The sequence below is a fragment of the Ovis canadensis genome, chromosome 4 (genome assembly GCF_042477335.2).
Source record: "Ovis canadensis isolate MfBH-ARS-UI-01 breed Bighorn chromosome 4, ARS-UI_OviCan_v2, whole genome shotgun sequence".
In the NCBI taxonomy this organism is placed as follows: Eukaryota; Metazoa; Chordata; class Mammalia; order Artiodactyla; family Bovidae; genus Ovis; species Ovis canadensis.
This window is the reverse complement of record NC_091248.1, coordinates 130052960-130114611: the sequence shown is the minus strand read 5'-3', so window position 1 is coordinate 130114611 and position 61652 is coordinate 130052960. Positions and strand designations below refer to the sequence as shown.

At 43.7% G+C, this 61652-nt stretch overlaps 1 protein-coding gene across 1 annotated transcript; it reads left to right on the top strand.

Moving 5' to 3' along the window:
* Positions 1 to 36143: 36143 nt before the first annotated feature.
* On the top strand, positions 36144 to 60301 carry XRCC2 (X-ray repair cross complementing 2). The gene is made up of 3 exons (XM_069588786.1): positions 36144 to 36277; positions 48941 to 49022; positions 57733 to 60301. Exons 1-3 carry the CDS (start codon positions 36239 to 36241, stop codon positions 58452 to 58454), a joined length of 843 nt encoding a protein of 280 aa, XP_069444887.1. The 5' UTR covers positions 36144 to 36238; the 3' UTR covers positions 58455 to 60301.
* Positions 60302 to 61652: the final 1351 nt, after the last annotated feature.

Below are 61652 nucleotides of genomic sequence, written 5' to 3'. Positions count from 1 at the left end.
AACGGTCAAGAATCCACCTGGTGATGCAGAAGACGCAAGAGACACAGGTTTAATTCCTGGGTCGGGAAGATCCCCTGGAGAAGGGTGTGGCAACCCAATCCAGTATTCTTGCCTGGAGAATCCCCATGGACAGAGGAGCCTGGCAGGCTATAGTCCACATATTGAATGGGGGTCGAAAAGAGTGGGACTCGACTGAGCGACTTTCCACGCACACACGCCCCCATCCCTTGTTCATAATGAAAGTGAGCGTTAAAGTTGTACATGTCTGAACACAATCCTGGTAGAAGGGAACGTTTGAGCCAAGAGCTGCTATTCCTTGGCTCACTATTTGCAGGCAGTAATGAAAGCAGAAGTTATGGGACAGCTTCGTCCGGAAGAAGAGCGTAAGATACTTCTTATTTATCTCTGTCCACAGTTCCTTCAGGTTGGTTTTGCTCCATCTGAGTGAGATTGCTGTTGACATGTTGAATTTCTGAAGGCAGTTTGCATTAATGTCATGCTAGAAACTCGGAGAATGTTAAGATGCTGAAGACATTAGTTATTAGGAATCAAAAATGGGGAGAGCTGGAGCTGATAAATATACTTCCTGTGTATAGAAAATGAGGGCAAAGTATGTCTAGAGATTATAGACCAGTCTATTAATTTTTTTAAGTTATCTTAAGGCAGATATAAAGTATATAAAGCTATATCTGTTATTGTTTAGTCACGAAGTCATGTCCTACTCTTTGCAAGCCCGTGGACTGTAGCCTTTCAGGCTCCTCTGTCCACGGGATTCTCCAGGCAAGAATGCTGGAGTGGGTTGCCACACCCTTTTCCAGGGGATCTTCCCGACCCAGGAAGGGGGAGACCCATGTATTTTAACTGACCATTTGTTATAACAATCTGGTCTCACAAATATTAGAAGGCAGCAGGATGAACTAGGTTAATTATCCATTATTTTCACTGTATTTTCTCAGGTCCCCTTCAAATGAAAATCTTAATGATTTTAAACTCTCACCCCACTGGCTCTTCAGAGGAAGAGAAAGGAAAGGCCTTAATCAAGATGTGTAACCATGTAGGGGTCATTTATCCACCCCTCCCCTTACCTTATGTTGCTGTGACATCTAGAACAGATACATACCCAGAGGCATTACATATATATATATGTATATAAAATACATAAATACGTATACTATATGTATTAGAATTTTAGAAATTTTATATTCATATCTGGTGATGACTATGTTACTCAAAATATAAAACTTAAATGCTTCATGAAAATCAAAATATTGCATGTCTTTTTCTTCACTACATCTACCAATTAAAACAGTCACTCCACTGGAGAAGAAAGTTAAGAGAGACTGACAAGTCTTGTTCTCATGATCCTGCTTTATAATTGATTGATTGATTGCTGTCAGCCATTGATATCACTCTCCTGCCGGTCAATGTCTTAGGTGGATACGTGGAAAATTAGAAGATTTGATTCGTTAACACGACTCCTTTACTTACAAGGGTATAAGTAAAATTCAACTAAAATAGCACAGTGTTTCCTTAATTGAAGAGGCACCATCAATTTCTGCTTTAAATTAAGTGTTTAGGAAATTCAATGAGTGAAAAAAATGATACCTGGGGACTGCCCTCATGGTCCAGTGGCTAGGACTCTGCCCTCTCAGTGCAGGGGAACCAGGTTCAATTTCTGCTCAGGCAACTAGATACCCCATGCTACAACTAAGACCCGGACCAGCCAAGTAAATAAACAAAACTTGTAAATGATACCTTCTAACTGAATAGAAAACTTAAGTGCAGGTAGTGTGTGATAAATCACTTCAGTCATGTCTGATGCTTTATATATATACAATATATATTCTATAATAATATAATGTATAATATATATAATAATAATATATATAATATGATGTATATATTAATCCCAAACTCCTAATTTATCTCCCCCTCCCTCCCGGCAGCCATGAACATGCTTTAGAAACCAGTGATGCACTTGTCAAATTTTAAGCTTTTGTAACTGGTGCCTATCACTGTGCAGAAAACAAAATCAGTGCTCAATCAACAGTTGAATAACAGATTGGTTGTTACTGGCCAGCCAGCCAAGCTGCTTCAGGAAGCCCTAGCAAGACACAAATTCAGTACAACTTACTTTTAAACATTTCACTGTCAACACCAGTACCAACACCAGTACCAGTACCAAGTTGCCGATTTTGTTTAAATTTCCAAGTCAACCTTGCAACGAGTCTTCACAGGAGAGTCAAACACAAGATCCGTCTATTCAACTGGGTCATGGGCCAAAATGGGCAGGATTAAGTCAGAGAGAAATAAGCTGCAGCTGAAGTGTGGGTGGAAGGCTATTCTTTCCACTGATAGCAGCTAACACCAGCAGAGAAGCGACAGGAGCAACTGGCAGTCAGGTAGGGGCCATGGGAGGGGCCCCATTTAGCAGTGGAATCTTTTTCCGTTAAGGTCCGCTTGACTCTAGCTGTTGACCAGAGAGATTTTTTCTTATATCAAGGCTTTTGCTTCTTTGATTTCCCAGTTCTTAACTTTTTAAAATCAATCACCATTAAAATTCTAGCTCTCCTCTATAGTAATATTTAAATCAAAAGTTTTCCGTAAAAAGAAGGAGCCGTAAATTCGAAACTGCTTGAGATTCGATGTCCATTCAAAGAAAATTTCTTCTTCTTCCCCTGTCATCCTTCCTCTGCACCTCATTCTTCCTGCTCTTGCCTCCTATTACCTCTATTTCTTAGGGTCGCCCATCCAAGGTAAAAAAGAATTTTTTTTAAGCAATTGCTTACGATAACTAAGAGAGACTTTTAGCATCAGCCTCTACCAGAAGCAGGCAGAAGGCTGGGGCTCTTCTGCTACTTACTTGACCTTGCAGGATTTCAGCGACCCGGGTCAATTCACACATCCTTGCTATCAGCAGACAGGGCTAACTGTCTCCCTGTCTACCTGAAGGGATGATTGGGAGGGCAAGCGAGATAATACATAGACGTTTTGATGAAATGAGAAGAGGAACACAAACGTCAGGTGCTCCGATGAATAATTCATGAACCGAAACACTAATATTCTCTAACCAGAGAAAACTGGTCTTGGATTTTTTTTTTTTTATTCCATTTAGTCTTATTAGAACATGGCCTTCACTAAAACCTGGAAATGTAAGGGTGGCTCATTCTCAACAAGTTGTTTGCATGCAAGGCACTCAAAAGTAAAGACTTAATGTGTCAACAGAGACAATTAACTCACGGGTAAAGCTTATTGTACAACATCCAAAAAAAAAAAAGTTAGTACAAAAGGCTTTCAGTAATCGTCCCTGTGGAAGCCTTTGGGAAGGTGCTGATGGCCGTGGGGAATCAACACTCGTTTAACAGGATTTGATGACATCAGTGTGAGTCACGCTAGTGTGTGAAACAAGCATGAGGTCATTTTAAGCTAATCAGATGGGTGGCTGGAGAAAGGTGCCATTCACTATTTATTACCTCCACCGGCAACAAAAGGACTGGATTTAGCTAATGGAATCCAAGGGCTTAATGAATCAGGCTAAATGAGGAGGGTGGTGGTAATTGTGTCATTAGGGCACTAATACTGGGAATCTGTCTACCTCTCCTGTCGGCCCTAAGGCAACTCTTCCAAAGGTGATTCTGTGGTCATTTAAAAAGCTTTCTGCTTTCAGCGGTAGAGCTTTTCTTATTGCAGTCCCTGAAAATTCTGGGTTATTGGGAGTTTGTTCAGGGTCACTGGGAATGTTCGTTATGGCTCTGTAAAAATGTTGGTGATGTCCACCAAATTCTCTTCCAATGGCAGGTGTCTAATCAGCCAGTTGACGTGATGACATAAAAAAAAAAAAAAAACAACACTGAAGCGGATTCTATTGAATGGTTTCTGGAAACCTGTCTCATTTTCTTACTGTGGCATCGTGTCAGACAAGCACACACATTATTGCAATTCAAGCGAGGTGCCCTAAAAGGCACATAAAGGGCTGTGGGGGAGGTGAGACCTATAGGATCGAGACTCTTTATCTCTGAATGGTGGGCCAGGAGCTGCTCTTCAGAACAGCTCTCACAGACACTCATAAGACAAGCTGAAATGGGGACAAGGGGAAGAGTCAAAAGGCTAGATGGCATAAGACTGAGAAAATTGGTATGAGGGCTGGAAGAGATTTTATAAGATGATATAGGCAGGGGGTGGTGGTTTAGTCATTTAGTCGTGTCCAACTCTTTGCAACCCCATGGGCTGTAGCCTGCCAGGCACGGGAGTGGAGAAAAGTGGAGTGGGTAACCATTCCCTTCTCCAGGGGAACTTCCTGACCTGGAGATCGAACCTGAGTCTCCGGCACTGCACGGGGATTCTTTACCTACTCAGTCACTGGGGAAGCCCCATAGATAGAGTGGCAAAAGCAATAAACAATTAAGGACTTCAAGTTTCAGTGTGAGTATATGGGAAAGAAGTGAAATCAGAAACCAAAATGAAGAAGCGAGGGAGGAGGCATTCTGAGGAGGGGAGAAGATGACTTGGGTTTCTGGAAATGCTGTCTGAAAAGGTGCAGACACCAAGAAGAGGGAAGACGGAAAGGCAAGGACCTAGATCCAGAATGCAACCTGCCCGCTGCTGCGATGCTCAGACTCTGGGGGAGCAGGAGTGGGGAGGGCCCAAAACCTGGGCTACCAATTCTAGGATGCAGAGAAGGCAGACAGCAACAGGATAAAACGTGGCGGGAAGCAGTGGCTCAGACTTGAGCATCCATCAGAATCACCCCAAGGGTGTGTTCTGAGGGATTGCTGGGCCCACCTCCCAGAGTTTCAGATTTCAACAGGTCTGGGGTGGTGGGTCTAAAAATTGCATTTCTAACCAGTTTCCGGGTGCTGATCTGGGGGCCACACTTTGAAAACTGCTAGTGTAGAGGAAGAAGCAGGAGCTTTACATTTAGAAGGATCTGAGATCCGTTTCCAACCCCATCAAGTTATCTAACCTCCTTCAGTTTTCTCAAGAGGAAAGTGAAGGAAAAAACCTACTGATCTTGAATATGAAGGGTATGTGCGTAACCTATTAATAGTGTCTGGCGTGTAGGTGGTGTTCAGTGTGTGATCTGACAGGCAGGCAGGTGGGAGGAAGACAGAAGTGGTTGGTAGGTAAGTAGACGGTCATGTAGGAGAGCAGAAACCTGCCAGACATGGGCAGGGAGAGAGGAGGTGACAAGTGGTACAAGGAAGTCTGTGATCAAAAGGAGACGTGGGGAAAACAGGAGATATGTCCGTGGAAAACAGACAGGGTTCCCAAGGGGTCAAGGCAAGGGGAAGGAATGGACTAGCATTTTGGGACCCACAGATGCAACTATTACATACAGGATGGATAAACCAGGCCCTATTGCATAGCACAGGGAATTCTATCCTGTGATAGACTGTAATAGAAAAGAATATGAGAAAGAATATGGCTAATGAAATCAACTTTGCTGTACAGCAGTACTTAACACAACATTGAAAGTCAACTATACTTCAATAAAATATAATTTTAAAAAAAGCAGATATGTCAGAATAGTAGCCTGAGCTGAAGAGTGTTCAACCCCATATGCTTCTTTACCTGATACCTAGGTTTGCCAGCAGGGTCGCTGACTGTTTAAAGATACAGTTGGGGAGCAAGAATAAACATGGTAGCCAGACCGGGTCCAGTAAGAGACGATGGGTCCAAACCGTGACGATGCCTGGGCTTCCCTGTCTGTGCCGTCACGTGGCCGTGGCAGGTACACTTCAGAGGAAGACACACACTCCTCGTCTTAGAGGTTGGGGTTGGGGAGTAAAAGATGGGTCCAGGCTATCATCACCGAGACTCTTCTCTTTTTCCGGGCTAGGCTTAGGGCACAGCACGGTGCTGAGAACAGAGAGTCAAGGCAGGAAGTGGGGAGAAAAGAGAAAGGTAGCAAATTCTGTTAAAAGCAGAACCAAGTACATGATTTGCAGGTCTGAGTGCAAAAGGAAAAGGTGGGGACCATGGTTCAGAAAGTGTTAAGAAGCTCAAGCTGGCATCAGCACGTTGAACCCAGCGTGGGACCATCCTCAGCATGGAGCCCTGTGGGTACCAGCCATCATCCTCTTTACAAGACCACAGTATCCCTACCCTGCCATATGTCTGCGGTACCTGGGGACTGCGTAAACAAGTAGCCTGTATTTGCAAACCCTGGAGCTCAGTTCACTGGCTCCAGGAAACTCAAAAAAAACTCCAACCTTTTCTCCCATGGATGGGTTGGCCAAAAAATTCTTTGGGGTTTTTCCATCGCATCTTATAGAATCCTTCAAGTGCAAACAGGAGGCTTAGTGTCTGAGGTGGGCCTCTGAAGTGTTTGACGGCGGGGGAGGGGGCGCAGAGGGTCCCCTGATACTTTAAGGACTTTTCAGGTTGCTCATCGGTAAAGAATCTGCCTGCGACACAGGAGCCGCAGGTTCCATTTCTGGGTTATCCCCTGGAGGAGCAAACGGCAACCCGCTCCGGTATTCTTGCCTGGAAAATACCATGGACAGAGGAGCCTGGTGGGCTACATTCCACAGGGTTCAAAACATTAGACAGGGCTGAGCACGCATGCACGCACACACGCACACACGAATGGTACTATAAACGCTGAGAAAAGGGATTGCGCCACAGCTCTGTGAACCCTACCTGCCAGGCTCAGGAAGGGATGTGAATTTGAAGACCTGATTTGAATCTTGGTTGTGAACATTCAAAAGTTCCTTGTTTGGGATCCAGTTTGTGATTAAACTATGGGTAAATACACACTCAAACCAACCCCAAAACCTCCGTCTCCAGGTCACCACGGTTCTGTTCTCGGATGTGAAGCAGTACCTATATTAGACACTAGGAGGCAGTGTCGTCCAGTTGTCTTGTGAGGCCACACTTCAAGGGATTTTTTTTTCCCTTCTCAGGTTCCACTTGCTAAAGGATTTTGAACCCTTATTGTAAAGAGGTGAAGGGACGGACATTCAATTGTCTACTTCACAGCGATTTAAATATATTAGCTTTATGAGGGACTCTGCCAGAAAAGCAAAAATGCAAAGACATCTTTGAGGGCTGGGTGCTGTTATTTACTCCGCTATGTAAACAGTTCAACCAAAACCACAGGGTCAACTGCTGATTTCAAGACAGGCTGAAAGGGATTCTGGAACTGAAGAAAGTGAAAGTGAGCTGCGCAGTCGTGTCCGACTTTTTGCGACCTCATGGACTGTAACCTGCCCTGCTCCCCTGTCCATGGGATTCTCCAGGCAAGAGTACTGGAGTGGGCTGCCATTTCCTTCTCCAGGGATCTGCCCGACCCAGAGATCGAACCCAGGTCTCCTGGACTGCAGGCAGACTCTACCATCTGAGCCACCGACGGAAGGGCACAGGCTTTCTACCCCACTCCCACCCCCCACAGGTAAACTTGGAAGGCGGTGTAGCCCAAGGACTGGCTTCATGATTCTCATGGCCTGAGGCTAAACATCTTTGTTGGCAAAATTAAATAGAAATGATGGGAGATAGGAGAGAGGCCCCAAAGGGAGGGTATATATGTATACCTATGGCTGATTCATGTTGAGGTTTGACAGAAAAGAGCAAAATTCTGTAAAGCAATTATCCTTCAATAAAAAAATGAATTAAAAAGAAAAAAAAACTGAAAGTGATACTTCCAAGGCTGTTCATTCACCCCCACTGGGACCACAGATCCCTCCCGGTCCCACTTCCCGAAAAAGCTGGCAAGACCTGCCTCGTGGAAACACTCATCGAGTTCCCAGGTGGGGTATAGAAAGAGCTGTGCACTGCTTTCGTCCGTCTTCCAGGATATTTTCCTATCAGGCGATAATTCCTGTACACAAATAACTATACATGATAGCTTATTTAAGGAAATAATATAAATTACACAGTCCCTACCGCACAATTTCCAGATGAAGTAGCAAGAAATCCCTTCAGACAGGAATCATCTAGTTGCGCAAAAGCTTGGCCCTTGAGAAAGAAAGGCCTTTGGGTCGGAGGAAACAGCAGCAGATGAAGCACATCTCAGGTCCAAGGACAGCGTGTGGGAGCGTCTCAGAGAGACAGTCTAGAGAGGTGGGCGTGCGCGCGGGTTCAGGGGCTCAGTCCTGACTGACCCTTTGCGACCCCGTGGACGGTAGCCCACCAGGCTCCTCTGTCCATGGGATTCTCCAGGCAAGAACACTGGAGTGGGTTGTCATTTTCTTCTCCAAGGGATCTTCCCAACCCAAGGATGGAAACTGAGTCTCCTGCATCTCCTACACTGGCAGGCAGCCTCTTTACCCCTGAGCCACCTGGGAAGCCCCTAGAGATGGGTGGGAGCGTTATCATGAAGACGCTGAATGCCAGGTTAGAAATGTAGAGTTTAACAGTGCGAATCAAGGGCCAGCTGAGATTTTCAGAAAAGAACAATTTGAGGGACTTCTCTGATATGGCTGAGACTCCATGCTCCCAATGCCGGGGACCCAGGTTTCTTCCCTGGTCAAGGAACCACATACCGCATGCCATAATGAACACCCAGCATAGCCTGACTTTTTTTTAAAATAATGATTTAATAACTGTCTTATAGGAGGATGCATAGAATAGAATGAAGGAAATACAAGCGAGAAAGCACTTTAAAAAATTACCTCCCAAATAGAGCTCAGACTATTTGCCCATGAATTCCCATGTCCTCACTTTGGGCTGTGTGACCTTGGGCAAGCTGGTTAACCCCTCTGAGCGTGATGCTCATTTGTAGCACGGGTTAATAAGATACGATCCTCACAATGTTGATGTGTAGATTACCTAGATCTTCTGTGTAAGGCACTTAGTACGTGGCTGGCGTATCCTAAGTGCTCACTAAATACTAGCTTAATGATACAATACACATCATTGTATTGTGAGGAAACTGCAGCTCAAATAGATTGAAAAAAAAAAAAAAAACTAACAAGAGGTAAACCTGGGACACAAACCAAAGTCTTCTGACTCAGATCCAGTGTTTTTCTTCCCTGCTCACACATTTTAAGAATTTGGGAAAGTCCTAAAATATCTCCTGCAATCTTGTGTTTTGATCTTTATGTCAAAGCACACATTCTTTCATAAATATAGATCCTGTTGAAGCTGGTTTTTCAAAATTGTGAGGAAGAAAGTTGAATTAGTTCCTGCAGTTAAATGATTTCCAGTTCATAGAGATTTTATATAGCTGGGGCTTTAAATTGTTTTTCAATCGAATCCATTTATTTGCATTTTAATAAGAAAACTTGATAGTATCTATAAAGCGGCCTAGTGGTAAAGAACCCACCCGCCAATGTAGGAAACATAAGAGACTCCAGTTCAGACCCTGGGTCGGGAAGATCCCTTGGAGGAGGGCATGGCAACCCAATCCAGTATTCTTGCCTGGATAATCCTATGGGCAGGGGAGACTGGCGGGCTACAGTCCATGGGCTCACAGAGTCAGACACAGCTGAACAACTGAGCATACATTATATTATAATACATGTAATGTAATGGCACAATAAAGTTATGATAGAAAAAACAAATCTTCCACAAAAGTGATTAACTCATTTTATGTAACTTCGAGCAAGCTTACTTCTCTGAAAGTTTTTCTTTGGCACGAAATGTATACAGTTATTTTAGTTCTACAATGCCCCATGAGGAATAAAGAAACTCAAAATACTGTGATCTGAGATGAATCAGGCGGTAAAGGGGCGGTTGAGGGGAAAGTCAGAAGTGTAACCAAACACAGGTTCTTCAGCTTGCCACTCCACAACCATTACATCGAGAGGCAAGCTTCGTTAGAGAAGAAAGGTGCTTTATTCGGAAAAGCCAGCAATCTAGGGAGAAGGTGGACTTATGTCCAGAGGTCAACTCCTAAGATTCTGCTCAGCTGCTCCAATTTTCCAGGTGGTATTGTTGCTGTGTCGTTTTCCGGCCACACCACACGGCTTGTGAGATCTTAGTTCCCTGACCAGGGGTCGATCCTGCATTGGAAGCATGGAATCTTAATCACTGAGCTGCCAGGTAAGTCCCAGCCGTGATAGTCTTTCAAGGGAAAAGAATCTCAGTTAGTCATTAAGGCTGGAGGCCAGATTCTTCATCGTTTTCCACTGCGTGCAGACCTGCTGACTTCTCTTGATCTTCCTTGGGAATCTCTCTAGCCTGCCTGGCCCACCTGTGACTGGCTGTTCTTTGCCCATGTGGTCCATCTGTGTCCACGTGGTCTGCCTGCAAATTTCCTAACAGAATTCTAGGGGTTGAGAGTCAGTCATTCTTTAACTACTGAATTCTTTATTCTTATTCCTTCTGATCCAGGAAAGGAATCAACAGGTTATGTAAGGCGCTATGTATGTGTCGTGGCGCTAGTGGTAAAGAACCTGCCTGCCAATGCAGGAGCCGTAAGAGGCTCGAGTTTGACCCCTGGGTCGGGAAAATCCCCTGGAGAAGGAAATGGCAACCCACACTAGTGTTCTTGCCTGGGGAATCCTATGGACAGAGGAGCCTGGTGGGCTATGACCCATAGGTTTGTGAAGAGTTGGACATGACTGAAGCGACTCAGCACAGCGCGCAATGCAGAAAAGCTGAAACCAGGAGCTAAGTTAAATGTTGCCTAATGATCTCATCGTCATGATGAAGGTCTAAGGAAAACAGCAGAGATAAACAAACAGAAAAGGGGCAAAGGAGCTGCTTACAGAGGGTTTGAGAAGATAAATAAGAGAATTCCGCTGTCTTGAAATTCTTGCAGAACCATCCTTCGTGCAAGAGTTCAGCTCATCCTTTAAAGTCCTTGAAATCCAGGCAAGGACTTGACCATTTGAAATCTGCAGAAATTCCTCTTCAATTTTAGGTACAACTTGCTGTCAATTACAGTGCTCAAAAACGCAACTTAATATAGAATTACGTTGTCATTTGCATAAAAAAATAAAGGCGTGGTGGTGCTGGTTGACGGAAGGGTGCTACGTGCGCGTGAGAACACACGTACAAAGCCCTCCTGGGACAAAACAACAACAGTTCTACAGGGAGGAGACTGAGGGAGGGTGGAGAGTTACCTGCTCTGCAAACGCTTTTGTTTTGCGCCATGTTTGTGTTGCTGTTTGTTTCAGCCGCGCTGCGTGGCTTGCGGGATCTTAGTTCCCGACCAGGGATTGAGGCTGCCTCCTCGGCAGTGAAAATGCAGACTCCTAACCACTGGACAGCCAGGGAATCCTGGAATGTGTTTTAGCACAGTTTAATAGTGTTTCTGACGTTAACACAATAGTTTTTCTGACACTGATGGTGCTTAAGCTAAGTCTTGTCAATGAGATGATGAGAAAGCTTTAAAAGGAATTCCTGCTTAGGGTAAGGCCCAGTTCGTGTCAGAATCAGTACTGCGCCTTTGAATTTATGGATACTATGAATGAGGTCGATGAGGCAGGGAGCAGGAACCAGGGAAAGTGGGGAGCCCTTGATCGACCCCATTTCCTTCCAGGTTCCAGGAGGGAAGGGGTGTGAGGCTCTCGGATGCCTGACAGCCCAGACTCAGCGGTGGTTATGAGAGGCAGACAGGAGCCTGCAAGCCGGTGTTGATTTTTTCCTTATGGCTTTTTGCTTAAACATTTAATCCCTCTTTTAGTTTCAAATCAGCACAGTGGCAGATATTATCAACAACCATTATCCCTGTCCTGAGGTAGTTGTCAACCCAGGGAGAGAAATAGGATCAACTCTGGGGAGAGGCCGCCTGGGCTTTGCCTCTGGAGGCTGTAATTGCCTCTGTCAGGAGAGGGATACAATTCCACTTCCCTCTCTGCCTGCAGACACCAGTGTGAAATTCTCTTCCCTGCCTGCCTCCGGGGGCTGGTCCTGTTGAGAACGAGGCTGGGTCTGGACAAGGAGGAAATGAAACCCGCTGCCCCAGTTTAAAGGTCCAGCTGCCACAGCCCGCTCCAGGTCTGCTGGCTTCCCCCGGGCCCTGCTGACTGCCAAGGCCACCGAGCGTCCTTAGCTCATGTCCACTCTGATGGGCTGGCCCCGGCCCAGTCGGTCTGATGGATTTCGTGCTGATCCCTGACTTGGCCATGGTCTTTCTGATGAGGTCACCTGCCTGGCTTGCACCTTCAGCCTGATGCCGTGTCCCCTCACCCCTCCCCCAGGTGCAACATATGTTGTTGCGAAACCTCAGGTCATCAAGGAAGCGAAAAACAAGTTCGGTCCCTCTTGATGAAATACTTGATTCCTTTTTCCTTTGCCTAAACAGAAATTTGCTTCAAGGGAAATAAATTACACATAAACGCTGAAAATGAGCTTGCTTTTGAAAAAGGAGTATGTCTGTTCAGCCTCATGGGGAGAACCATTCTTTCTGTCTCCATTGTTCAGGCGAACTCTACAGTCTGTGATGAACAGATCTTGCCCTTTATCTTGTTTGGCCATCTGCCTTCTGCTTCTCAGTTATTTAGAAAGTGCTTTAATAGCATTTCTACCCATGTGTAAAGAGACAGAAAATGGGGACTTCCTTGGTGGTCCAGTGGTTAAGAATCTACCTTGAGATGCAGGGGGTGACGAGGGTTCAATCCCTTGTGTGTGAATTAAAACCCCACATGCTGCAGAGCAACTAAGCCTGAGCACCACAACTCCTGAGCCGGCAAGCCACAAGCAGAGCGTCCACGCACCACAACGAAATAGCCTGCCCGGTACATGGAGGTCCTGTGTGCTGCAGCTAAGTCCCGGCACAGCCAAAGGAATGAAGAAGCACTAGAAAGAAACAGAAGATGACAATCAAAAAAAAGAAAAGGCCTGCTTGTTTTTTACTATTAGTTTATACGAGAAGAATAAAATTTTACTCAGGATTGATTTGGATATCTTCTGAAAAGGGCAGACTAGATCATGGGAAACAAGTCTTTCACTGAGAACATTTTAAAAAGCTGCACCAAATATATGATTACTTGGCTTAGAGTCATGGGAGGCGGTGGCTACTTCACAGTAATTAAGTCCATACTTAGGGGCTGAGATCTAGACAAGACTTGAACCCGGGGTGGAGCATCCACCTTTAGGCCTACTGTTCTCCCAGGGCATTGGCTAACTCCTGAGGAAGGAACTGGAAGACTGAGAAGAGCTGTGAAAGCCTTGTGTGGGGACCTGCCCGCTTCATACCCATCCCTGTGCCTGCAGAGAAATCCTGCATATGGCGGGCTCAGCACAGACTCCGTGACTGGTGAGTGTAGGTCACTGATATGAGCTAATCTAGCCTTCCTTCCTCCAGCATAAATAGAAAGTAAGACTTTTTTAGGAATACATGGTAGGTCCCAGCTAAGCTCAAGCTAGAGCTCAGAGTATGGAACTAGTCATCTGGGAATCCCTGCAAGTGCCATATTGGCATGAATTGGTATGAACAGAGGCCTCGGTCCTGGGCTAGCGGGAGATGAAGGCTGGGGAGAATTGGGCAGGAGGAGGATAGATAGTAAGGATGGCTAGGCACAAGTCCCCATCAATATTTGTTTATTTTTATCGGATATAATTGATTTACAATGTTGTGACAGTTTCAGGTGTACAGCAAGTGAATCAGTCATATATATATGTATGTATACTCTTTTTTCAGATTCTTTTGCCATATAGGTCATTGCAGAGTACTGAGTAGAGTTCCCTGTGTTATTGTTCAGTTGCTAAGTTGTGTCCAACTCTTTGTGACCCCATGGACTGCAGCACGCCAGGCTTCCCTGTCCTTCACTGTCTCCTGGAGTTTGCTCAAATTCATGTCCGTTGAGTCAATGATGCTATCTAACCATCTCATCCTCTGCTTCTCCCTCCTTCTTTTGCTTTTAGTCTTTTCCAGCATCAGGGTCTTTTCCAATGAGTTGGCTCTTCACGTTAGGTGGCCAAAGTATGGGAACTTCAGCTTCAGCATCAGTCCTTACAATGAATATTTGGAGCTGATTTCCTCTAGGATAGACTGGTTGGATCTCCTTGCAATCCAAGAGACTCTCAAGAGTCTTCTCCAACACCACAATTGAAAAGCATCAATTCCTCAGCACTCAGCATTCTTTATGGTCCAACTCTCAAATCTGTACCTGACTACTGGAAAAATCATATCTTTGACTAATGGGCCTTTGTCAGCAAGGTAATGTCTCTGCTTTTCAATACACTGTCTAGGTTTGCAATAGTTTTCCTTCCAGGAGTAAGCATCTTTTAGTTTTGTGGCTTCAGTGGGTTCCTACTAGTAATCTGTGTCATTTATAGTAGTGTGTCTATGTCAGTCCTGATCTCCTGATTTATACCCCTCCACCACTAGGCTTCCTTGGTAGCTCACAGGTTAAAGTCTGCCTGCAATGTGGGAGACCTGGGTTCGATCCCTGGGTTGGGAAGTTCCCCAGGAGAAGGAAATGGCAACCCACTCCAGTATTCTTGCCTGGAGAATCCCACGGACGGACCCCACGGGGTCGCAAAGAGTCGGACACGACTGAGCGACTTCACTTCACTTCATCACTGTTGACTAAGGGGTTAGACCCCAAAGAGGCAGAGATGTGCTCCCCAAAAGGCTCTGACTGAGAGCTGTGATGCTCTGAGGAGCAGCTGACGAACGGAGCCAGCTGGGAGGCCCGCCCTCTGTGGTCGGCACGTTTGGTCCTCCGAGGACTAGGTGTGGCCGGCTGCAGAGGACTGCAGCACTCAGTCAAACTCTATGCTCAAAAACAAGGGTGCCAGGGTTTCCTTGGTGTCCCCGTGGCTAAGACTCCACGCTCCCAATGCACGGGGGCCCAGGTTTGGTCCTGGGTTTGATTTATATTATTTTTAAATAAACATACAAAGCACATAATGATAAAAAACACAAGAGCACCAATAGCAAAGGCCAGGGCAAGATCCCTCAGAACAAAGTCGAGCAGAAAGACATAACCCAACCCTGTTGGGTCCTAGAGACTCCCTGGGGAGCGAGTGGGGGTGGGGAGATGCAGGTGCTGAATTATCTCTGAAGCCTGTGGGAACTGAGGCTCTTCCTGTCTGTGGTGCGGCCTCAGTTGCACCCTGAATGGGGCCTGGGACCTTTCGCACTGGCTAAAAAATATGAATTTTATGAATGAAAAATTTTCAGATAGAGATTACTCTTTCATAAGGGTATAGAAATTCAAGTTTTAAAGATTATCCTTTTTAATTAGGTTATTCGTTTTCATGCTATTGAGTTGTAGGAGTTCCTTACGTATTTTGGAAATGTATCCCTTATCTGATACATGGCTTGCAAATATTTTCTCCCATCCTGTAGACTGACTTATCCTTTTATTGTTTCCTTTGCTGTGAAGAAGTTTTCTCGTTTGATGGAATCCCACTGGTCTATTTTCACTTTGTTGCCTGTGCTTCGGTGTCACGTCAAGAAATCATCGCCAAGACTAATGTTATACGGCTTTAAAAAAAATTTAAGCTAAAGAGTTGAGTAGACGATTTCTAAAGACAAACAAGTGGCCAATAAGTATATGAAAGGGTGCTCAATATCACTCATCATTAGGAAAATGCAAATTGAAACCAAAATGAGATATTACCTCACATCTGTTAGAGTGGCCTTTATCAAAAATAAAAAGAAAAGAGATAAATGTTGGAGGAAGGGAATTCTTGTACACTGTCGGTGGGAATGCAAAACGGTGCAGTCTCTCTGGAAAACACCGAGGAAGAGTTACAAAAAAATTAAAAATAGAACTACGGTCTGATCCAGTAAATCTACTTCTGGGCATTTATCCAAAAGAATTGAAAGCAGGACCTTGAAGAGATACCAGCACTCCAATAACTGAGTAGTGCTGGCGTTCTAAAGATTCGGAATCGAGGCATTCTCAACAGCCGAGATGTGTAAACAACCTGAATGTCCGTGAAGAACAAAATAAATGATATAATGGAATATTATTCAGCCTTCAAAGAGATGGAAATTCTGACAGTGTGACAAGGAGGGTAAAGCTTGAGGATGTTCTGCTAAGTGTAAGAAGCCAGTCACAGGGCAAACAGTGCCTGATTCCACTCACATTACACTATCCAAAATAGTCAAACTCATAGAATCAGAGAATAGAATGGTGGTTGCCAGAGGCTATTGGAAGGGGAAAGAGTGGATGGTTATATACGATGGGAGTTTGCGAAATGAATAAATTCTAGAGACCTGCTGGGCAGCATTGTGTCTGTAGCTAATAATACTGCCTTGTACACAACATTTTTTTGTTCTTTGATCTCACTATTAATCTCACTACCATAATAAAATTTAAAAATAATTTTTTAAAATTCTACTTTTTCAATTCATTTTTAAGTTTCTGTTCTCAGCCAGATTTTTTTTTTTAATTAGAAGAGAAGATTCTATTCTCAAAGAGGCTTTAGTCTTACCAGGGAGACAGTTAAAAAAAAAAAAAAGCAAGGTACACTGACTGTTTAACTAGCAGTGAAACTGACAACTGCTATTCCTCTTGTTGCATTTCACATTTCGTAATTCTAATCCACAATGTCACTTCGCTTCCCAATTCCAATTGACATCATTTTGATGTACATTTTGGGTTGATGCCTAAGGACATTTGAAAACAGTTTAGTGCTGAGCCTAAGCTGAATATATTCCCAGAATTCCTGTGCTGATCAATTATTTATCCCTTACAAATGCTAAGATCAAAACTGAAAAAAATGTTCTATATTTCAGCTTAACAGGAGCTTTTGGGAGACTAGCAGGAACAAAATACTTTGAGTCTTAAGTTGGTAGAAATGAGCTTCCCAGTCCCCTTATTCTTTATCTAAACAAGGCAACTCCTTTGCCCCCAATAGTTAAAAATAAATTTTTACATTATGAAGAACTTATCATTTATATCAAACATTTTAGTCTTTTAACATGAGAGTTATTGGGGATTTTTTAATACAACTAGTAAATATTGTGATTTTCTGTTTTAATTAAAAGGTAATAAAAATGCCTAATTGCCACTTTAATAGCATCTTTTGATCCATGAACTTCTCATTTTTGTATACATTCACTTTTTAATAGATTATTTTTTTAAAGAAACTTCACATTTACAGAAAAATTGGGAAGACAGTACAGAGTTCCTGTGTATCTGGCCCCATCTTTCACCAATTATTATTATTTTTTTAATCTTTGAGGACATTGGGTTATATATATATTTCAACATTCATTTATTTGGCTGTGCCAGGTCTTAGTCGTGGCCTGTGAACTCAGTTGTGGCATGTGGGATCCAGTTCCCTGAGCAGGAATGGGTGACGGGCCCCCTGCGTTTGAATCACAGTCTCCCCCTGCACTGGACCACCAGAGAAATCCCTCCCCCTGATATTCTAGTTCTTTCATGAGTCTAGAAGAAGTTAGCAATTTTCAATTTACTCAGCTTTTTTCTTGTTGTCAGGATAGAGTGGCAACTTACAAGAGCTTGAGAAATAGGAGCCGTAACAGGAAGTCACACACGCATTTTTTAAACCTTAATCTAGGTTTTCATGGACGCAGTAAATGAAGAGTAGCGCATCATGTGAGAATAGAACAGGAGGGTGCTGATTTCCAGCTGTGTCCCTGCCTGTGGCTTTCAAAGAAGTCACTGTCTCAGGCCTTCCCTGGCGGTCCAGTGGCTACCATTCCATGCTCCTGCTGGTGGAGGTACAGGTTCAATCCCTGGTCTGGAAACTGAGATCCCACATACCCCGTGGTGTGGCCAAAAACTTAAAAAAAAAACCGCACGGTTCCTAAGGCCTACCTTCACATAGCTGAACGTGAAAATCAAAGACTTAAAGCCCCTTGAGAACTCATATCCTTTCTCTTCCTCTCAGTCTTACTAAAACATTTAAAATAAAAGGTTACATTGTCACTCAGTCGTGTCCAGCTCTTTGTGACCCCGTGGACTATACAGTCCATGGAATTCTCCAGGCCAGAATACTGGCGTGGGTAGCCTTTCCCTTCTCCAGGGGATCTTCCCAACCCAGGGATTGAACACAGGTCTCCCGCACTGCAGGTGAATTCTTTAGCAGCAGAGCCACAAGGGAAGCCCTCAATTAAAGGGGTGTGGTCCATGTAGTGTGTGCGTGTGTATGTGTGTCAATTTTTTTTTTGAGGGGGGTGTTAAGTCACTCAGTTGTGTCTGACTCTTTTCGTCCCCATGGACTGTAGCACGCCAACCTTCCCCATCCTTCACCATCTCCCGGAATTTGCTCAAACCCATGCCATCCAACCATCTACAAGTGAACACCAAACTTAAATCGGTTTGGATTGTGTTACAGAACGTTGAGGTCTAGAATCAGGTGAGCTGATTGCTGTGCTTCAAATAATTCCACCCGGGATCCCCCTTCCTTTGTTTCTCTCTCCTTTAGCAGGTCTGGGTCTGCCCCAGGCTCCACCTCCACCTCCCTGCTCAGCTTTTCCTTTGCAGTTACAGCTGCTGCCTTTGGAGAGCTCAGCCCCTCTGACACACCATGCTTGACCTCTTGCTTTTCTCCCGGACAATATGGTGTTCATATCTTTTTCATAACGATACATAGGACCACTACTGTGAGTGAAATAGCCATAATTTATTAAACTAATCGCCTGTTTTCAGACATTTGTATTATTTTACTTTCCCCTATCACAAGCAAAGCTCTAGGACTTATTTTTGCAAATATTGATGCACCTTAGCTGTTTATTTTTATTTTTAAAAGATTTTTAGGACTTCCCTCGTGGTACAGTGGATAGGAATACACCTGCCAATGCAGGGGACATAGGTTCAGTCCCTGGTCCAGGAAGATTCCATGTGTTTTGGAGCAACTAAGCCCACGTGCCACAACTGCTGAGGCCTGTGCACCTGCAGCCTGGGCTCCAAAACGAGAGGCCACGGCAGTGAGAAATCATGCACCCCAACAAAGAGTGACCCCAGCTTGCTGCAAGTGAAAAAAAGCTCACTCAGCAACGGAGACATAACACAACAAAAAATAAAAAAAGAATATATAAAAAAGGAAAACTCAAAAAAGTTGTTGTTTAAAAAAATCTATTTATTTGGCAGCAACTACTGTCTATTAATAGTTGCAGCCTGTGAGATCTTGTTCCCTGACCAGGGATCAAACCCCAGTCCCCAGCAATGAGAATGCAGAGTCTTAGCCACTGGACCACTAGGGAAGTCCTTTAGCTGGTATTTTCAAGGACAGATTCTTACAGGGGAATTAATAGGTCTAGGGGTATTGTTCACACTCCTCTTAACCTTTCAGAAATAAAGATTTGATAGGAGTGAACCTGTTTCATCACTCAATTTTCATTTCTCTATTTAATTCACAAATCACTAAAGGCTTGGTTTAATCAAAATGTATTATGTCTATGATGATTCTGTGATATAATTTCATTATAAGGGACTCATTTTTGGAGACATCTTCCTTTGGTCTTATTTTCTTCTAAATTGTCTACCCACAGGGTTATAGCTTTTCGTCTCCTTGAAAATTGTGCTCTTCTTAGGTTTAGGACATATCTGGCTGGACCCAATATTCCCTCTGAGATAATATGGTTATTTTCCACTACTGCCTTCCCACATGGTCAGAATGAAGATCTATATGGCAGTTCGTCTCATTTAACATTTAAATCTGAACAGTTAAATTTCCAACCAAGACAGTTAAGGACATATCTGATATTCAGCTTCGAACAGAGTGAGATTTTCATCAGTGAAGAGACAATTCAATCCTCTCTGCTTCTTGCACTGGTTTTACATCCATTTTGGAAAACATGACTCATTTTCTCTATGTGGTCTGGTGATCTCCCTACAACAAGCCTCCTTCACCCTCTTCCTCAATTCTGCTTTCCCAAATGCTTTCCACCATTTCTCTACTAGAATGTTTATTTCCTCAACAAGTGTGTAAGTTTTGAGCAAAGAGTACAGAGCCACACCTCTCTTTTAATATAGGTGATTTTTTAGAACACAGTGTACTCCCTGATTTCCTCATTTGAATCGTGAATTTTATATGCTTCTTTCTCAGTGACTTCATAAGATCCATTTCTTATCCATGCATTAGTTCACTTTGTTCAGTACCCAGGGTCTACACGTGGCATAGCACATGCTATGGCAGTATCGACTCATTCAGACCCTGCTATCTTGTCCCCTGAAATACTGGAATGAATGTTGCTCCCGTTCCTGCTCCTCTATTACTAACATCTGAACTAGCCTGGGCTGAAATCTGCTTCTTCCCTGCTGTATTTTCAACCTGTTACCCAAGGACTGGTTACACAAAGCCACTGGTTCTAGCCTCATTCTGGGCTTTTCCCAGAAAGCATACCCAAAGTGGAGTAGAAATGCAGCAAGCTTGGCGTTTGGAGCTGTTGACTGCAAACCATCAGGTCACTGAGACTGGTTTTCTTTTTCTGCCAGCCATCCCTCCTCCACGATTAAAATGGTTTCCATGTTTTCATAGAGTGAAAGTAAATGTTTAGTTTTGAAGCACAAGCTTTATTACCTAATCTTTGTACATATACCTGGGCATCTGTGCACATATTTTGAAAGGTAATTATTAAGTAAAGAACCTATTAAAATGAAATATGAAACCTGCTATCAGAGGAACTGCTATCAGGAATTTAATGAAGACTAAAACCCCGGTTCTCACAGTATGATCTAAGTGCCCTGAGGAGCCCCAAGATCTTCCAGGGGTTCATGAGATCAAAACTAGTTCATAAAAGGACTGAAAGTGACATTTTCCTTTTCTGCGGTGTCAGTACTGGTACTGTGCTCACATCACAACAGATTGAATCCAGAAGCGGGTATGTGGGACGCCCTGGTGGTCCAGTGGTTAAGAATCTGTCTTGCAGTGCAGGGGATGTGGGTTTGATCCCTGGTTAGGAAATGAAGATCCTATGTGCCATGTAGCAACTGAGCCCGAGTACAGCAACTAGAGAGTCTGCGTGCCACAATGAAAGATCCCGCGTGGGAAACTAAGACCTGAGACCAAATAAATAGATATTTTTTAAAAGAACCAAGTATCAGATTCTACCTCTCATTTGATTTAGCCAACCATTATAGAGATTTGCAAAAATGTGGACCAATGCTATTCTCCTCTCTAATTTTTTATTTTAGAAAATAGGTTTTATTTAAAAAAAATACGTTGACATGTAACAGGTTGAATAAATACACATTCAAAACTTTCTTCAATTTAATTTGTAATACAGTAAATATCAACATATATAATTCACATAATCAAGAGCTCTTTGGGATCCTTTGTTTTTAAGAAGGTAAAGAGTTCCTCAGCCCCAAAATTCTGAGAGCTGTTATACCAAAATGATTATTCAAATTCAGTCTAGTTATCTTAGCTCTTCCTTAGAATAATTTTTTAGCTCACAAAGATGGGAAAATTCTATCCACTATTTCCATCCTCATGTATCATAGGTTTTTATTATAACAACTCATTCGTATATACCTGTAAATATAAATGAAAAGGAAATTGTCAAAGGGGATTAGAAGCCCCATCCCATACAGCACAGAAAACACAAACACATGAGTAAAAATCTGTCCCTGAGAGATAAAAATTTCTTCTGGTATGAGTTGAAGTATACAGAATTCTGTGTCAAAGTAATTAAAATGTTACTTTAAAAAAAAAAGAGAGGTTAATAAGGGAGTTCCCTAGTGGTCCAGTGGTTAAGACTCTGCACTTTAGAGTGCAGGGGGCCCAGGTTTGATTCCTAGTCAGAGGACTAGATCCTGCATGCCACAACTAAGAGCGGTGCAGCCAAACAAATTAAAAAAAAAGAAGAGAGAAGATAACATCCTCTTCAGTTCAGTTCAGTCGCTCAGTCGTGTCCAACTCTTTGCGACCCCATGAATCGCAGCACACCAGGCCTCCCTGTCCACCACCAACTCCCGGAGTTCACTCAGACTCACGTCCATCGAGTTGTTGATGCCATCCAGCCATCTCATCCTCTGTCTTCCCCTTCTCCTCCTGCCCCCAATCCCTCCCAGCATCAGAGTCTTTTCCAATGAGTCAACTCTGCGCATGAGGTGGCCAAAGTATTGGAGTTTCAGCTTTAGCATCATTCCTTCCAAAGAACACCCAGCACTGATGTCCTTTAGAATAGACTGGTTGGATCTCCTTGCAGTCCAAGGGACTCTCAAGAGTCTTCTCCGATATCCTCTTAGTCCATTCATAACTCCTGTTTCTCTAAAGTCACAATCTCACAGAATTTTTTTAAACGGCTTTCTTGAAATATAACTCCTACGTCATATAGTGTGTAGCTAGAGGGCTTTTAGCATATTTAAGAATTGTGCATCCATCACATAATCAACCTTAGAATATCTCCATTACCCCAAAAGGGAATATGGTACCCATTAGCCATCACCACACAGCTCTCTGCATCCTTGGCAATCGCTAACCCATTTCCTGTCTCTACAGGCAACTATCCTGGACATTTCACATAAATGGGATCATGCTGTAGGTGATCCTTGGGGCTGACTTCTTTCACTGAACATGTTTTCAAGGCTCACACAAGTGTAACATGAATCAGTATATTGTTTCTTTTTATTGCCAAATAATATTCTATTGTATGCCTATCTCACATTTTATGTATTCATGCATCAGCTGGTGGATATTTGTGTGATTTCCACTTTATGGCTATTATGAAAAATGCTGCTATGAACGTGAATGTACAGGTGTTTGTGTGGGCATGGGTTTTCATTTCTCTTGGGTATGGATCTGGGAGTGGCAGGGCTGGGCCAGATGGTAACTTTGTGTTTGAGATTTTGAGAAACTGCCAGACTGTTTTCCAATGGGGCTTATCCACTCCACATTCTCACTTACAACACACCAAGATTCTAACTTCTCTAGACCCTCACCAATGCTTGTTACTTTCATTTTTTTAAATTCTAGCCATTCTGGTGGGTGTGAAGAAGCATCTTGTTGTGACTTTGCTTTGTTATGGCCTTTTCATTGTGGAATGAAGATTGTCAACTGGAAAATTCTAGAATCTCAGGCTTTAAACACCCAACTTCCTCAAAACTCTTCTTCTAACGGGGATGCTAACCTCAACAGCTTTCCCTCCTAAATAGTAACATAAAGTTTAGGGAAATTTTCTTTCTGTAGGGTGTCTCAATAACCCTATCAGTTGAAACCAAGATCTAGAGAGTTCAGAAGCCCTATACACGGTCACAAACTCAATGACTTGGTTCTCTCTTCTGTGGCTCAGACAGTAAAGAACCTGCCAGCAAAGTGGGAGACCTGGGTTCAATCCTTGGGTCAGGAAGATCCCCTGGAGGAGGGTATGGCAATCCACCCCAGTATCCTTGCCTGGAGAATCCCATGGACAGAGGAGCCTGGCAGGCTAGTCCAGAGGGTCATAAAGAGTCAGACACAACTTAGCGACTAACACACACACAACCTTCTTTATGGTCCAACTCCCTCGTGAGAACACAGCAAGAAGTCTGCAGTCTGCAATCAGGAAGAAGACTCTCACCACCGCTCCACCAGACTGGCACCCTGATCTCAGGCTTCCAGCCCCCAGAACTATGAGAAGTGTGTGTGTGTGTGTGTGTGTGTGTGTGTGTGTGTGTAAGCCACATAGTTAACAGTATTTTCTTATGATAGTTTGGTTGGACTAAGATACTTTCCCTTAAAGGACTTGGATGGAAATTAAGCAAAGTTTACAAAGGAAATTGGCCTATAACACAGGAGTGAAACAAGGCCCCAGGAAGATTCCCTTTGGAGACAGGAATACAGAGCTGATGTTTACTGCAGACAGGTTTCTGAAGCAGTGTGGATGTTGAGAAGCCATTCGATAATTGAAGCAATGTGGGCTTCCCTGGTGGCTCAGATGGTAAAGAATCTGCCTGCAATGCAAGAGACCCAGGTTTGATCCTGAGTCCAAAAGATCGCCTGGAGCAAGAAATGGCAATCTACTCCAGTAATCTTGTCTGGACAATTCCATGGACAGAGGAGGCTGGTGGGCTACAGTCCATGGGGTCACAAAGAGTTTCACATGACTGGATCAACTGACACTTTCACTTTCATTCTTCTGGACGTAGAATCTATTAGGCAGTATTGTGTGAAGTCAAGAGCACTGGTTTTGGGTCAATCCCAAGGTCAAAATAATCTCTAACTCTTCCCAGCTATGTGAACTTCATCTTGTAATTTGTTTCCCCTCTCCAGTCTCTTTGTCTATAAAAGAGGACATCACCATCTATCTAAGAGCAGTATGTTATTACAGTCAGAGTCACAAGCTCTGGACCTGATCTACCTGGATTTGTAATCCAGCTCTGCAACTTCTCAGCTGTATGACTTCAGGCAAGTTGCTTAACCTCTCTGATCCTTATTGTTCATTCATCTGATGCCTACCCACAGTAGCGAGATAAAGACTAAAGGGTGAAATTATGTAAAGTGGCCGGTGTATAGTAAAGCACTCAACAATAGTTAGTGCTGCTACCTAATACAAGTATTAATATGAAACTAAATAAAGCAAAAATGGGAAAGTTGGATGATGCCAAGAGCTAGGGCTATGAGGAAAGAGTATCTTTTGTTGACCAACTCGAGGAACTTAGTCAAGTTAAACATAAGTTTACTTTATGAGCCAGCCATTCCATTCCAGTGTATATATTGCAGAAAAATTCTCAGAAAAGATTCACAAGGGAACAAGTGCAGGAGAATGTTCGTCAAAATGCTGTGTGTGGGAGCAGGAGCTGGAGACATGTGTTATGCAGGACATAGACAAGTAAAGTGTGGTGGATACGGGGTAGTTCAGTCGTGAGCAGCCAGACAGCTGCGTATACAAATAAGAACAGAGACAGACCTTGAAACACAGTGTCGCACACGCAAAAAGGGGGAAACCAAGCGTATTAGCTGGGGATTTAACCAGGAATGCAGAAAACATTGTGAGCATTTTAAAACAGAGAGGAAATTGAATATGGGGAATTGGTTACACAGGTGAAGAAAATTTGAGACACTGACGTGAGATAGGTGAGGCAGCCTGGGCGTTCACAACAGCAGGAAGTCATCACCACCACCCCAAGCTGGAGGGACAAGGGGATGACATGGCGTCACGTGAGTCCAGGGACTGAGGTCACTGGGCAGAAGCTGGGCTTGTGGCAGGGTTCAGTTTCCAGTTCAGTCGCTCAGTCGTGTCCGACTCTCTGCGACCCCATGGACTGCAGCACGCCAGGCTGCCCCGTCCATCACCAACTCCCAGAACTTATTCAAATTCATGTCCATTAAGTCACTGATGCCATCCAACCATCTCATCCTCTGTTGTCCCCTTCTCCTCCCACCTTCAATCTTTCCCTGCATCAGGGTCTTTTCCATGAGTCAGTTCTTCACATCAGTTGGCCAAAGTATTGTAGTTTCAGCTTCAGCATCAGTCCTTCCAATGAATAGTCAGGACTGATTTCCTTTAGGATGGACTGGTTTGAGCTCCTTGCTGTCCAAGGGACTCTCAAGAGTTTTCTCCAATACCACAGTTCAAAAGCATCAATTCTTCTGCACTCAACTTTCTTTATAGTTCAACTCTCATATCCATACATGACTCCTGGAAAAACCATAGCTTTGACTAGATGGACCTTAGTTGGCAATGTCTTTGCTTTTTAATATCTAGGTTGTCTAGGTTGCTCATAGCTTTTTAATAGCTTTTTGATATCTAAACTATCTAGGTTGGTCATAGCTTTTCTTCCAAGGAGCAAGTGTCTTTTAATTTCATGGCTGCAGTCACCATCTGCAGTGATTTTGGAGCCCCCCAAAATAAAGTCTCTCACTGTTTCCATTGTTTCCCCATCTATTTGCCATGAACTGGTGGGATTGGATGCCATGATCTTAGTTTTCTGAATGTTGAGCTTTAAACCAACTTTTTTACTCTCGTCTTTCGCTTTCATCAAGAGGCTGTAGCTCTCCTTCACTTTCTGCCTTAAGGCAGGGTTGTCCAGGGGGAATTGGAGCCATGGGGAAACACAGCCGCTGCAGGATATCCTGAGAGAGAGACAGAGGGGCAAACACTGGATGCCCCCTTCCTCCATCCTCCAGTCTCCCACCGTGTCTCTTCAGGCAGAAGCTGACTAGGGAACCCGGCAATGCAGCTTGCCGAGATGAGTCCACCCCTCTGCCCCCCATCTCACTTCACTCCACTCCACCCTACAGTGCGTGGTGATACGAACCAGAGCAGGGAAAGAACAAGAAACGGGTATGAGAGTCAGAGATACCAGTCGGCACACAATTATTCATGTAAACTGCAGACATGTATACATTCAGGGAAATGGCAACCCACTCCAGTACTCTTGCAAGGAAAATCCCAAGGACATCACGTGGGGTCGCTAAGAGTTGGACATGACTGAGCGACTTCACTTTCACTTTTCACTTTCATTCATTGGAGAAGGAAATGGCAACCCACTCCAGTGTTCTTGCCTGGAGAGTCCCAGGGACGGGGGAGCCTGGTGGGCTGCCGTCTATAGGGTCGCACAGAGTCGGACACGACTGCAGTGACTTAGCAGCAGCAGACATTCAGGGACTTCTCTGGTGATCTAGTGGCTAAGACTCCGTACTCCCAGTGCAGGAGCCCTGGGTTGGATCCTTGGTCAGGGGACTAGATCCCACGCGCCGTGTCTACAGATCCTGTGCACCACAACTAAGACCCAGGGCAGCCAAATAAACATTACAAAGACACACACAGAAAACAAATACCTACACGTTCAAAACATAGCTACTTGTTTTGCAAGGAATGTACAAACTCAAGGACACATAGAAAACACAGGAGAATAGCTGTCCATGCATGAAACTTCCCTGTCAACCCAGAGGTTGGAGCTTTGCCTTCCAATGCAGGGGTGAGGGTCCAATCCCTGGTCTGGGAGGATTCCACACGCCACAGAGCAACGAAGCCCATGCACCACAGCTCCTGAACCTGCGCTCCAGAGCCCGGGAGCTGCAACAGAAGAAGCCACCGCGATGAGAAGCCCGCGCACTGCAAGAGAGAGGAAGCCCGCCCGGTGAAACTAGAGAAACGCCGGAGCACAGCCATGAAGCCCCAGGGCTACCAAAGAATAAATAAATAATAATTAAAAAAAAAAAAACTGGTCCACATTAAAAAAAAATTCTTAAAGAGAAACTGTCCATGTAGGAATGAGTGAGGGAGTAAGAAATGGGGCTAAAAAGGAATAACAACCAAATAAATGAAACGAGAGCAGGACTTTGCAGGAGCAGAAAGATACCTGCTCACAAACCAAAAAGTACAATTAACTAACCCCAAGTACAATTAATCGAACCCGTGTCTTTTGCACCTCCTGCCTTACAGGTGGGTTCTTTACTGTCTGAGCCACCAGGGAAGTCCCATAGTGTTAGTCACTCATTTGTGTCCCCATGGACTGTAGCCCACCGGGCTCCTCTGTCCATGGGGATTCTCTGGCAAGAATACTGGAGTGGGTAGCCAATCCCTTCTTCAGGGGATCTTCCTGACGCAGGGATCAAACCAGGGTCTTCTGCATCGAAGGCAGGTTCTTTACCACTTGAGCCACCAGGGAAGCCCCAGCTAACGCTGAGGTGCATAAAAAACAGGAGGAGCTGAAGATGTCTATAGGGTAAGGGAACGTCATACTCATCAGCTGTTGTTTAATTGTTAGCACCTTAGCAGCTCTGTCAGTTCCCACCATCTTCTTGATCCTTCATTAAGAATCACAGAATCTAGAGTTGTAAAAGGACTTAGATCCTCTGCATCTTCTGGAAGGAATTTAAGGTGTTAGGAAGACCACAGGCTTCACAGGCAGGTAGACCTGGGTTCTTACTGGCTGGAGGACTGTGTGCTTGCTAAACCTCTCTGAGCTTCAAAATCCTCAACTATAAAATCACGGTACAATAAATACCTTGCAAGGCAGGGTTGGAAATGATACACATAGAACAATAAGCGGATTGTCTGGGACGCATCTGGCTTTCAGTAAATGGGAGCTCTCCTCGAGTCCAGGGGGCTTCCCTGGTGGCTCAGTAGTAAAGAACACGCCAGCCAAATGCAGGAGACATGGATTCGATCCCTGAGTCGGGAAGATTCCCCTGGAGGAGGAAATGGCAGCCCGCTCCAGTTCTCTTGCCTGGAGAATCCCATGGACAGAGGAGCCTGGTGGGCTACCGTCTGCAGGGTCACACACAGTCAGACGTGACATAGCAACTAAAGAATAACAAATCATTGAGTCCAAATCCCTCACTTTTCAGAGAAAGAAATGGACACTACCATCTCATGGAAGCTGGAGGTGTTATCTGGGATTGTACGGGCAGAGCAGAGTTGATTATGGATTTAAAATATCCATATTAAAAAATCTACTTAGGGAATTCCCAGGGCTTCCCTGATAGCTCAGTTGGTTAAGAATCTGCTTGCAGTTTGGGAGACCTGGGTTCAATCCCTGGGTTGGGAAGATCCCCTGGAGAAGGGAAAGGCTACCCACGCCAGTATTCTGGCCTGGAGAATTCAATTCGGACACAACGGAGCAACTTTCACTTAGGGAATTCCCTGGAGATCTCGTGGTTAGGGCTCTGCACTGGCACTGCAGTGGCCCAGATTCAGTTCTTAGTCAGGGAACTAAACTCCCAAGCCACACCAAGCAGCCAAAAAGAGAGAGAACTATTTAAACGGATCTCAAGCGTATATACCTAGGACTCGAACTGAAGATAGGACTTTAGGATAAATTCCTAGAAGTAAGATTGCTGAGTGAAAAAGTTAATAAATATATAGTTTTGTTCAGTTCAGTTCAGTTCAGTTGCTCAGTCGTGTCTGTCTCTTTGCGATCCCATGAACCACAGCACGCCAGGCCTCCCTGTCCATCACCAATTCCTGGAGTTTACCCAAACCTGTGTCCATTGAGTCGGTGATGCCATCCAGGCATCTCATCCTCTGTTGTCCCCTTTTCCTCCTGCCCTCAATCTTTCCCAGCATCAGGGTCTTTTAAAATGAGTCAGCCCTTCGCATCAGGTGGCCAAAGTATTGGAGTTTCAGCTTCAAAATCAGTCCTACCAATGGACATCCAGGACTGATCTCCTTTAGGGTGGACTGGTTGGATCTCCTTGCAGTCCAAGGGACTCTCAAGAGTCTTCTCCAACACCACAGTTCAAAAGCATCAATTCTTTGGCACTCAGCTTTCTTTATAGTCCAACTCTCACATCCATACATGACCACTGGAAAAACCACAGCCTTGACTAGACGGACCTTTGTTGACAAAGTAATGTCTCTGCTTTTCAACTTGCTGTCTAGGTTGGTCACAACTTTCCTTCCAAGGAGTAAGCGTCTTTTAATTTCATGGCTGCAATCACCATCTGCAGTGATAGTTTTGTTAGATATTGCCAAATTCCACCTCCCCAAAAGAATGGACGTGTTTGCATTTCTACCAGAAATTTATGAGAGTGCCTTAAACTTTTTTTTAAAAGAGTAGTGATGTCTCTAGAGTAGGAAAATTGAAGTAATTTCAAAACCATGTTGTGTAAGACGCTGCACACAAACAGGTGCGCCCTTAATGGATTAAACGAGTTCAGCTGACATGTCATCTTCATTGGGAACGGTGTGGGTACCAAGGAAAGCGTTTAGCACAGAGCAGCTATTCAATTGGAAAGCTTTCTTTTTCAAATATTGATTTCCTTGTTTGTGAAGGAAGCTCTGCTTTGTAGAGAAGTGAGAGGGATGGAGGTGGGCTGACCCAGATTTGTGGCTTTGTAAACGCACATCCTCGTGAACAAGGTTTAGTGAGATACACGCTGCCTCCCCACCAGCCACTCCCACTTCTCCTAAGGACTCTGATTGTGCTGCTGTTTACTGTTATTCACTTCATTCCCCAGAGCCTTTCTACTTTGGAAGAATATACCTCTCCCCCTGGATCTAGAAGGTCTAGGTGGGTCATGCGACTCAGGCCTTAGCTAACCAGCCCAGTCTGTTTTTTCTTTTTTTTTTTTGAAATTTCCTTATTTATTTTCTCCAAGCTCTGTGGCCTGCAGGATCTTCGTTCCTCAACCAGAGGACTAGGGAATCAAACCCTCTCTCCCTGCAGTGGAAGTGCAGACTGTTTACCCTCTGAACTGCCACGGAAGTCCCCTAACGAGCCCAATCTTACTCCGTGATTGTGATGTCTCCGGTGTGGATGCATAGCACGGTGAGGACCGAGGTAGAAAATATGAATCCGACAAGAGAAAAGAGAAAGCAGGGAGGTGTTTGCATAACTGATCCTCTCAATAAACTACCTGTGAAGACTGTCTACCTCCAGGTCTCCATCTGCATGACCCAACAAATCCCATTAAGTAAATCAGTAAGAGCTGGGTGTTCTACCACTGCAACCAAAAACATTCTGATTTATACAATGAGAAGCTTCAGTATTACCTACAAGAAATGTTTCATAAGTACATGATATTCTTTACATTTTTTTAAAGAACAGGTGTGTGAAAAAAATACATATCTTTTTTATCAAAGTATAGCTGACTTACAATGTTGTGTTAATTTTTGCTGTACAGCAAAATGATATATATATATTCTTTTAAATGTTCTTTTCCATTAAAGTTTATCCCAGGAATATAGTTCCCTGTGATACTTAGTGAGACATTGTTGTCCACCCAGAAAGATATATATCTTTGCATGAAGCTTCTTAATTCCAGAAAACAGTTTGTCATCTTCATATTAATAGCCAGTGCTACTGGTTCCAGATTCTTGCCTTTTAGAACCTAAAGTGTGCTAAGTCGCTTCAGTTGTGTCCGACTCTGTGCAACCCTATTGACTGTAGCCTGCCAGGCTCTTCTGTCCTTGGGATTCTCCAGGTAAGAATACTGAAGAGGGTTGCCATGCCCTCCTCCAGGAGATTTTCCCAAATCCAGGGATCAACCCTTATCTCCTACATCTCCTGCACTGGCAAGCAGATTCTTTACCACTATTGCCACCTGGGAAGTCCTTAGAAACTAAAGTGGGCGTTAGTATTGGTAGCTCTAAATTTGTGATCTCTCAGTCTTACAAGTTAGATTCAAAACTTTATTGAGAAAGTTCAGTAAGTCATGAAATATCTTTAGATCAGAATGAAAGACATATACACCTAGGTTGGCTACACTTACCCACCATTTTGAAATACAGTTGCCCCACCTTTCTCAGTTACGATTATATTTCTGCTTCTCCGAGCTTCTGCTTTGTTCAGTCAAAACCTTTAATTTATCCAGTTACAGATTGGTTAGTGTGGGTTGTCAAGACCTGAAAAGATCCTGGGCTTTTATTCTCCCTGCAAGCTGACAAAGCAGCCTATGACAATTTCATGGATGCTGACAGACCACACAAAAGTCCAAGTCAGACACAAGAGATTTTGTTGCTCATAGTAATAGGAGTAACCAGCAAATCAGCATTTCCTCTCACTGCTTGCCAGAGCTACAGTAGCCACAGGGCAGTGGGGAAAGGGTGAGATATGACCAGCGCACGGAGTGGGCTGTGTACAGGAGAAGAATCTTGGGCTTAGGGAACCCAAATATTTTACAGGGGGCAGCTTGCATGACTTTGCTCAGGTTACTCTACAAATAGCTTAGGAAATCCAGGACCTCAGTACAAAATGGGCTGTAGTTCAAGTCATCGCCATCATCAATATTATCTGAATCAGATTAGATTTATGGACTTGGTAAGGGAGCAAATAATATAACTTAGCACCTTAACAGTATTTGTCTATTTTTTGGAGACTCCATGTGTGGAAGTGGATGGAGAGGAGGCAGAGGAGAGAAATGTTGGTAGAGGCAAACGGTGATGCTGGGAACATACCAGCTTGTCCACCTTGCCTTCAATCACAATCCTTTAACCCCACACATGGCAACCTCATGTTAGGAAGGCGCATGTTTTCTGGTACATTTTTCACCCTCTTTCCAAGGGGCTTTGCCACCTAACCTCATACAATACTCACCTTGAAAAGAGCTGCAATAAAAATACATTTTTTTCCCATATCACATGTCTGCAGCATTTTAGTACCTAGAGAAGTTTCAGCACTTTTTATTGTGTGGCACTCTGGACAACTCCCAGACAGGCTCATCTTTTAATCTGGCCCTAATCGCTGCAATCATGGGGAATGGAAGATCTCTACTGAGTATTATTGTATCTTTTGTGCTACATTAAGTGACAATCTAAGAAAGGCAGGGAGGTAGAAAAGGAATTGATATTTTGTGCAAGGTACTGTGCTAACCATTTTAAGTACATGGTTTCACTTAGTCATCATCAGTTCAGTTCAGTTCAGTCACTCAGTCGTGTCCAGCTCTTTGCAACCCCATGGATCTCAGCACACCAGGCCTCCCTGTCCATCATCAACTCTCAGAGTTTACCCAAACTCATGTCCATTGAGTCGGTGATGCCATCCAACCATCTCATCCTCTGTCGTCCCCTTCTCCTCCTGCCTTCAATCTTTCCCAGCATCAGGGTCTTTTCAAATGAGTCAGCTCTATGCTAACTAAGATCCAGAGAGGTAAGTAACTTATATCAGGGTAATAAGTGACAGAATCAGGTTAAAAATTCTACGTATCTCTGACATCAGAATCCATGGTGAGTTCAGAAAATTCATCTTGAAATTCAGGAACATTGTAACTCAGGGAAGAGCTCTGTGCAATGAAAGAACAGTACCAATACTTGTGGAATATCAAATGCGATTATAAATAATTACAGGAAAATTTCCCTAGTTGGAACACTTACTGCCATACTCTACCATAGTATTAGGTCTCTCACCGACTGCATTATATGTGCAAGAAGGCCAAGACTGGTTTTCTGAGGGGGGGGGGTAACATTTGTTCAGAGTTGGGTGCTCCTTTTAATTTTCACAAGAGGAGTTTCAACTCAAATCTTGTGTTTCTACTATCTTGCTATTTACTTCAGAGAAAAAAAACATTAAGTGCTCAGACTAGAACTTCCTAAACCTCTTTGAGCTCCACATCCCAAACTATATCTGGCACCTATATCCATTTTTTAATTGAAGTATCATTGCAGGTCAAGAAGCAACAGTTAGAACAGGACATGGAATGGCAGACTAGATCCAAATTGGGAAAGGAGTACGTCAAGGCTGTATATTGTCACCCTGCTTATTTAACTTCTATGCAGAGTACATCATGAGAAATGCTGGGCTGGAAGAAGCACAAGCTGGAATCAAGATTGCCAGGAGAAATATCAATAACCTCAGATATGCAGATGACACCAGCCTTATGGCAGAAAGTGAAGAAGAACTAAAGAGCCTCTTGATGAAAGTGAAAGGAGAGTGAAAAAGTTGGCTTAAAGCTCAACATTCAAAAAACTAAGATCATGGCATTTGGTCCCATCACTTCATGGCAAATAGATGGGGAAACAGTGGAAATAGGGACAGACTTTATTTTGGGGGGCCCCAAAATCACTGCAGATGGTGACTGCAGCCATGAAATTAAAAGATGCTTGCTCCTTGGAAGGAAAGCTATAACAAACCTGGACCATGCATTAAAAAGCAGAGACATTAGTTTGCCAACAAAGGTCCATCTAGTCAAGGCTATGGTTTTTCCTGTGGTCACGTATGGATGTGAGAGTTGGACTGTGAAGAAGGCTGAGCGCCAAAGAATTGATGCTTTTGAACTGTGGTGTTGGAGAAGACTCTTGAGAGTCCCTTGGACTTCAAGGAGATCAAACCTTTCAATCCTAAGTTGGCCACCTGATGTGAAGAGCCTACTTATTGGAAAAGACCCTGATGCTGGGAAAGATTGAAGGCAGGAGGATAAGGGGACAGCAGAGGATGAGATGGTTGGATGACCTGTCTATCACTGACTCAATGGACATGAGTTTGAGCAAGCTCCAGGAGATAATGAAAGATAGGGAAGGCCTGGCGTGCTGCAGTCCATGGGGTCACAAAGAGTTCGACATGATTAGTGACTAAACAACAACAAGAACAATAGTAAATTTACAATGTTGTGTTATAAAATCTGCTGTACAGAAAAGTCAGTCAGTTATACATATATACATACAGTCTTTTCCCTTATGGTTTATCACAAGGTATTGAATAGAGTTCCCTGTGCTATACAGAAGGACACTGTTGCTTATCCATCCTGTATATGTGCTGGGCTTGTGCTTAGTCGTGTCCAACTCTTTGCAACCCTATGGACTGTAGCCCACCAAGCTCCTCTATGGGGATTCTTCAGGTACGACTACTGGAGTGGGTTGCCATGGCTTTCTCCAGGGGATCTTCCAAACCCAGGGACTGAACCCAGGTCTCCCATATTGCAGGCGGATTCTTTACCATCTGAGCCACCAGGGAATCCCACAAATACTAGAGGAGCCAGGGGATCTTCCCGATGCAGGAATCAAACTGGGGTCTCCTGCATTGCAGGCGGATTGTTTACCAGCTGCTGAGCTATGAGGGAAGCCCGTGCTATATATAATAGTTTGCATCTGCTAACCCCAGACTCCCAATTCATCCCTCCCCCACCCCCTTTCCCCGCTGGCAACTACAAGTCTGTTCTCTATGTCTGAAAATCTGTTTCTATTTCATCAGTTCAGTTCAGTTGCTCAGTCGTGTCTGACTCTTTGCAACCCCATGAATCGCAGCACGCCAGGCCTCCCTGTCCAACTCCTGGAGTTCACCCAAACTCATCTCCATTGAGTCGGTGATGCCATCCATCCAGCCATCTCATCCTCTGTCATCCCCTTCTCCTTCTGCCCCCAATCCTTCCCAGCATCAGGGTCTTTTCCAATGAGTCAACTCTTCGCATCAGGTGGCCAAAGTACTGGAGTTTCAGCTTTAGCATCATTCCTTCCAAAGAAATCCCAGGGCTGATCTTCAGAATGGACTGGTTGGATCTCCTTGCAGTCCAAGGAACTCTCAAGAGTCTTCTCCAACACCACAGTTCAAAAGCATCAATTCTTTGGCGCTCAGCCTTCTTCACAGTCCAACTCTCACATCCATATATGACCACAGGAAAAACCATAGCCTTGACTAGACGGACCTTAGTCGGCAAAGTAATGTCTCTGCTTTTGAATATGCTATCTAGATTGGTCATAACTTTTCTTCGAAGGAGTAAGCGTCTTTTAATTTCATGGCTGCAGTCACCATCTGCAGTGATTTTGGAGCCCAAAAAAATAAAGTCTGACACTGTTTCCACTGTTTCCCCGTCTATTTCCCATGAAGTGATGGGACCGGATGCCATGATCTTCATTTTCTGAATGTTGAGTTTTAAGCCAACTTGTTCACTCTCCTCTTTCACTTTCATCAAGAGGCTTTTTAGCTCCTCTTCACTTTCTGCCATAAGGGTGGTGTCATCTGCATATCTGAGGTTATTGATATTTCTCCCAGCAATCTTGATTCCAGCTTGTGTTTCTTCCAGTCCAGCGTTTCTCATGATGTACTCTGCATAGAAGTTAAATAAGCAGGGTGACAATATACAGCCTTGACGTACTCCTTTTCCTATCTGGAACCAGTTAAATCAGTTATTATATATTAAAGCCCTTAGGACAGTGCCTGGCACTGTAAATATTAACTATCCTTACTGTTAGAAAATCATTTCTTAATTACACAGCTGCAAGTGTAAAGATAAGATTAAGAGAATGGAGAGTACCAACTTCAAAGTTTTGCCCAACCAAACAACAGATACAGCTATTGGAAAGTGACTTTTTAAAGGAGACATTGGAATAAATGGCGTTACTATGCTATAAATTTCATTCAGTGAAAGTGAAAGTCGCTCCGTCCTGTCGGGACTCTTTGCGACCCCATGGTCTGTACAGTCCATGAAATTTTCCAGGCCAGAATTACTGGAGTGGGTAGCCGTTCCCTTCTCCAGGGTATTTCCCAACCCAGGGATCCAACTCAGACCTCTCGAATCGCAGGCGGATTCTTTACCAGCTGAGCCACGAGGCAAGTCCGAGAATAACTCCATTCAGACACGTATCTTATTCTTTGTTCTGTTCCCAAGACTCCGCACAAGGTCTGGAGAATAGCAGATACTCAAACCCATCCATTTTATCATCTCATCTAATATTCATCTTAACGCACAGACACTTGATAACAACTTATTAGTAGAATTTTTCTGCCTCCAAAGTGAACTCGATAAATCTGTCGGCTTGATATATTTTTTAAAATTCGTTTAAATTTAATGTACTTTTTTTCAGAGTCAACCATGAACCACACGCACACGCTGCTAGTTTTACCTAACAAAAGCATATTGAAGTTTTCGAGAAAATAAACCCCCAAGCTGTCTCCCAGTCTCCTAGGAGACGCGGGTCTGACGTCAGTGAACCCGCCAGCTCGAACACCCTAGTGCGCATGCCCGCCGGCTCCCCAGCGGAGGCTGGGCGCAGTGCGCAAGCCCACTCCGGGGTCAAGGGGTCAGCGTCTCTGACTGGCTGAGGGGAAGACACCGGGCGGTAAATGGCGCTGCAGGCGGGAAGGTTGAGTGGCGGGTGCTCCGAGCCTCCGGGGAGATGTGTAGTGACTTCCATAGGGCTGAATCTGGGACGGAGGTGAGAGGCGCCGGGGTGAAAGCCAGGGAGACGAGAACAGGGCCACGGGCGGGCGCGGGAGGCCGCGGGAGGCCAGAGGGCGTGGGAGGCCCGGGCCCTCAGGAGAAGGAGGAGGCGCGCGGGGCCCGGACGCCGGCGACCCTGCTGCCCCGTCCCCCCAACTTGCGTCCCCCGGAGACCTGGGGCCCTCAGAGGGCTCACTGCGTACACGGCTGGGTGTAAAGTGGGAGCTGTCTAGTCTCTAGCGTTATGGGCCGAACCTGTGCACGGCAGTCAAACACGGTGTGCAGGAGAGGCTAAGACCCGACTGAGCGTTCATAGATTTTTCTAGAACAGGGGTGTCTGAGTAGGTGGCACCACCTTCGCCTTCTGTACGTCTTTGCTTATCGTGTCCTGCTCTCGCTATTACAATGTATATCCAGCCTAAATATCCAGGGCCGCACAAGCTGTGTGAGGCCTGCAAGGATTTATTTAGGAATTGAACCAGCAAGGACCAAGCACTTAGTATGTGTCCGCCGCGGGTGCAAGATCTAGAGTCAGAAGCAGGAAACAGCTTCCGCTATTGCAGAACTGAGAAGGGAGGCTGACCGCAAATTACAGGGCCTTGGGCAACCTGGAAGACTTAACTGGGAGGAGGAGGCGACAGCTAAAGTTTCAGGGACCTTTTGAAGGTGACTTGGCAAGGAAGGGGTGATGTGGGGCAGGGAGTTGGAAGTATGTGGGTTCTGCCTTTGGGTTTCCCTGATAGCTCAGTTGGTAAAGAACCCACCTGCATTGCAGGAGACCCCAGGTTCGATTCCTGGGTCGGGAAGATCCCCTGGAGAAAGGATAGGCTACCCACTCCAGTCTTTTTGGGATTCCCTAGTGGCTCAGCTGGTAAAGAATCCGCCTGTAATGCGGGAGACCTGGGTTCGATCCCTGGGTTGGGAAGATCCCCTGCAGAAGGGAAAGGCTACACTCCAGTATTGTGGTCTGGAGAATTCCATCGACTGTATAGCCCATGGGGTCGCAAAGAATGGGACGCGACCAAGCGACCTTCACGTTTATGCTCGCTGGATTTAGGGGAAGTGCAAGTAGTTCTTTGTAGTTGAATCCAAACAGAGCTAGTGGGGACACAGTGTTGGCAGGTCAGCCCTGAGAAGCAGGCAGTGCAGGTTATGGAGGATCTTTGATAGAGGAGGGAGGGTGGGTAGCAGTGCCCTGAACTGATGAGCACGCTTTCTGCGCGGGTCCAGATAGTCTGTATTTAGGTTTTGCGGGCCATTCCGTCTGTCGGGACTGCTCAGCTCTGCTGTTTAATGTGAAGGCAGAGACGTGTAAACAAATGAGTGTGGCTCTGTTCCAATAAACCTTTTGTTCTTTTGGGGGATCTTATTTTTGGTGCCGGGTCTTCATTACTGTACCAGCCTTCTGTAGTTGTGGCAAGTGGGGGCTGCTCTCTGGTTGTGGCGCGGAGGCTTCTGTTGTCAGGAGCGCGGCCTGTACCGCACAGCAGGCTTAGGTGGCTGTGGCAAGTGGGCTTTGTAGTTGTGGTCCCCAGGCTCTAGAGCACAGGCGTGATAGTTGTGGCGCAGGCTTAGTTGCTCCACGGCCTGTGGGGTCTTGCTGGACCAGGGATGGAACCCACATCTCCTACATTGTCAGGCAAATTTTTTATCACTAAGCAACCAGGGAAGTCCCAACCTTTTTTTTTTTAAACATCAAGATTTGGCCTGCTGGCTGTAGTTTGCCAACCCTTGCTCCTTTAGAGTAGAGGTGCCTCTCCCTGTAAGAACTCCTACAGCTACAAGCTTACTGACTGAAATGATAATTTGAATCCCAGGTTAAACTCAGATGACTTTTGCAGTCAGAACAAGACTAGTATCTGAAAACTGAGAACCCAGTGCAGTCAAATCACTGAACAAAAAATGCATCACATCATCTGCCTGCCTGGCGATCCTCAGCAAGATTGCCTTACTAGAATTACTTTGGAGTACAGAGCGGATGGGGGTGGGGAGGATGCTTCTTTATTCTTTTTCCTTTTTGTCAACAAAACCAACTAAACAAGCCTCTTTGTTCTTAATTGCTGGGCACCCTGTGGCCATTGTTGAATTTATTTGGATTCTGTTTCTTTTCTTTGTACATTAGTCTACTACATGAACTTCTTGGAGTCACTGTGTTGAGGAAGATATCTGAGGTCACAGAGTATCGCAAGAAACTGAAATAAGCTACTTTAAATTTTTAATTCACAAGAATAGCCATATTATAAAATAGCTAATGTTCCCTACATCTTGTGACTAGGAGGCAAAAGACATTTCATACAGGGTCTTAAAAAAACACAAAAGTTGCAAAGAGGATTTTTTTTTTAAAGCAGATTCCAGGGGTGCAGTTTCTAGTAGGCGAGAGAGCAAGTGGGAAACTTACATAGTGAGCCCTTGATTTAAAGAAGACACACCTTGGAATGCAATTTATGGTAGATAGTCTGTTCTTTACCTTGCTTTTAAACAGTAGCAATGGTATTTTTACTTTTATATTCCTCTGAACATTAGAAAAGATTTTTGGCAATATTTTGGTATCACCCACCAAGTGGCTGCATTTGCATATAGTTGTTAAGTAGTGATATATGTTGAGTTTTCTCAAAAATGCCAGTATTTGTTAAGTATAAAAGTAACTGGTGGATAAAAAAATTCACTGTCCAGTTTTGGTTGACATGTACAATATACTCTTTCTTCTCTTTTAATTTTATTATGATAGTTTCTATTGTATTTATTATTAAAGTAGTACATGCTTATGGCAGAAAATTCCAGTAGTATGAAGTGAAAAGTTGGAAACCTCTCTACCCCAATTATCATGTCCCAAAGGTGGTGCTAGTGGTAAAGAACCCGTCTGCCAATGAGGGTTCGCGCCCTGGGTGGGGAAAATCCCCTGGAGGAGGAAATGGCAACCCACCCCAGTATCCTTGCCTGGAGAATCCCATGGACAGAGGAGTCTGTAGGGCTATAGTCCATAGGGTCGCAAAAAGTTGAACATGACTGAAGCAATTAGTATGCATACAAGGCGGTTTTTGTGACGTTTCCCAGAAATTCTCTCTCTCTTTTTTTTTTTGATGTTTTGGCTGCTCTGCTCAGCATGTGGGACGGTTTTCCAACCAGTTATTGAACCCAGGCCACCACAGTGAAAGTGAAGTACACGAACCACTAGACCACTAGGGAATTCCCTGCCAGAAATTTCCTAATGTCATTGTTTTGGAGGCTGAGATGGAGAGTGCTGGATCTTGATTCTAGTCTTGGCTCTGCCGGCAGCAAGCTGAGAGATTTTGTATAAGTTATTAAACCTTGGGGCTTCGCAGGTGGCGCTAGTGATAAAGAATCTGCCTACCAACTCAGGAGACCTAAGAATGGGGGTTCTATCCCCAGGTCAGGAAGAGCCCGTGGAGGGGGAAATGGCAACTCACTCCAGTATTCTTGCCTGGAAAATCCCGCGGACAGAGGAGCCTGGTGGGCTGCAGTCCATGGGGCTGCAAAAAGTGGGACACGGCTGAGCACATATATTAAACCTTGGCTTCTAGCTGTAAGGTGAGGGTGATAGATGACAAATCCTCAGTTCCCTTTCAGCTGTACTTCTAGAAGGCGAGTCCTTATATTTCTGCATATCCTTCCACTAAGCACAGTATTCCCTGCACAGTACACACTGGATAAATATCAATAGCGGTGCCTGGTCTCTTTATTTTTTGGCTGCACTGCGCCGCACACGGGGCCTTAGCTCTGTGACCGGGCATTGACGTGTGCCCTTGGCAGTGGCAGTGCAGAATTGTAGCCATTGGTCCACCTAGAAATCCCCTGGCTTTCTTTTCTTAGGAAGGTTCAACTCACCTGCCGAGTCAACTAGCCCTGAAAATGGATGGTGCTGGGGCGTCGGGCCCATACCTGGCTGTTGCTGGCAGTCAAAGAGGCACAAGAGGGCTGGTGTGCCAAACAACACCCCCCACCGTGCTGTGACGCATAGGAGGGCCACTTTGGTGAGCCTTGAAGCCTAGGTTGTGAACCCATGTGGAGCCACAAGAGGCAAATATTACATAAGACAAGTAGTGTTTATTAAATAATATTTGGTCTTGCAGTGATAGAACAACATCTGTCCCCTTCTCTCTTTTCATCCCTTCTTGCCCAGAACAGAATCAGTGCTCCAGCATTACCGTTACTCCATTGTGAGTACTTTCAACTTCCTTGTCTTTTTACATCCTAACCTACAAAGGCAGAGGCATTACTTGGCCAACAAAGGTCTATCTAGTCAAGGCTATGGTTTTTCTAGTAGTCATGTATGGATGTGAGAGTTGCACTATAAAGAAAGCTGAGCACTGAAGAATTGATGCGTTTGAACTGTGGTGTTGAAGAAGGACTCTTGAGAGTCCCTTGGACTGCAAGGAGATCCAACCAGTCCATCCTAAAGGAAATCAGTCCTGGGTGTTCATTGGAAGGACTGATGTTGAAGCTGAAACTCCAATACTTTGGCCACCTGATGCAAAGAACTGACTCCTTGGAAAAAGACCCTGATGCTGGGAGGGATTTGGGGCAGGGGGAGAAGGGGGCGACAGAGGCTTAGATGGTTGGATGGCATCACCAACTCAATGGACATGAGTTTGAGCAAGCTGCAGGAGTTAGTGAAGGACAGGGAAGCCTGGCGTGCTGCAGTTCATGGGGTCACAAAGAGTCGGACATGACTGAACTCAACTACTTTCCTGACCATGGTTAAACCTAGCTGTCTACTTCCTACTGTTTACTGTCTACCCACTCAGCTGGATATTGCTAGAGAAAATCACAACCAGGCTGACTGATTTCATTTTTAAATTTATAACCATCAACTTCAAGTGGACTCCCAATCTACCTGTGCTTTCCTAGCTAATTCACTTTGTCTCTACAAAATACCTGGTATCAATTCCAATCTTACGCCTGAATTCTAGCCACACATGTTCTAGTACCTTCTTGATAACCCACATGGATGTCTAATAGGCCTCCCACACTTAACATGTTCATCATGATTGACTCCTGGATGAAAATAGGAGAAGCCTTGCCCCAAACTGAAGCCTTGGTGTACCACCACACATGTACACCCAGCCCCAGCCTGCTGCCTCCTCTGCCTTCCCTATCTTGTTAAATGATGGATTTTTTCTACCTTTTGTTCAAGCCAAACCCCTTGAAGTCATTCTTGAATCCGCGTTTCCCCCTCCTGTCAGCCCGCATTCGTGAGTGCGTCCCGTCGTCTGTGCCGTCAATGTGTCTTCATGGGTTTGACCACATTTCACTACCTTTCCTGCAGCCGTTCCTCTTCCTGGTGACCATTACCTGCTTGACTGCAGTGACCTCCTGACTGGCCTCCGCTCCACCCTGTTCACACTTCCTCTAATGTATTTTCCACATAGTATCCACGATGCTCCATTCAAAACAGAAGCAGACTCTACTGCCCAGAGCTTTCCGGAGGTTCCTGTATCATTCATGGTAGAACCTGGAATCCTGTTTCTTACATGATTTGCAAACTGTGATTTGTCCTTCAGCCCCACCGATAACTCAGCTCTCCTCTCCTGCCTTTGTGATCTCCTCTCCCTCACTCTTCTTCAGACTCACTGTTCTTGCTCTTCCTTGAATGTACCAGATCTGCCTTGGCCTCAGAGCCTTTGTAGTTCCTGTGGAGTCTGCCTAGATACTTCTCCCTCAGAAGGTGACACGGCTCACTTCCACACTTGCATCGTTGCTGTTCACAAGCCAGCTTGTATGAGGAGGTCCTTTCTACTGTTGGTTTTTTAAGATTTGTTTATGGCTACACTGGGTCTTCGTGGCATTGTGCGGGCTTTCTCTAGCTGGGGCGAGTGGGGGCTGCTGTCTGTCAGTCGCTGCGGTGGTTTCTTCTGTTGCAGCGTGTGAGCCCTGGAGCGTGCAGGCCTCAGTAGCTGCGGCTCACCGGCCCTAGAGCGCAGGCTCGGTAGTGGAGGCGCACAGGCTCAGTTGTCCTGCAGCATGTGGGGTCTTCTCAGGCTGAAGGGCTGAACCCATGTCCCCTGCATCGGCAGGCAGGTTCCTAACCACTGAGCCACCAGGGAAGTGCCCTTCCTACTGTTAATCTTTATTCCACTTACCTGTTTCTTCCTCTGAACACTTACATCTGACAGCTTACACTGTACATGTGTTGTCTCCCCACCTCCCACCCCTGCCATTTAAGAATCATGATTGCAGATTTCTCTTTATTCCTTTAAGTCTCAGTGTTTAGAACAGTGTTTAGCTCACTGCAGGTGCTCAGTAGGTCTTCCCCAGTAACTCAGTAAAGAATACCTGTGCAATGCTGGACACACAGCTTCGGTCCCTAGGTTAGAAAGATCCCCTGGAGAAGGAAATGGCAACCCACTCCAGTGTTCTTGCCTGGGAAATCCCATGGACAGAGGTGCCTGGTGGGCTGCAATCCATGGGGTCGCAAGAGCAGGACACAACTTAGCTACTAAACAACATCTGGCTTCTGTCTCCATCTTCCACTAAGAGTGCTTTTCTCAAGGTTGCATGTTGCCAAATGCTCATTTCTAAGCACCCCTCCTAGACTAGAAAGGCAGAAAGGTGCACTTCCTGCAGACAAGCTGCCAGGACCCCGGAACAGGCTGATCAGTGCATGTCTAAAATAATCCATTAGGAAAATCCCTCCTTCCCTGGGGAAGAGAGAACAAGAGGATAGGAGAATATACCTCACATGTTTCTCCAGCGGAGTCCCTCACAAGCGGGGCAGGAGGCCAGGGGAGGGAGTGTTCTCCAGTGTTAAGGTTCTTCAGTTTTGAGTCTATGCTTTGTTATCTCTTTCTGAGGTCTTGTGTATAGTTGATTCTTCTAAGCGAAATTTTGAAGCACAGTCTGATAATAACTTCCTAGTGAAATCTTCACTGTACATTTAATGAAATTACTAATTTGTGGAATGTCATAAACTAAAATTTAGTCTTTATTTTGCTAGAAATTAATGCTGCTTAAGTACGTATAGTAATTTCCCCCTGACTTTCAATATATTTTTCTTATAGGATGATTGCTTTTTAAAACATTAGTGAAAGGCAGTAACTCTCAGGGAATATACTAGAAACAATGGAATTGTACTATTTCAGTTCAGTCGCTCAGTCGTGTCCGACTCTTTGCAACTCCATGAATCGCAGCACGCCAGGCCTCCCTGCCCATCATCAACTCCCGGACTTCACTCAGACTCAGGTCCATCGAGTCAGTGATGCCATCCAGCCATCTCATCCTCTGTCATCCCCTTCTCCTCCTGCCCCCAATCCCTCCCAGCATCAAAGTCTTTTCCAGTGAGTCAACTCTTCACATGAGGTGGCCAAAGTACTGGAGTTTCAGCTTGAGCATCATTCCTTCCAAAGAAATCCCAGGGCTGATCTTCAGAATGGACTGGTTGGATCTCCTTGCAGTCCAAGGAACTCTCAAGAGTCTTTTCCAACACCACAGTTCAAATGCATCAATTCTTCGGTGCTCAGCCTTCTTCACAGTCCAACTCTCACATCCATACGTGACTACTGGAAAACCCATAGCCTTGACTAGACGGACCTTAGTCGGCAAAGTAATGTCCCTGCTTTTGAATATGCTATCTATGTTGGTCATAACTTTTCTTCCAAGGAGTAAGCGTCTTTTAATTTCATGGCTGCAGTCACCATCTGCAGTGATTTTGGAGCCCCCCAAAATAAAGTCTGACATTGTTTCCACTGTTTCCCCATCTATTTCCCATGAAGTGATGGGACTGGATGCCATGATCTTCGTTTTCTGAATGTTGAGCTTTTGTACTATTTAGTATCTGAGTAACAGCTGTCTTTTCCATGTAATTTAGACAAAAGCTTTATTGAAGAGCCAGGCCTAGTACTCTGCCCTGAAGGGCAGTTGAATTTTCTAAGTAGCAGAAGAGCCTGATTTCATAAATGAAAAGAATTAGTCCTCTGATTTAAGGGACTCCATGATAAGGGCCAAATTTTGCATTGATAACATACATATTAACATAGATGCTGTTTCCTTGCCTTCCTACATGTTCCAGCTTGTCTCTTTATGTTATGTGTTGTTTAGTTACTAAGTCTGTTTGACTCTGCAATCACGTGGACTATAGCCCACCAGTCCATGGGATTTCCCAGGCAAGAACACTGGAGTGGGTTGCCATTTCTTCTCCAGGGGCTCTTCCTGACCCAGGGGTCCAACCTGCATCCCCTGCATTGACTGGTGGATTCTTTATCACTGAGCCACCTGGGAAACTGTTATTATAGTTGCACATGTTTGCCTGGAGTGAATTTCCCCTATATATTGTATATGTAGGAAAACTACTAAAAATTGTATTCAGTTTGTAGATGGAAGTCCAAGCTTGTTATAGGGCAGGGGGGTGAATATTTGGTTTAGAGTGTAGATGGACTTTCACACATAACTGGTTTGAAACCTTGCTGCTGGGTCCATCTGCAAACAGATTTCATCACAAAAGGTCAGGGGAAATGAGCCTTTACCAAATGACAAGTACATATGCATGTCTGCCTTGATACCATTCATTTCTGGTGATTCGATCTTTAAGCTCCCCTTCCTGCTCTAGTGTAAGCTTCTCCATAAAGATAAAATGATGCTCGAAAGCATCTTTACGATACACATTCTACTTAATAAGCATGTATAATAAATATATACCTTGAAGGTGTATGATTGCCTGTAAAACAGACTCTTGTTAATGACTATTAATAACTTTAGCAATAACTAAGAATACTCATGGACTTTTGTAGAACTTTGCATAGATTGTCCAAACATAGGAAAATTTGTATAGCTTAAGGATCCCTTCACTCCAGCCTTTGCCCAGTTCTACCTACCTGTGCCCTGTTTACCTTCATCTTAACAAGCAGCTACTAAGTTTGTGCCAGATGTAAAGCATTTTGGAATTGGTGGTGAGCCAAAATAGAGCCCTCTCCTTTAAGCTCTTACGTCCAGATGAGGGAGACTGGTAACGTGTTCTGAAGTATAGGAATAGCTTTCTGGAAGGAGGTGGACCTCAAGAATGTATAGAGTTTTCATTCATTCAATAACCTGGGCCTTACAGTATTTTAGAGTATAGGGAAAGGACATTTCTCTATCAGTGAACATTTTGTATGTGCCTGAAAGAACTGTATGCTGAATCGCTTTCAAAATTAAAGTAGCCTCTCACACTGATTAGAATTCACTGTGCCTTTTCAGTGCCTTCACAGAGCCCCATGTCATTTCTGTTACAGCACCTCCAATACTTTCTTGAATTCTTGAACCCTTTGACTCTGCCCCATTCAGTTCTTTGAGGATAGGAACTGTCTGTTGTATCTGTGTATGCCCAGCAACTTATTCACTGGATTCTTTACTGGAAATACTAAACTGGAATATTTACCAATGGATATTTGTATAATTAAGTATTACCCCCTTTGTAGTGTTGCTCCAGTGTTGATTGTGCTGTTGAAAGAAAACATTTGGGGATCCTTGTGATGTTAGGGTGTGTTACGAGAGATGGTTGAGAGAGACCAGGTAATTGTTTAGACAGGACCTTAGATTGTTTTGACCTTCAGCTGAGGAAATCCAAAAACTGTTGTCCCTGCACTCAAATTTTTGTCCGACTTAGTGATACAGACTCTGAGGTTTTGCAGCGCAGGGGAGGAGCTCCAGGCTTTGGGAGCCAGAGGTCCCGGTAGAATCCTGGCTCATCTTCTCGTCTGAAGGCAGAGTGACAACAAATAGAGTCAGTGGAACAGCTAAAAGAGACAATGTGTGTAAGTCATGTACCGCTGATACCGCAGCAAGTACAGACGGTAGCTGTTCTTAGATAGGTGTTGTTATGATGATAAAACCTGGCAGATACTGATTTGCAAACCAAATGCCAAAACTGTTCATTTACAATTTTAGCTCAAGTGCCAAATAGATGAAGATTGTGTCCTCCGTGTATTCTTTCCCAATTAGGAAATTTGGGCTCAGAAAGGTTGCTTAGAGAATCAAGAGAAATAATTAATCTTAATAGCTGCCATCACCAAACTCTGTTTGCCTGACGTGGTCATCTTCCCTAAAGGAATTTAAACTGTCCTGTCAAGCAGAACTTAGTTGGATTCCTTGTACCTTGGCTTAACTTACTTTTTGCTTCCTTCTGAAGCTCTAGGTTGATTACACCTTGCTTCTTTCAACTCCTCAAATCTGGGCATCATTCACTTAAATTTATGTAATGGTCAGGTTTATGCCAAATATTTAGGGTATTTTCTACTTGGGTTTGGAAGATACTTCATCCCATCAGATGACTTGTATATGTTGTTAATATTGCCTATTTGTGTAAGTATTATTATGAAAAATAGCTATGTTTTCCTAAACAAAAAATGTAGTGAAGAGTGGAATTAACTGGGTTCTCATCTCTCCTTCTGTATCTGATCTATTACTATATGTTGTTCTGGTTAAAGTTTGTGAAGATCATCTCGGCTCTTACAGAGCTGGAAAAGGGAGGAGTATTTTTGGACAATTGTGGATATTCTTCCTTGACAGTATACCAAAACTTGACAAGTAGTGAAGTTAATTGCATTGTAGAATATGAAATTATGTCAGTAGACTTTTCATATGTTACAATTCATTGATTTATCGTAACTTTAAACTGTCCGAGAGTGAATTTTACTCAGTGATTGGTCATTTGGAAATGATGGTTCACTGAGTTATATAGATCTTCCAAGTATTTACGCATCTGTTAAATAATTAGCCCCCCAAAATCACATTCGTTAAAATCACCAGTGATTTCACCAGTACCTTAAGTATCGGGATGCTGTCAAGCTCACAGTAGTAGATAAGTTTTCCAAAATTCACATTTTATCATTGGCAGCAAATACTGTCAGTTACTTTTCCTTAAAGTGATAGGCTCACTTTCTTCATTTTCAATAAGATGTCTGACAGATACCGAAGTTTGTGTAATCATAATTTGTCAGTCATTCTTCAAATAAAAGTGTTTTGTGAAAAAGTACCCATCTCAGATAATCACACAAGTGCTTTTCCTAGAGAAAACCCACTGCATGTCAGTTTGCAGCAGAAGTGCTTTCTTTGTGTGAAGTTGGGAGAAGTCCCCAGGACTCCAGAGTTTCAGGTCCTGCAGAGTTTCAGGTCCTCACCCCCTCTCTCATTCAGACATTAATTGCATGTTTGGCGGTTCCCAAGGCTACCTTCAGGTTTAGTGATTTGCTGGAAGGACTTACAGAATACACTGAAAGCTTAGTCACGCTTATAGTTTACTGCAGCAAAAGGAAACATTGAAATCAGCCCAGGGAAGAGATACAGTGGGACAAAATCCAGAATTCCGAACAGGGAGCCTCCAGTTATCCTGTCCTGGTGGAGGGTGGTCAGTGCTAGCTTTCCCCAGCGATAGCGAGAACAGTGTGCCGGCCGAGGAAGCTCACCTGGGCTTTGGTGTCCAGAGTCTTCATGGGGCTTTGTCGTGTGGACATAGTCAGCCCACCAATAACTGAGGCTGAGCTGCCTCTAGCCCCTCACCCCACCACTCTAGGCATCAGTTTCTCTTGGAACACGTTGAATCCTTAGCAGTCTTGTGAAGGAAATACTGTTTTTTTCTTCCTTTTACCGATGAGAAACTCAAGCCCAGAGATCTAGTGGGTCAGCTTCTGTCTACTCTTAACTGTTGTAAATTGCTTCTTTTTTTTTAAACTTATGGTTTATTTTTGGCTGTGCTGGGTCTTTGTTGCAGTGCACAGACTTTCTCCAGTTGTGCTGGGTGGGGCTGCTCTTCACTGCAGTGTGTAGGCTTCTCTCGTGGCAGAGCGCAGGCTTTAAGGTGAGCAGGCTCAGTAACTGTGCCGAGTTGCTCCCTGGCATGTGGGATCTTCCCAGACCTGGGATCGAACCCGTGTCTCCTGCGTTGGCAGGCGGATTCTTAACCACTGGACAACCAGGGAAGTCTATTCATTGCTTCTGAAAACCCCTTGCTCTAATCTACAAACGAGAGAGCAAACTCATAAAGGTGACATCCAAGATCTTTTGTGATCTGACTTCTGTTCTTTAGGACTTCATTATGTCCTACCTGTTTTGTGCCGCAGGCTCTGGCATTTCAGATCTCCTTACAGTTTACCTACACACAGCTGTTTATAACCTTTTAATCTTGGCTGATGTTGCATCTGCCAGCTATGCCTGCCTATGTGCCCTGTTCACAGATTCAAGTATTTGGAGCTTCTCAGGGAGAGTTTTTCTCTATTGTCCCTTCCCTTCCCATCCCCTCCACCAGATAAGGAGCTGGCAATATAATGAACAGACGAAAGTTGATACCTGTGTGACAAGTGTGGTGGGCATAGTGAGAAAGATAATTATAGCAAGTAAGGAAGGTAAATACTGTGCAGTTAGTTTGATTCTGTGTCCCCAACTATGCTATCGGCTTCTTTGAAGGCAGAGACTCATTTTATACCAAGAGTACTTGGTATGTAAAAAATAAAGTATATTCTGGGTAAATGAACACAACTTTCCTGCTAAATTATATTTTCTATTTCATAATTTCCTCCAAATCCTCAAAATGCTGATGAAAAGTTTCTTACAGACTTTTGGTAAATTGTATAAATATTGGTTTGTAGGATTATGTGTGTGTGTGTGTTGAATTTTAAATTTTTAGATAATAAATTTTCCTTCTCTCTCTTTTTTTCCTGCCTTTTGCAAGCTCCTTGCCCGACTGGAAGGTAGAAGTTCCTTGAAAGAAATAGAACCACATCTGTTTGCTGATGAAGAGTCACCTGTGCATGGTAAAAACACAGTCTCAATCCAAAATATAGTATCATAAATTAAGTTTTATAAAACAAGTTCCCCCCCCCCCCACATATATCCATATATGGGTTTCCTTGGTGGCTCAGATGGTAAAGAATCTGCTTGCAATGTGGGAGACCCAGGTTCGACCCATGGGTTGGTAAGATCCCCTGGAGAAGGGAAAGGCAATCCACTGCAGTATTCTTGTCTGGGAGAACTCCATAGACAGAGGAGCCTGTGAGCTACAGACCATGGGGTTGCAAAGAGTTGGATACGACTGAGCAACTAACACACCCACACACACGCATTCATATATACACTCACACTTCTAGCAAGAGCCTACATAGATTAAACGTGAAATTAAAAACTGGGACAGAGATGATGGCGGCTCGCTTTTTAGCCTTCGTTGTCTGCCAGCTGAGATGGAGCTGGTTTACCTTCAGTAAGTCTTCCGTGTAAACAACCTCTCTTATCCCAGCACAGTAATTGTGGGAGTTTGTTGCTTATTGTTTCCTTACAAGTTTGAGGATCACAGGAAGGTTCTTAGGTACTTGGTAGTTCTGTGAATATTTTTACAATAGGGAAAATGATACCCGCTTATTCTACTAACACTTCTCCACTAGGGAAAACTGAAAAAAGAAGGTGGTGTGCTTAGATGTGTGTGTGTGTGTTTTCTTTCCCAGCGTAATAGTCTTTAAAGGGATGCAGTTCACCCGCTCAAGTGGACAGTTTGCACTTACGCGTCTGTTGGCGCAGGCAGTTCTAGAACATTTTCTTCACCCCCAAAAGACACCCGTGCCTGTTGGTAGTTGCTTCTCAATTCCTCTCGTGTCCCTTAGCTCCAGGCACCCGTTAATCTACTTTCTGCTTCAGTGATGTGCCTTTTCTGGACATTTCATGTCGTTGGAACCATCCAGTGTATGGTCTTTTGTCACTGATGTCTACTTTGCTTCATATTTTCAAGATTTATTACACTGTAGCACGCATCAAGTAGTTTGTTCCTTTTTGTTGACTAATGTTCCGTTGTATCCATTCATCAGTTGGTGGCCATTTGGGTGGGTTCTACTTTTGGTTATTAAGAATAATGCTACTGTGATCATCTTGTGTACAAGTTTTTCTCTGGAGAAATATTTTCAGTTTTCTTGGGTAATACCTACGAGAGGAGCTGCTGGGTTGTATGGTAGCTCTGTGTTTAACCTTTGGCAAAATTTCCAGGCTGTTGTCTAAAGCGCCTGCTGGGACACCCACACTTCACCTGTCACCGTCAGTGAAGTGTGTACTGGTTCCAGTTTGCCCAGATCCTGCAAACAGCTATTGTCTGTCTTTTTGATTATAGCCTTCCCATTGAGAATGAAGTGATACCTCATTGTGGTTTTGATTTACATTTCCCTAATGGCTAATGGTGTTAAGCATCTTTGCATGTGCTTTTTGGCAATTTGTGTGTGTAACTTGGGGAAATATCAGATCTTTTGCCTATTTATAAAATTGGTCTGTGTTTTTATTATTGAGGTGAGTCTTTTATATATTTTAGCTACAAGCCTTTATTAAATATGTGATGTGCAGATATTTCCTCCTGTTTTGTAGTTTCTTTTCTCCATTAAGGCACAAAGTTACTAATTTTGATGAAGTCCACCAATTTATCCAGTTTTTCTTGCTCTTGTCTTTGGTATCAAAGCTAAGAAGCCATTGCCTAATTCAGGGTCTAAAAGATTTAGGGCTTTTGGTATCATTGTAACTGATTTCTGTTTTCATTATTTTCTGATCAGAGAACATACTTCTTTGATTTCAGTCTGTTTAAATTTATTGAGCTGTGTTTTCAGGCCAAGCATATGGTCCATCCTGGAGAATGTCCCATGTGTGCTTGAGAAGAATGTGTACTCCGCTGTGGCTGGGCCAAGCGTTTTATTGGTGTCTCTTAGTTCTAGTTGGCTTTTAGTGTTGTTGAAGTATCCTTTTCCTTGCTGATCTTCTGTCTAGTTATTCTGTCCGTTATTGAAAGTTGGATATTTTAGTCTTTTAGTCTCCAACTATTGGTGAATTGTCTGTTTCTCCCTATCAGTTTTTGTGGGTTTCATGTAGTATTGGGCACATGTATGTTTGTTATCATTATTATAGTTTATCAATGAGTTGACTTATTAATAATTTTAAAATGTTTCTCTTTGTCATCTCACACCCTTTAAGATGGCTACTGTCATAACAAACTCACAAGTGTCAGTGAGGCGGTGAGCAGATTAGTACCATTGTGCACTATTGATGGGATCATAAAATGTTAGGATCATAAAAATGGGATCATAATGGTGCAGCCATTATGGAAAAGAGTTTGAGGGTTCCTCAAAAAGTAAAATATAGAACTACCATTGTACTTCTGGGCATACAGTTGAAAAGAATCAAAAGCAGGGTATTGAACAGGTATTATTTGCATACCTGTGTTCATTGCAGCACTATTCACAGTAGTTGCTCAGAGATGAAAGCAACCCAAGTGCTCATCAACAGATGAATGGATTTAAACAAAGGTGGTCTGTACATAGAATGGAATATTATTCAGCCTTCAAAAGGAGAGAAATTCTGACACATGCTACAACATGAATGAATCTTGAGGACATGCTTAGTGAAATAAGCCAGTCACAAAAAGAAAAATACTTCCTGAATCCCCTGTATTATACGGGGAGTCTAAAATAGTCAGATCCATAGAAACAGAAAGTGGAATGGTGGTTTCCAGGGGCTGGGGAGGGAAGAGAGAATTGTTTACTGGGTACAGATTTTCAGTGTCGGGAGGTGATAAAGTTCTGGAGACGTATGCTGTCTGGTGACGGGCTAGCCGCTTCTAGTCTCTCTTGGTTACACTTGCATAGCATTTCGTCTGCTGTCCTTTCAGTATCAACCTTGTGACTTGGGTTGTAAAGTATGCCCGCTGTTGACAACCTGTGGTTGGATCATGTTTCTTTATTCCCTTTTGTCAGTCTCTGCCTTTTGTTTGGACTGTTCAGTCCGTTTGTTATTAGTTAAGACGGGGCTTATGGGTGCCATCCTGCTGTCTGTTCATATGTGCCCTGCATCTCTTTTGTTCCTCTGTTCATCCTTTACTGTCTTCCTCTGTGTTCAGTGGGCGTCGGTGGTGGCTCACATGGTAAAGAATCTGCCTGCAGCTCAGGAGACCTGGGTTCGATCACCAAGGCAGGAAGATCACCTGAAGAAGAGCATGGCAGCCCACTCCAGTATTCTTGCCTGGAGAATTCCATGGACCGAGGAATCTGGTGGGCTGCCATCCATGGGGTTCTCAAAGAGTTGGACACAAAAAAAGTAAAGAAAAAATAGACCCGACTGAGCAACTAACACTTTCACTTTGTGTTAAGTAGATATTTTCTAGTGTATAATTTTAATTCCTTGTCATTATTTTTACCTTTTTTGCGTTAGTTACCTCATGATCACCCTCAGGATCACAGTCAACATCTTAATTTATAACAGTCTAGTATGGGTTACATACCACCTTAATTTCTATATTTTTTGTAAAAAATCTTTGCCATCATAGCTCCATTCCTGTCCCCTTCCTCTTGCTGTTATAAATTATGCATTTATACAGTATATGCCCTTCACAGTTAAAATTTTGCTTAGTTAAAATCATTAAAATTACTTAATGCAGTTGTTTCTTAAATCAGATGAAAAAATAATTACAACTATAAAACACACATAACTCTTACATTTACCTATATAGTTATATTTACCTGTGTTCCTTATTTGCTCATTTGGAATTAAGTTACTGTCTACTGCTATCCTTTTATGCTTCCTGAAGGACTCCTTTTAGTATTTCCTATAGAGCATATGTGTTAGTCAAAAAAATTATAAACTGTCAATAATAAATGACAAATTTTGATCAAACATATTAGACAAAAGATTCAACTGTCTTTTTAGTCTATTAGAAAGGATATTATTACATTGAACCTTATGGAACTGACATTAAAACATGGATTCGAAGCACAGCTTATACATTTGAATGTTATGTTTATAGAAACTTTAAAAAACACCATTATGTTCAGTCACTAACAAAGAAGTTTACTTAAAATTATGATAGGTCTTAGAGCTATAAAACTAGTTAGATGAAAAAAATACCTGATTAGATGAATACTCTTTAGAGCAACAGCAGACATAAGACCAGGATTATAAGGGTTATTTATCAACAACAGCACTTTAACAGAAAGTGTTACAGGGAAGTTCATTTTGAAGCAGTAAGAGATTGAGGAGTTACAAGCATCACCAATACTGTTGTGAAACGTTTTTAATGCTTTTACTGGATAGTAGTTATTCAGGACCATATGTAAACTCATTATCTCTTCAGTACAATAGTGATTGCTCTGCAAATTCAGCACGCTTGTTATATGATTGCTCAGTCGTGTCTGACTCTTTGAGACCCCATGGACCATGGCCTGTCAGGCTCCTCTGCCCATGGGATTCTCCTGGCAAGAATACTGGAGGGGGTTGCCATGCCCTCCTCCATGGGATCTTCCCAACCCAGAAATCAAACCCAGGTCTCCTGCATTGCAGGTAGATTCTTTACTGTCTGAGCCACCAAGGAAGTACGTTGGTACCTAGAGGATGTATTTTTTGGCTTTTCTCTCTTTTCCTTATTTTGAAGGCTCTTTAGATTCATAAACTCACTCTGACAATCTGCTACCCAAACCCCTTACAGCATTCTATTTGTGATGGTAACTATCAAGGCCAAACCATCCAGATTTTCTGGTTTAGTTTAACTTGTCAACTGTCAAACTGTAGAGGTGATTTTTTTTTTTTTTGGTTTGGGTTTTTTCTTTAACTACCAGTTGTCATACTCAGTAATTTGACTGGACTAGGGCAAGATTTCTCTTAACAGCTCACGGAAACTTACGAGATAGTGTTTCAGATGCAGTTAAAAGGACCATGTCTCCCTATAGAACATTATGTTTGAATATTATTTTTGATCTTATGATTAGGTAGTAAATGTTTATAAAAATCAATGAAATTTATTTCAGTTCATCATTAAACAAACATATTTGTAGAGAATCTAGTTCAAGAAGTTAATGATCATATTCATCTTTAATTTCCAAGTTGGCAGATTTTACTTACCCGGTTGTTAGAAATGCCCTTTTCCCCCTCACTTTGCTACTAATCTGTAAAAGGGGAAGAGTGCTTCTACCTACCTAATAGTCTCTTAGACAGCCTTAAACTTTGTCTCAGTTTCATTCATGCTGAACCAGGGCTATGAAGAATCCATATTCACACCACACCGGCTGGTCTCAGTTAATGCATGGGTTTAGAAAGCCTCATTAGATCTTGTAGGAGAGTGCACTCAAAGCCTTACTCTTTTGAATTACGCTGAAAAAATGTTTATGAGCCCCACCGCTCTATCCAAGAAAACACTTAGCAAAGTTTTCATTTTTCCTCTGTTCTGAGAACTCCAGAAAACATCCGGAGAGGTCTCACAGTTACCCTCTCTCCAATATCTTGGGTTTCTAGCTCCCTGCTGAGTCCCTCCTCTGTTGCCTCAGAACATGTTACGTTTATCTTACCTTATCTTCATTTGACTCTCCAGCCACATGAAATTGCTGTTTAATTTTTACTCTTGAAATGAGCCTAAACCATTGTTATTTTTCTGGTTCCTCATGTGTGCCTCCCTTCCTCCAGGCTGATTTCCATCCTGCTCTTCTCTAAAGACAGTGACTGCTCCCTCTGGTGCTGTTGCAGACTGAGCATCTCTGTTTTTAAAGTTTGGCTCATAAAATGTTTGTGTTAAAGGTGCTTTTGCAGACTGTACATTTACTGCTGTCAGGTTACTATCCAGGACAGGCCGGCGATCTGTTCCTCACCTCTCCCGGGCTCTTTTTTCATTTTTAGAACTTTGCTGCTGCATTTACTATTATTTAGTACTATCCCTATGAAATTTCTGTCGTACCTGCCTTCATGCTGGCTCCTCTAACTGTGGGTGTGTCCTGAGAATTGAGTTTCGGCCTCTGTCTTAGGTTCACTCCCACTCCCCTAGAGAGTTTTCTGTTCTCCGTTTTTATGTAGCTTATTCCTAAATCACTCTCTTTCTTGTTACTGTCATGAGTCTTGAGTCCTAGTGGCCGTAGGATGTATTTATTTCTGACACCTAGAGACACATCTTAACATGCCATTTTGAAAGCTAAATTCTTGTTAGAATATTTATGTGATATATGGATGAAAACTCTCTACTCAGTTTTGTTTTGTTTTTTCTTTACATGGTACTTCCAAGCCTGTCTTTGAGAACTTTTAAGTCACTACGCTAGGTTTCCCCTTACCTTCTGAGTAAGTGAAGGAGGCCGAAGACTTGATAGAAACGAAGCGTCAGCACACTTGGCCCAGGGGCAGATGGCGGGGGCTGAACCAGCCCTGAACCATTGGCTCCTGTCCTGGCTTATCTCTGGTGTTGGCCCCTCATTCCACGCCTTGGTCAGTGGCCTTCACACCTGCCCACCTGCGCCTCCCTACCACACTTGCTCCCTTTCAAAATGCTGTGTTCCAAAATTGACTTTCTGCATGGAATGAGAACTTACATTTTCATTTTTTAGATCTTTCAAGACGTTCTTAAGAAGAGAAGAATCCAATGAAATGCATTCAAAAGATAGTGTACTCTGCACTAAGGATAGAGTATTCAGGTTCCTACCTTAAAGTAGTGAACAAGAAATCTATCAAGTAAATCGTCAGAAATGACATACCTTGTAAATGTAATGATGATCGACAATCAAGTTAGCTTTTCCTACCTCTGAGTGTTATTAGGATTCCCTTTTTCAGCTGGAAAGCCCTGTGGAAGCGTTGACGGCTGTTCCTCGGCATTGTGGGCCGACTTGCCAGGAAAAAGGCGCATGTGTGTGGTCTGCTTGTTATCTCCCCACCACGCCTCTGCGTGGCCCGCTGCGTGCTCACAGCCACTTTCCCATTAACGTTGCTAAGCTGTGTTTCCTTCCCTATTACTATTGGCTCAGTGTTAATGTTCCTTCATCTAGTGATGTAGCTTATTCTCTTTCTATAATATGGGGCGGTAAAAGACTTTATTTGGGGGTATGGGGAGGATTTCCACTTAGTTCTTCCTTAGCTATATGGTAGGAGGGAGTAACCTGAATTTCTGGGTTGAATATAACTGAATATAATTTTAGTCACCATAAGAGCATCCGTGAACAATTGTTAATGTGAAGATAATTTTACTCTCTGAGGCTGAAATCTTGGGAATGGGGGCGAGGGGAATCTTTTTAATTAAAAATTTGAATTGCAAATTGTATATAAGATTATAGTAAAATTTGGCTGAAGTTTTATACTACTTAAATATGGTATGGTGGCAGATTGCTAGATTTCTTACAGATTATTTGTGAGTGTTCCAACATACAATGGTTTGTTAGTAATAACAGGAAATAAAGTAACTGGACTCTCAGACAGACCTTGTAGTCGGGTCAGAGCCTAAGAAACTGCCTTTTTAACATGGTGTTTCCAGTTACACTGTTCAGCCGTAAAGTGAATGGCAAATAGACAAGAATGGAAAAGCCCATTTTGAGTGGATTTTGAAAGTCTGGCGGCAGGACAGTTTCCCCAGGTGTTTCATTTGTGCTGTCCTCAATAAACGAGACTTACTCGAACCTGCCAAGAAAGAGATTTGAGTCTTCGGAGTCGTTGACCCTGACTTATAATGCTTGGAAAATAACTCACAGTGCAGGTGTCACTTCAACGAAACAGTGTCGAGCGGGATTCATACAGCACATGGCAACTAAAGGCAGTATGGAAACGTGCAAGGTGTTTCCCCCAGGGATGCAGTTGGCACTGAGGGCCTGAGGGCCGTGGGCCCTACTGCCTGTGTGCGTGAAATTGTACAGTCAAGAACCCTTCCACCCAGAAGGCCAGCCTCTTTGGGAAGCCCTTGTTAGGGAGTGTTTCAGCTGCACGTAATAGAAGCCCAGCCTCATGACTCACGTTCTTCATGTTGGTGTGGAGGCAGGCTGTGCGTGGCTGGTGTGCAGGGTTCTGCATTGTCATCCACGTCCTGGGCACCTCCAGTCTTCCTGCTCCATCCTCCTCGGGGCCTCCCCTCTGCAGTGTGTACCTGTCGTCCTCGCTGTTTCCAGATAGCTGTCACCTCTGAGAAGGGAGCAGCAGAGCAGAAGTGGCGCCCGTGTCAGGCCAGCACAACTGGGAATCCCCAGCAAACCTCTGCCTGTGGCTACACTGTGGTATCTGGTGGCCTCTCTTTGCAAGGAAGACTGGGAAAATCGCTTTTAAGCTGTGCACATTGCTTTTCCCCCAAAAGTGGGGTTTTACACTTAAAGGAAAAGGAGAAACTGGATATTGGGTAATTAATGACTAGAAATGTGTACCAGTAGTCAGTATCTTTTTAAAAGATGCTTGGTCTAAGGCAGTTTATTCGCAGTGCTGTAACTCATCTCCAGGAGATGCCCATAGGCCCATTTCAACCATCTCATCTTGTTGTCAAATTTTCTTGGTGCTGATTAACAACCAACACCTTTTTCAGAGGTGAAATGTAATGATTTACGTTTAATTTCTTTATTTGTGTTTGCGTATACAAATTCCTTTTGGCAAATGGGTTTAGATTTTCTTTCAAAAGAGAAAATTTCCATAAATGTCTTTATAAAAAACATTGTTTGCCGACTTCATTTTGTATCCTGTCATTATTGTGCTGCTGCATTTTGACTGACGTTTTTAAATTTTACACAGGTGATATTCTTGAATTTCATGGTGCAGAAGGAACAGGAAAAACCGAAATGCTTTATCATCTGACAGCACGATGTATACTTCCGAAATCGGAAGGGGGACTGGAAGTAGAAGTCGTGTTTATTGATACAGATTACCACTTTGATATGCTCCGGCTGGTTACAGTCCTGGAGCATCGGCTGTCCCAGAGCTCTGAAGAAGCAGTGCGCCACTGCCTTGGCCGGTTGTTTCTGCTGTACTGCGGTGGTAGCACCCAGTTACTCCTCACCCTGTGCTCGCTGCAAACCATGCTCTGCAGTCATCCTTCTGTCTGCCTTTTGATTTTGGATAGCCTGTCAGCTTTTTATTGGATAGACCGTGCAAACGGAGGAGAAAGTGTTAACTTACAGGAGTCGACTCTGAAGAAGTGCGCTCACCTCTTAGAGAAGCTTGTAAACGAGTATCGCTTGGTCCTCTTTGCAACAACGCAGAGTATAATGCAGAAAGCCTCAAACCCGGAGGAAGGGCCTTCCTGCGCCTTTAACCGCCCGAGTGACGTGGATGTGGACTATAGGCCCTATCTCTGTAAGGCGTGGCAGCAGGTAGTGAAGCGTAGAATCCTCTTCTCCAAACAAAATGATTCTAAAGCTGGCAACCAGTTTTCTTTAGTTTCACGTCATTTAAAAAGTAACAATTTAAAAAAACACTTTTTTACTATTGGAGAAAGTGGTGTTGAGTTTTGTTGATGTGTATCTTAAAACAGTCTTTGGTCAGATGTTATGGAAGTTTTAAAAAGTGTTTAATAGGCTAAAATGATTTGATTCTAAAATTTTAAACTCTAAAGGGAATCTAACATAACCACGTTTCTACACAGAATGGAGTTCTTAAACTGGGACCTTAGACTGTTCTGTTCCTGGGTTGTTGAAGATTATTCAGAGTGATAATAATAATAGTTAAACTATATTAAGTTGTTTTAAAACTAAATACATAAGATACACATTTCAGTCCAAATAAAATGGAGTTTTCTAACTTTGTGTCACATTTCTGGAACTCAGTTAAATACTTGTTTAGGAAAGTTGAAACGCCTTTCTGATTTTTCATATGTAACTCCTTTAAGAAGCTGTGAACTTGGAAAATGTTTCTATGGAGCTGTTATTTCTGTAAAGGGGATGAAAGCAAGGAGCCTACCCAATCTGCCGTTCACACCCAAGACTACGGGAAGTCAGAGCATTCTGATCTGTTATACTGAATCCCAGGACACAGTGGTTGGGTTTCTGTATAATTGTTAAATCACGGGGAAATGAGATACCCATTCGGAGAATTCTGTGAAGGTTGAAATTTTCATCTTTCTTGTTAAGTAACTTGTTGTTTGTTGTTGTTCAGTTGCTCAGTCATATTCAACTGTTTGTGACCCCACGGACTGCAGCACGCCAGGCTTCCCTGTCCTTCACCATCTCCCGGAGTTTGCTCAAACTTGTGTCCATTGAGTCCATGATGGCATCCAGCCATCTGGTCCTATCACCGCTTTCTCCTCCTACCTTTGTTAAGTAAGAGACAAATGCTAAAACTACAGTATAATTGCACATTACTTGTGTTTTCTTACCCATTTAGAATAGGTCAGGCATACCCTGAAAGGAATTTAAAACCTGCCAGCTGAGAGCTGGACAAGGCTTTATATCCCTTGGTCCAGTAATGGCCAGAAAGCACCAGAAATGGCCCCAGGCATGCACCTCAAGGGGCACCCGAGGTAGCCTGCGGTGAAGGAGCAAGAAAAATTTAGAACCTTGGTTCATAGATTCTAATCTAAGAAGGGACTGGGTCATCGACACTTGACATTCAGACTGACCCTGTCGCTCGTTCGACCCGTGCATCATGCTGCCCTACGCCACTTGTACTTTTGAGGTTTCCTGCAGGAAAAGCGGAAAGAACAATGGACTCGGGTGTTCTCAAGGGTGTAATCATTTAAATGTAAGCTGTTTAGTTAAAATTAACTGTATGTTCACTTACCTAACAAAGCTGCTCTGTAAGGGCTTAAAAGATCATTTTCATAATGCAGGCATAGCAGATGCAGCATATGCTGTCCGTACCTGCAGCTCCTCCAGCTTTGGGGAACCTGCAGTTCCGAAACCCCCCAGCGACTTCTGCGGTGTCGTCTGGACACAGAGCCTGCTGGGCGGCATGTGGGCCAGGCGGGGCAGTCCTTACCAGTGAGGGCCAGCGCTTGGTAGGTTGGTAACTCCTCACGCCTCGGTGAGAACCAAGGTATTTCTCAGGCGGCCTCTGTAGGAGCCGTCTCCTCATTCTCTCACTGTTTCTCACATTCCACCCTTCCCTCTCACTTCCCCACTCTCATGCGGCCTCATGGGATTCTCTCCCTAAAAAACAAAATCCTTGTCTAGGGACTGCTTTTGTTGTGAGTTGAGGGGGAACCAAACTGTCGGCAGGCAATAAGTCATCAGGCTATTCAGCCACATTATGGAATTTAAAATGATGGCATTCTAATTGTTAATCAAGTTAAATTACATCAGATCACATTAGTGTCATCTACACCCACTTACCTGTGTGCCCTCAATAAATGTTATTTTGCTATTAATATACTTTATTACTATATTTTATCCACAGTTCCTTTTTCATTTTATATTCTTGTGTATTTTATTACATGCAGTACATGTTAGACGTAAGTTCAGTTCAGTCGCTCAGTCACGTCTGACTCTTTGCAGCCCCACGAATCGCAACACGCCAGGCCTCCCTGTCCATCACCATCTCCCGGAGTTTACTCAGACACAATGTCCATGGAGTCAGTGATGCCATCCAGCTATCTCGTCCTCTGTCGTCCCCTTCTCCTCCTGCCCCCAATCCCTCCCAGCATCAGGGTCTTTTCCAATGAGAACTCTTCACATGAGATGGCCAAAGTACTGGAGTTTCAGCTTGAGCATCAGTCCTTCCAAAGAAATCCCAGGGCTGATCTCCTTTTGAATGGACTGGTTGGATCTCCTTGCAGTCCAAGGGACTCAAGAATCTTCTCCAACACCACAGTTCAAAAGCATCAATTCTTCGGCGCTCAGTTCTTCACAGTCCAACTCACATCCATACATGACCACTGGAAAAACCATAGCCTTAATTAGATGGACCTTTGTTGGCAAGGTAATGTCTCTGCTTTTGAATATGCTATCTAGGTTGGTCATAACTTTCCTTCCAAGGAGTAAGCGTCTTTTAATTTCATGGCTGCAGTCACCATCTGCAGTGATTTTGGAGCCCCCAAAAATAAAGTCTGACGCTGTTTCCCCATCTATTTCCCATGAAGTGATGGGACCAGATGCCATGATCTTAGTTTTTTTTTTTTCAGAGTTTAATAGAAGATAATTTTTTTTATTAATTTTTATTTTTACTTTATTTTACTTTACAATACTGTATTGGTTTTGCCATACATTGACATGAATCCACCATGGGTGTACATGAGTTCCCAAACATGAACCCCCCTCCCCCCTCCCACCCCATATCATCTCTCTGGATTTCTGAATGTTGAGCTTTAAGCCAACTTTTTCACTCTCTCTCACTTTCATCAAGAGGCTCTTTAGTTCCCCTTAATCTATAAATATTTGTATGTTGGGGGAATATGCTTATTTTTCCTCCCCGTAAGAGTGTGTGATCAATAAGAGTGACAGTCTCTTGCTCCACTGGAGAGGACTTCTCCTTTTAGCTGTTATGTGAAAATTCTGTTACCTTCGTTATCAAGCTCTGGATGTGTGTTAACACACGTTTATGAAAAACTCAGCAATTCTTAGCAGGACTCTGGCCTTGACTGTGATAGGAGTTGCCGTTTCTCCTCTGTATAAATGAAGTGCTAATTTCATGGACTGTTATTCACAGATTTATAACTTATTCTTCAGGAACATGATTAAAAAATAATGAACTTTTATTATTAACTTAAATTATCAATTATA

What these genes read in the sequence shown, in the direction of transcription:
- XRCC2 (XM_069588786.1), top strand. Translation starts at nt 36,239, where the DNA reads ATGTGTAGTGACTTCCATAGGGCTGAATCTGGGACGGAG. An exon ending in GGGCTGAATCTGGGACGGAG is followed by an intron (nt 36,278 to 48,940) that starts GTGAGAGGCGCC and finishes GCCTTTTGCAAG; the next exon opens with CTCCTTGCCCGACTGGAAGG. An exon ending in TGAAGAGTCACCTGTGCATG is followed by an intron (nt 49,023 to 57,732) that starts GTAAAAACACAG and finishes AATTTTACACAG; the next exon opens with GTGATATTCTTGAATTTCAT.